Below are 71,057 nucleotides of genomic sequence, written 5' to 3' on the forward strand. Positions count from 1 at the left end.
TGAGCTCTGAAGAAGCTGCTGCATCAACTAAAGAGTCTATCCTTGGCAATGGGAATTCGTCCTTCGGACAAGCCTTGTTGAGATCTGTAAAATCGATACACATTCGCCACTTGCCATTGGCCTTTTTTACCATAACAGTGTTAGCTAGCCATTCTGGGTACTTTACTTCTCTGATAACTCCTGCACTGAGGAGTCTTTTGACTTCATTACGAGCACCTTCGGCCTTATCATCAGACATTTTCCGAAGCCTCTGCTTTCTGGGTCTGAAGGATGGGTCAACATTGAGCGAGTGTTCAATAACATCCCTATTAACTCCGCAGAGATCATTGGCTGACCATGCAAAAACATCTTTGTTGTTGAACAAAAACCTTATCAAGGTTTTCTCCTGTTCTTCGGATAATTGGGAGCCCAACAGCACCTTCTGCTCTGCTATGTCCTCACATAAGAGCATGGGCTTTGGCTGATCTGCTGAAGCTGCTTTCTCCCTTCTGAATTTGTACTGTTCACAAGCTTCAGCTCCATCTATGTTATGGATTGCTTTTGAGTCAGTCCAGTTTCCTTCGGCCCTTCTGGCAGCTTCCTGACTTCCATGAATAGCGATGGGTCCTTGATCCGAAGGTATCTTCATGCAAAGATAAGCAGGATGAAGAATTGCTTCGAAAGCATTGAGGGTGCCACGACCAATAATTGCATTGTAAGGGTATTCCATGTCAACAATGTCAAACACAACTTGCTCAGTTCTAGTGTTGTTGATGAACCCGAAGGTCACTGACATGGTGATCTTGCCCAGTGCTACAATCTGTCTTCCTCCGAAGCCACAGAGAGGGTGTGTAGCATCATGAATCTTATCTTCTAGCTCTTGCATTTGCCTGAAGGCCTTAGCAAATATGATATCAGCTCAACTGCCTGTATCAACCAAGACATTGTGGACCAGAAATCCTTTGATAACACAAGAGATAACCATGGCATCGTTGTGTGGGTAATCCTTGAGTTGAAGGTCCTCTTGGGAGAAGGTGATTGGGATGTGGGACCACCTTGACTTGATAAAGGGTCCTTGCACTCCAACATGTTGTACCCTTCTCTGCGCCTCTTTCTTCTGCTTTTTATTAGCTGGTTCTGAGCACGAACCACCTGTAATCGGGAGCACCAGCTTCGGGTCCGAAGCAGCTCCAGCTTGATTGTTGAACGAAGCCATCAGCTCAAAAAAAGTGGAAGTGAGTTCACCGGAGGTGGGCGCCAATGTTGGGGACTTGTTCTCAAATGCTATGAATTAAGAACAAGGCAACATAAAATGTTAAATGTTAACGTCCTTCGTCCGTGAAACATTATTCCCTTGAGAATAATGAACCTTGGACGAAGGTTGATGAGAATATAATTACGAAGGTTAAGTCTTCGTAATTAAATTCTAATAGATTGTATAAGATAACATAAAATAAAGGATATAAAAAGGTAGATGAATCGTAAACGAATTATATCATATTTACTTAATATATCGAATCATGGAATACAGTTATACCTCTGCCTTGGCAAAGATTGGTTCCCGAAAGATGCGATTGCAATTACCAGAATGCGTGAACAGTAAAGGAATATTGTTCACTATTTATAGACACAGGACACAGCCTGTGAAGAATTACAATTATGCCCCTCATAAAAGTTTACAACATTGACTCAGACCTTTATGGACTAAAAAGTCATTCTATCTTTAAGTCGGTTTGTAATACCGAAGCTTCATGAAGAGGAACCTTCGACCAACTCATACGAACAGCTTCAGCTGAAAACTGCTTCTTCCTTCAAGACCTTCGGCGACGAAGCATAGTCCCAACAGCGGTGAACCAAAGCAAAAAGTAAGAACACAAGGACATAGAGATTTATACTGGTTCGGGCTCTCGTCGGAGATAACACCTTACATCCAGTTGTTGATGGCTATTATTCTGTTGATCACCCCCCTCCGATTACCTGATACCTCCTTTATAACTTAAGGAATGAATCAGTTACATGAAAATCGGATCAAGATCTTTATCCCCTATCTACTACCCCTTATATGTCGGTGCATATGTTACAAAAGAGACATGAGGATAAGACGATCTTCTTATTCGCCGGACCCTATTTTGACACGAGGTCCTAAGAGCTCTGCCTGAATCCGAGTTGATGACTATGATTGTAGAAGTACATGCTCCATTGCATAGATGTCAAAAATGTACCGGTGGTGCTCAAATCTCTCTCGTTAACATCTGGACTTTAAAGAAACGGCTTTCTTCTGGCAACGTTTTCTCATTAAGTACGTGTGTGTACAACAAACTTGGATTAAAAAAAACTTCCTCCATTAAGGTTCGCAAGTTACAAAGACAAAAAAAAAATCCTGTGAGGGCTTTCCTACAAGTACCCTCTTGATCCTCCGAAGCAAATTAGAAAAGATTTCCGTGACAACACCATGCATGCCTCACGTACGCAGATTATGCTTCCCGTCCTCTCATTGTGCGCCGCCGTGGCTCTCCTGCTCTCGCCGGCGTCAGCCGATCCGGGATCGCTCGGCGCAGCCGTCGGCGGCGGCGACAGTTGGCCTGTGGAATCACCGGTGGAGGCGCCGACGGGCGTGGCGGCCACACTGAAATGGACAGAAGACATCGCTGACAACAGCATGGGGGCGCCACTGCCACTGCCACCGCCACCGGGGACGCGGTCGTGGAGGCCTCGCCCCCACGCTTCCGCGCTCAGCCCTGACGCGAGGCGCGGCCTCGACCACGAGGCTCGCTGCGGCCCGCGCGTGTCAGTGCGCCGGGGCGCCTTCCCGTGGCCCGGGGGCTGCCGTGGCGGTGACGCCGTCGTCGCGCCGGCCGTGCACCGGCTGCAGCCGCTGTTCGACGAGCCGTAGCAGATAGCAGACATGCACGCTTCAGATACCGGCATGCTACATACGCCCTCACACGTTTGAAATCAAGAAGACAAGAAGGAAGGTGTGATGAACGTTGAACGGTTTAAATTTTTCGCGAATTAGCGACGGTGGTGTTTGTGTACGTGCTAAAATGTCTGTCCGGCAAGAATATATATATACGTCCTGGCACTAGTACCCACGCGTCTTTGGGTTTAGTGGCGTAATCTAGAACAGCAACACGGTTTAAATTGAGTTTCTCGTCGATATCTCAACGTGTCTTATTCCATTTGGTGATCACTTGACTGATGTGATGACTAAGCCTCTGCTATTGGCGTCACTCAGTAGGATTCGGAACAATCTGAACTTAGTATGTCTTAGTGAATGGGATTCAACGTGTCTTATTGGCAGCCAGCTCGTCTACGCCACGTTTCGTGGGAAGCAGCATGGAGGATTGGGGGGGGTGAAACACATGCAGACCCAGAATATTTGTCTCCTGCTCAAACTGGTTCACAAGATGATGCGTCCTGCTCGATCTTCATGGGTCACATGGGGTCCAATCAGATGGTGGTGTCAAACCGACCGGAGATCACTGGAATCAACTCCAAAAGCTACTTCCTCTGTACTCTGCCATAACCACTGTGAAGCTAGGGAATAATGGGAAGACTACCAGGTTCTGGTCCGATGTCTGGCTTGATTTTGGACCTATCACAGATCACCTATAGCTACCTGCCCTCACAAGCCATGCAAAACACCGGGCCGTCTCTATCCATCAGGTTCTCTCCGAGGGGATTACTAGGCACCTTGCCCCGCGCCTGAGCTCGGCTGCAAGGCAGGATCTGGAGCTCCTTCAAGCTGCTCTCCGTAATAGCAATCCCACATTCCCACGGACCTTCCGGACCAACGCCTGAGCCCTCTCATTGATGAAATTGCCTCTTGGTGTGATTCCTTTTCTATTTTCATGTAGCCATCTGTGCGATGTGTCTCTGGCAGCTAAGCTTATGTCCCTCCCCCTTGTAAAACTGGAACATGTGCCCTTATAATAATCAAGTTCTAATCAGGCCGGGGGACCTTTCGTCCCCCGTTGGCTTTGTCAAAAAAAAAAGGTGTAGGTCCATGGAGTTCACCACATGCATAAATACGTGTGTATCACACCGTGCATGAATACTAGTGAAAGGAAATATCTTCTAGCTTCTCCCGTCTCCATGTCCACTAGGTGGAAATATCTTCTAGCTTCTCCCGTCTCCATGTCCACTAAGTTGCCTTTAGTGAATAGTATAAAATAGAGGACGCTACATTGTAAATGACATTGTTTATCAAGTGAAGTTTAAAATTAAGAGATAAGATAGAAGAACCGCCGGAGACTAGATACCGATTTCGCCCGTCAAACAATTAGGGATGGTAATAGATTACAATCTAAATGTTTCTTCATAATTTATTAGGGTCTTTAATTAATTTTAGCTAAAAATTAATATAAATAGAGTCGAATCCTAATATGATTCAATCATTAAATTTTATAGCGTATAATTTAGAGTTTACGCTACCCTACAGACGATACAGCCCAATCAAGATTCGCGCTGCAGAGAGAGAAGAGGGAAACCAGTGGCTGAGAAAGCCCGCGCAGCACTGCGGCCACATGGGCTTGCGGGCCAGCCTTTCCCGGACCGATGGCGATCTGAAACAGAAACGCCCAGCGCTATTGATTCGGTCCCCCGTGCCCTGAGGCTGAAGCTGAAAGCAACGTCACGTCATCGCACCTGACGATGTCCCCACCAACCTTGGCACGTCCCAGTGCGGCACCGTCAATGTATTCTCGTAGCGGACTAGCTAGCCGCCCCAGCCGTGTTCCCGGGCCGGGATGGGCAGCAGAACCCCGCACGTCGCCGTCGCCGTCGCCGTCGCCGTACGTCTCGCGATCGCTTGAAGACGGCTAGCTAGACGCCACGCAAGATCTCCGCCAAACTCACGTTGCATTGGCTCGACCTGTTCGTACGTATGCGCATGCAGCGGCGTCGATCGGCAAATCAAAGGCAAGCAGCCGAGCACCCTCGATCTCTTATGGTCCTCCTGGGCACGCTCTCCTGGCCAGACAGACACGACGTGCCGGTTAGGCCAGTCATACGCGTACAGGCCGCGCGCGCCCTTATCCTCCATTAATTCGTCCTGCCCCCTATATAACTCGATGCTAGACAGAAGATCGAGGCAGCACTAGCAGTAATAAGAAACACGTCGAAGTCGTCGTAGTTTTACGTGCTCCCGTCCGTCCCGTGCGCCATGTCACGCAGCAACGCCTTGATGTGGTTGTTGCTTCTCGCGCTCTCGTGCTGGTCGTGGTGCGGCGCCGTCACGGCGCGGCCGACCCCGAGCGCCAGCACCAGCACCAGCACAGCCGGCGGCGGCTTCATCAGGTCGTGGTGCGCGGGGACGGACTACCCGGCCCTGTGCAACGCGACGCTGGCCCCGTACGCGGCGGAGGTCGGGGCCAGCCCGGCGCGCCTGTCGCTGGCGGCGCTGACGGTCACGCTGGACGGCGCGCGGAGGGCGACGGCCGCGATGAAGGCAATGGCGGCGGGCGGCGCGAGCAGCCACCACCTCGTGCCCGTGGCGGCCGAGGCGGCGGCAGACTGCGTGGGCATGCTCGAGGACGCCGTGGACCTGCTGCGGCAGTCGGTGGAGGCAATGGAGCGCCTCGGCAAGGAGCCGGCCAGCGCCAGTGCCAGCGCCAGCGGGCAGGCCGGGCGGAGCGTCAGGTTCCAGGTGAACAGCGTGCAGACGTGGGCGAGCGCCGCGCTGACGAACGACGGCATGTGCATGGAGGGGTTCAAGGGCCAGCCCGCCGTCGTGAGGGAGGCCGTGCGGAGGAACGTCGCCGGCGCCATGCACCTCACGGCCATCGCGCTCGCCATCATCAACGCCATGGCCAAGCAAATGTAGTAGGGTTTACGGCATGGTGTTACGCACGTACGTGTATAGCAGTGTGTGTTGTGGATGCCTTGTGCTTGTGCATATATGTTACGTCTCTCTGTGTGCTGTTCTTGTGTGATGAAATGATCACATCTGATCCTGATTTGTTTAGAGCTGTAACGGAATAATCATGGATGTCTGCTCACCAGTGTCAGGATACTGCAATGGAAGAATCATGATTCGTTGTCATGAATGCGCTGGACTAATTGGCAACTAGTGGTACTCGATCAGATCCGTTTCTACCACCAGTCAGTCAGATCAACAGGAATACATTCTGCTCTGCTGTCAGTAAATTGGTGATGAAAGATGTCCATTTTACTGGCTCGAGACCTACAACTACTACACAATGACATCGAGTAGACTTCACACACACCGATGATTATCCAACGGCAAAGCGCTCGTCAGTACCAGCAGTGTCCGGAGATCCAGATTTTAGAAATAGGATCCAAAAGGCATGAACACAGGAAACGCTGAGTAGCTACAGATCATATTCAGAGTCTTATTTCCAAAACAGACATGGCAATCAAAGATACCGACAGAATTATTGGCATTCTTTTGTGGTTATCTTGGGCTTTCAGCAAGATGCAATCGCGCCGAAGAGGTCCCCCGAGTTGAATTCAGGACATGAAAGAAATAGCCTGAGTAGCAACTTCCAGCGCAGCAGAAACATGGACACAAACATGAAGACGGAATTAAAAACACATATGCTCCGTTAGCCTTTAGCTTGCAAAGCTCGCCAACGACTACGAATTTTCCAGATCCAGAAAAGGGAAGAAGTAAAACAAAAACAAAAGAGGAAACAAGTAAACCACGATTTCCTGACAGTTGTACACCAGTAGCATCTTCGGTACAAGACTATCGCACTTGGCCAATATTTTTAACTCGAAGTTTGTATCCCTTACTACTTGAAACAAAGCTAAAATGTCATAGCATTCATGAAGCTCTCTTGGGAGGAGACATATTCTGCAGGAGTCTGGTAGTTGTAGCTATAACCACCATTTGCAGCAGGATACCTAACATGGTGAAGGAAGGCAGACCACAAAAGTTAGCAGCAAATACTTAGACTGTAACTTCAAATAGATATATAGCTAGGGGTAGCAATGGATCACGATCCAAATATTTCTTCACAATTTGTTTGAGCCCTTATATAATCTTAGTTAAAAAAATAAATAGAAATAAAGCCCAATCTTAATCAGATCTGATCCTTAGGTTTTATAGTATAAAATTTAGAGCTCATTATCTCCCATAGATATAGATATAACTTACCAAGAGCAACACGAACCGCATCAAGCATTTCGTAGCTTGTGATGGCCTCTGTGTTTTGCTTCATAACCTAGGCAACAACCAAATGCAAATAGCTGATGATATTCATACTCCAAAAAAGCTTGCTGTGATTATTACTTCATAGAGCAAAAAACCAATTCATAGAGGAAAGGAAGCAAAAGAAAACGAAATTGTAGCCTCAAATTGACCAAGACCTAAGATTAATTCAAGTTTATCTAACACTAGATACTGTCACAAACATGTTGGGTTCTTCCAGGATGAAATCTGCCTGAGTTATTGCTGGTGGAATTATCTGTACTAACTATTAAGGGGGCAGTGTAGACTGCCCCCGCTCCCTATCCGCACGCGCCAAATCCCGCCCCGCAACGGCCTCCCGCACTGCACGCCCCGCCGTCCGCCGCACGCCCGCGCGCCGCAGCCGCCGTGAAACCCCCGCTCCCGCACGCCCGCGCCGCGAAACCCCCGCTCCCGCAACGCCCGCGCCAGCGAAACCCCCGCTCGCGCAACGGCCTCACGCACCGCACGCCCCGCCGTTCTTAGATCGATTGCTCGCCAGGCTGTTGGCGAGGAGTCGTCAACCCTCACGGCAGCCATGTCTGTGGAGCTCATCCTGTGGCTTTTCTCCTTCGTCTCGATCATGGTCCTCATCGGCCTCACCGCATACCAGGCAAGCCTAACAACCCTGTTGCATCTATTAATTGTTCACCCTGTGACGGCGAGTGTGGTCCAAATCTTTTTTTTAATTAGAGTGTGGTCCAAATCTTGCGCGCAATCGGCGAAGCTCTGCCCGCTTTCGGCCTAAGACTGCCGTGATTTTGTGGGGATTTGATGCGGAGTTTAGTCAATGGTTTTCTTCTCGTCATTCATTCGGCGGAGGATGGTGACGAGACAAAAGACTGAAGATTTAAATCTGGTGTACAACCAACAGGATTAATTTCACCTAATCTGCTGAATATATGTATTAATTTCATCTGTAGTAAATCTGAGGCTAGAACGGTTATCACTATCAGGAACACCTTCATTTCTGTTTCCCTCAGGGGTAACTTGTTGCACCACCTTGACTGATGCATGTTTCTTTGTCTTTGAACTGGGAGGTACTGGGTCATTCTTGGAACCTAAGTCCAACAAGTGTTCACTACCATCTTCAATTGCGACAATTATAGATCCTATTAGCACACGAGAGTTTTTGCTAGGACCCATGCCACGTTCATCTACATCTAACTCATGTTTTTGGCACTGTTCTTCAATCCAAGACCGTAGTTTCAATTCACAAGTTTTGTTTCTACTTGGTGCAGAACAGACATTTGGATCCTTGTAATTTGAAGGCCTTGCTGAAGCTGCATGCTTTGAAGTAACTACGGAACCAGATAAAATGCTACTTTCAGCAAGCTTCTCCGTTCTGCCTAAATGATGCCTTGAAACAACTTGTTGCCTTAATACAACACATTTATCCATTTCAGGCCCCAAATCACAACTGATATCTTCTACTGGTAGGTCCACATTAAAATCATTGTTAGTTTCCAAAGTAATTAGTGCTGGAAATTGAAGATACTGCGATTCTTCTTGCTCAAAACAGTCAGGATCATAAATGAAATTCACACTTTGAATGGCTGTATCTCATCCTTGAGGTTTTTTAACCTCTGTTCTTTCTGCCTAAGTTTCTTCATCCGCTTCCTTTCCATCAGTTCAGCTTGCCTTTTCTGAGCAGCTTCCTCTTCATCCTCCAGCAACTTCTGGCATCTTAATGCTTCAGCAGTCTTATCAGCACACCATGCTTCAAGCAGCTTTTGTTCAAGCATGTAACTAGCGCACGAAACAACATTTTTCAACTCAGTTGCATTTTTTTATACCTCTCCATCAAATAAAAACTTCTGTATACAAGCAGCTGTATTTGTGCAAAGAAATGTTTTTTCACTTGCTTCATCGAGCAAACTAAATAGTTCATCCGATGACACATGCAGATGCATTGAAGGCTTTGCTTGAATTAGATCCAGAAGCTCACTGCCAGCTCTGGCATATGCAACTGGCAACGAAGCATACCCTGGTTTACACATCCATGATGACAGTGCTGTCAAAATTGATGAACCAGTTACACCCTCAATAACAACACCTGTCAAGGACAAAATTTTGCTGGCATCATCCATAGTGAGTTTATTCCAGAATGCAGCGAGAAGGTCTCTATTCTTTGGAAAATCCCTATCTATCTTGAGGGATCTACGATGAACACGTGTATGCCTCCGGAAGTTGATTGCAGAACAGAATTCTCTGGAGCACTTGGTACACTTGTCCAGCTGCACCTTAGGAGGCGAGAACAACGGCCACCCTGGAAGATATTTCTCGGTCTCACCATTTGCCTTTGCAGCAGCCTGTGCGAGCGCAGCAACAACGTCCGGGATTTTGAAGGGTTGGAATTGGCCGGACGTGGTGATGATATCCCTCGCAGTCTCTGCACTGTCCTTGCTGGAGAGATGGCTGGATTTCCTGGACGCGTTCATCTCCGACGGCACACAGGGGTGCAGTAATTTTTTTTCAATTTGGTGGCGGGGTGCTCGCCTGCAGAAGCGCGGGGGCGCTCGTCCCAGTCGTCGTCGCAAGGAAAGGAAGGCCAAAGAGGAGAGAGATGAACGGGAGAGGGAAAACAAAAGGAGATAGACAGTTGATGTTGAAAGGCACGCGAGGGATTTCATGGAGGCTGCGAAGAAGCTCCAGTCTTATTTCACCAGCCTGCAGCGTGAGGATCAACCAACTGCAGAAGAGATGCTTCGGAAGGTATGTTTCGCTTCATCTTCCTATGTTTAGGAGTGCAGTAGGGAGGGTTGGTTAAACTAAAGTGGGGATAGCATGGAGGATTGACTCATCTTCTCATTTGTAGTAGGAAAACAAATGAGAAGATGAGTCAATCCTCCATGCTATATCGAATGCTGCTGCTATACTCCCAAGTTCTGTTAGCCTCAGTCACCTCTGGGAGACTGGGACTATGTTGATGTTTCTGCATTGCTGTGGTGCTTCACAGATCCTTATTATAATGTAAGCATTCGACTTTTCCTTTCGAATGGAGCACCATATTCTGCATTCATACCCAGCTATCCATATTCTCTATTCCAGACATGGATAACTGTTAGATGGACCTATATATGGGGAATATGCATTACGGTCTCATTGCTGGTCTATTGCTGTTTCATTCCCTTCATGTTCATTTCTGAATGTGTAAGATATGTGTTCATTTGGATATAACAATACAACTATCATAGTCAATCTTCCGGGTTTGGAGGATGGCGGTCATTTCGGCGGCCCTTTCGGCTCCCCGCCCTCCCGCCTCCCCCGCATGCCCTTCCGCCTCCCCCACCCATCGCCCCGTTAACGGCGCTCGCCCCACCGTCCCCGCACCACCTAGCCCCTCGCCGGCGCTCACCCCGACTCCGGCGACCACTGCCTCCTCCCCCTCCCGTGTGGCGACATTGTCTCCCGCGGCTCGTCCGTTCTCCCCTGTTGGACGTTCCAAGGCGCAGCGGTGGGCATCTTCCTGCCTTGACAGCCCGTCATCATCGGCCCTGAGTGTTGGTGTCGTTGGATGTGGTGCCTCGCAGAGGACTTTCAAGGACGTGTTGCTGCTCCCTCCGCCCCAGCCGGTTGCGCGGCTGTCCCTCCCTAGACCTCCGCACAGGCCGAAGTTTGCGGTGGTGCAACGTCCTGGAACTGTGCGTAGGCCTGTTCCTGACCGGGAGGGCTGGGTTAGGGTCGAACCTCGTCGACGTCAACTTCCTCCTTCACCACCTCCCCGTCGATCGATCCCTGAGGATCTCCGGGGTAGGTGTTTTAACTGTCTGACCTCCTCTCATCGGGCGGCGGATTGCCGACGTTCGGTGCGCTGCTTCAAGTGTTGGGGGCTCGGACATCGTGTAGTTAAGTGCAAGGTTCGTGCTGCGCCGGTGATCAAAGCTTCAGTATCGGTGTGGGATCGTCTTGGCCCTCAGCTGGTTCACAAGCCTTTGGACATTCCTAGACGCGCCATGGAGTGGCGCAGGGTCTCTTCGCCGATCCCGGCCATCCAGAGGTCTGGTGTGGCTGATCCTACCTTGGGTGGCACGAAGAAACGCCGCCATCGTACGCGGGGTCGAAGGCCTAAGACCGCCCCCGTTGCACCTTCGGAGGATTCCAGTGTAGTTGTACCTCCACCCGGTTCCTCTTCCCCAGAGCCGGTCAGGGTGCATGCCCCTCGACAACCTGTTGTTCCTGATATGGTGGAAGCCACACATCTCTGCATTTTGAACCGTGCGGATGCGCTTGCACGGGAAGAACTGCGGTTGCAACGGTGTGCTCTGTTCGTCGTTGTCACTGGTTCAAGACCGAGGGTGGCTGCTGAAACTCTTGCTGATGAGGTGGCTGCTGGTTTCGGGCTGGATGTGTCGTCCTTCTCCGTTCATCGTTCGTGCCCAGAAGATTTTGTCTTGATCCTGAATTCGGAAGCGTTGGCTAATCAGGTGTACAACAATGGTGTTGTTTTCAATTCTCTTTCTGGGTCTTTCAAGTTCCTGAGATAGTCTAGACTTGCCCATGTCGAGGTGGTGGCCTTTCCATCCCCTGTTCTTGTGGAGTTCAAAGGGGTTCCAATTCATGCTTGGGATTTGGCTACTGCTCAGAATTTGTTGAGGGATCACTGCACTGACGTGGAGCTCCATCCTGATACGGTGAATCGACATGACTTCTCTTCCTTCAAGGTTTTTGGGTGGTGCCGACGTCCACACCTCATTCCAAATTTGTTGGAGCTCCTTGTTTTGGAACCTTTGATGATGACGCCTGGCTCTACCTCACTTGAGAGAAGATTGCTTGCTTACCAAGTGACTGCCCATGTGTCTCTGATCTCTCCGCCGGTGCATAGCGCTGCTGCACCTCCGCCGCCGGCGTTTGATGATGATCAGGACACCGGGCCTCGTCGGCGCAGGCTGAACAGTTCAGTTCAGATGGGGCATGCTGAGTCCGGGGAAGCACTTGCAGCATGAAGGCCCGTCCGTGAAAGACTGGGTGTTGCCCCGGTCTCTGTTCAACATGTGGAGGTTGGGTTGTCCGTGAAAGACTCGGCGCCTTCCGTTGCCTTGGTTACTGGGGACACGCATGCAGACGCTGTGGAGCCGGTGATTGGCTACATTGATGCTGGGTTGAGTCTGCCCCTGGAGAATGTTCATGGGCCTGACACTGTGACTTTGGGTGTGGCGGTTTCTAGCCTGTCTCCTAGTTCTGCGAGCCCAGTGGGTCTTATGCCATCATCAGAGATTCCAGGTGCTCACGATGGCCCGAATGGCGAGGTCTTCTTGTCCATAGCCGATGTTGACGTTGACTCTTCTGTTCCGGCGGTGGAGACTTTGAGTGCATCTTCATCCCTCCCAGGTGGTCCTGCCATCGCTACCCGAGTGGGGACTGGGTTGAAGCCGTCTATGAAGGCTGTTGGGGCAGGGCTCAGGATGTGGCCTTGTTCCCCCATCAAATATTTCAGAAGGAAGCGCAGAGGGGCTGCTGCTCAACAATCCCCTCTCTCGGCTGCTCAGTCAGCGACCACCGCTGATTTCATCGCCAAAATGTCCAGGCCGGTCGCTCGGGTCCTGTGTGTGCCGCAGAAGCAGAAGCGGCAGCGTCGCCCCAGGGCACCTCGTGAGGGGGCTCTTCCTCGGCGGAGCAGGCGCTTGGCTGGAGCAGATGTTGAAAAGGTAATGGCCCCAGCACAAGTTTCGAAAGGAAAATGGAGGATTGCTAATGAGCTCGGCCTTCTTGGTGGGGATCCATCTGAATCGTGTCCCTGGAGGTTCTCGATAATTATGCCAAGGTTTTCGGTGAGCGGTTGACTGATTTGCAAGTTAAAGCTCTTGCGGCTCTCTTCAACTGGACTGTCCCAGAAGACTTGCAGGGTGCGGTGGTGCAGGTCTGATCGCCTCTGTGTGTATTGATGGTCGTTTTTTCAATGGTTTTCCAAATGGATCCGTCAAAAATTGTGTGCTGGAACGTGCGGGGTCTTAATGGCTCAGCCCGTCAGGATGTTGTACGTTGTTTGGTGGACTCAGTCAAAGCTGATGTTGTTTGCCTCCAGGAAACAAAAATGTCAGTTTTTTCTCGCTTGTTTGTGTTCCGTTTGCTTGGGTCTGAGTTTCAAAATTTTGTTTTCACACCTTCAGTTGGGGCTAGTGGAGGGATTCTAGTGGCTTGGAAGAATAATATCAGCTCATGTGGCTCTAGGATTGATGACCATTGTGTCTCGGTGAATTTTAGCCTTGAGACTGGGTCATCTTGGTGGTTGTCATGTGTCTATGCCCCTCAAGGGAATCATGAGAAAATTCAGTTCTTGCAAGACCTCAGATTGATTAGGACCCACTGTTCTGGGCCATGGCTGGTTGTTGGCGATTTTAACATGATTCTGAGTGATGAAGACAAGAGTAATTCCAATGTTGATCGTGCTATGATGGGCAGATTTCGAAGGTGGAAGGACGATCTTGCCCTACTGGAGCTTCCTCTGATTGGGCGCAGGTTTACTTGGTCGAATGGGCAAGCCTATCCTACCTTAGTCAGATTGGACAGGATGTTTTGTACTGCTGATTGGGAAGATTTATTTCCAGATTGCCTTCTTCAGAGTGCTGCAACTCAAGATTCGGATCACTGCCCTCTCTTGTTGGGCCTGTGTGATATTAATAAAAGGAAAGGGCGCTTCCATTTTCAGACCTTCTGGGTGAAATTGGATGATTTCCAGGATGTTGTGGCTAACGCTTGGAGTTCGATTCCCGCAGGCCAGTGCCCTCTTGTTAGTCTTTCCAAGAAATTACAAGCTACGGCAAAGGCTTTGCAGCGTTGGAGTGATAATAAAGTGGGGGATTTAAAACTACAGCTTGAAATGGCTCGGGAGCTCCTTCATAGGCTGGAGATGGCTCATGACAGCAGGACTCTATCTCCAAGTGAGGATTGGTTAAGGCGTACCCTTAAGAAGCACATCTTGGTGCTCTCCTCCTTGTCGAGATCTATAGCCCGTCTTCGGTCCAGAATTAATTGGTTGAAAGAAGGGGACGCTCATACTTCCTTGTTCCATGCTCAGGCTAGATTAAGAAAGAAGAATTTTATTGGTTCATTATCTACAAGTGAAGGGCTTATTTTGACATCACATGAGGATAAGGCTGATGATTTGTTCCATTTCTATGATGGCTTGCTCGGGACTGCTTTGGGGAGAGAAAATTCTCTTAATCTTGATGCCCTTGGGATGCCTTCTTTCAATCTCAATGAGTTAGATGTGCCTTTCTCAGAGGAAGAAGTTTGGGGTACTGTAAAATCTATGCCGTCGGATAAAGCTCCGGGCCCGGATGGTTTCACCGGTCGTTTCTACAAGGTTTGTTGGGTAACAATCAAAGCTGATGTTATGGCAGCGATCTCTTGTGTTTGGGCTCAAAAATTTAGAAATATGGGCTCAATTCAGCGTTTATCACTCTTTTGCCTAAGGTTGAGGGTGCAGCCCAAGTGAAAGATTTTCGTCCAATCAGCCTTGTCCATAGTTTCGCAAAGTTAGTAACAAAGATGATGGCCAACAGATTGGCTCGGCATTTGAATGATATGGTTTCTCCTAATCAAACAGCGTTCATTAAGAAAAGATTTATCTTAGACAATTTCATGCTTGTGCAGCACACTGCAAGGTTTCTTCATCGTCAAAGGCAAGCCCGCATTCTTTTCAAGCTCGACATTTCTAAGGCTTTTGATTCGGTTTCTTGGGCTTTCTTGCTGGAAGTCTTGCAGAAGTTGGGTTTTGGGCAGATATGGCGTGACATCATTTGTGGGTTGTTAGCCTCTTCTTCGACGATCATTTTATTAAATGGTGTTCCCGGGGACTACATTGCTCACCAGCGGGGTCTTCGGCAGGGGGACCCTTTATCTCCAATGTTGTTCATCTTAGTCATGGACACTCTCAACTTGCTAATCCAGAGGGCCTCTGATGAAGGGCTGCTTCACTCTCTTTCCACGAACAGTTTGCAGCACCGATTCTCTTTGTACGCGGATGATGCGGTGGTTTTCCTCAAGCCGGTGCCTTCAGACATAACTCTGATTCTGGAAATCCTTAGGATTTTTGGGGATGCGTCCGGTCTAAAGACCAATGTTCAGAAGAGTAATGTTTTTCCTATTCGATGTTCTGAGGCGGATCTTGCTTGTGTTCAGGAGCTCCTTCCATGTTCCATTTCGGAGTTTCCCTGTCAGTACCTTGGCCTCCCGCTTTCTCTTGGAAAGTTTAGGAGAAGTCAAATTCAAGCAATTGTTGATAAAACTGCAGCCCAGTTACCTGGGTGGAAAGCTGATCTGATGACAAAAGCTAGTAGAGCCATTTATGTTCAATTTGTGATGACATCAAGAATGATTTATGCTGCTCTGGCGTTGGACATCCCTTCTTGGGCTGTTAAAGCAATCAATAAGCTTAGACGAGGCTTTCTGTGGAGAGGGAGGAAGGAGGTGAATGGTGGCCATTGTCTGCTGACTTGGCCCAAAGTCACTAGACCCAAGGACTTGGGGGTCTGGGAATAAGTGACCTTCGGATCATGAGCTGGGCGCTGCGGGCTAGGTGGCCTTGGCTGCAAAAATCCGATAGGACTAAGCCATGGTCGGACTTTCAGATTCAAACTTGCGACATTGTGCAAAGCTTGGTGGCTGCGGCTGTTATCACTCATTTGGGAGATGGGTCTGATACTCTGTTTTGGAAGGATCGTTGGTTGAATGGCAAATGTATTAAGGAGGTGGCACCTGCTGTCTTGGGTATGGTGCCCAAGCGCATTGCTTCTAGGCGCCTGGTCAAAGACGCCTTGCCTGATCTCAAGTGGTTGGCTGATCTGAGGGTGGCTATTTCTGTTACAGCCCTTGCTAATCTCATGGACCTTTGTGACTTGCTCGAGGGGATGGTTCTTCAGCCGGATGTTCCTGATGTGCATGCCTGAGAAGTTTTGGTTAAAGCTCAATTGAATCGTGGAGTCTGAGAAGTTTTGGTGCATTGGCTAGGTAGGTCATCTATAGATTCCTTATAGAAACAATTAGAATAATTTAAGCGAAGATCTCCAGATGTACAACTCACGGACAAGTTGTTTGTTGGGGTGGAGAGAAATGTTATAGACTCTTTCTATGGCCGTCAATAACAGAAAAGGCACAACCAGGCAGCACAACCAAACCAAGAAGGAACTAGTATTAGAAGCAGCTAAGATTTGGCAATCATATAAGTTTAGAAACAGAGATATCCTCAAATAGTTTGTTTAGGAGTCAGTTTGTTGTTTTCTAGTTTGTTTAGATTGGTTAGTTGCCTTTCTAATTGAGTCAAGGGCGCATACATCTATATAAGTGTTATAGGATGTAATAGAGAGAACACCGAAGAAATAAGAATTCTAGAGGGACAATTCCTTCAGCGCCCTGGCGAAGTCTCACGCCAGAGCAACCGACAAAGGAATACGACCCTTTGTTCGTCCACCATAATCTCTGTGTTCTCTCCCACAATCCTCTCTGTTGCTCTATTCTCCCCTATGCACAGCTCCCAGATGGACCAAAACACATCAACTTGTCAAATCTAATGTGATGTTGATGCTCTATCCATACTCAATGTGGAGAATCCAGCTTCCTCAGCTTGATTATCCCAAAGATGAAGTTGGCCCTTAATTTGTCAGCCTTATATCTGGTGACATAGTTTTGGTAACATGGACTCACTAACAACACATTCAAGCCTTCTCTTTTGTGCTGATTTGATACCCGAACCAATTTTTTTTGTTGGTGAGTGTTATGCCAACAAAATGAAGCCGCCAATTAATGCTCAATTAGTTTATTCAGCAGAGCCAGGTCCAAAATTCAATGAAGTCATGGACAACTCTTACATTTACATCTAACTTAGGCCCGTTTGGTTCCTAGGGGATCTTTAGAATCTGGATTAAAAAAATCTCAAAATCCTAGAGTCTCATCGAAACAGACAGATTCTAGTGGATTTTAACATGCAGATAAAGAATACAATGAAAAACACTAGTTTTTTTATCCAGATTCTAAAAACCTATAGGAACCAAACAGGATCTTAAAAACAAACATGCTAAATAGCCCTGGGCACCCCTAGTTTAAGAAGATTCACATCAAGCCAAACCCATGTTGCATTGAACTTAGTATCTATCATACACTAGTACACTAGTACACTACCCACTACCCATGCAGGCTGAAGGTTATTACTTTTGTGCCTCATTCTTGCAAATGTATTCCAAGTTGGGACTTCAACTTGGGGTTATCTACCTCTAAAGGTTCTACAAAAGGGTACTATCTGCAAAATTTCTACTGCATGTTTGGTTAGTTCACAAATCACAATTGCACTACCCAATGACCATCTTGACTCTTGAGAATGATCACAATTCTGGTAAGTCATTAACTAACTCCATTGGAAGGACCACGAACAATAACATTATATAATTGTTGCTTAAGCTGCAATCTAAATGAAGTAACGATCTTAATGAGACAGGTTGTTTCATTTAAAAACAAATAAGGTTTTAATTGAATAGCATCAAGAGGCAGAAAATTAATAAACTTGCAAGATATATATTTCCACGTTCATCACTTGCAAAACAGCGACATTCTGAATTTCATAATCCAAACCTTCAAGAACAACTCTGACCGGATAATGCACGTCACAGAGAATGCAACCGCAATTGATGACAAGCTTGTGTAAAGCCGAAGCAGCACTGCCATGGTCCGCAATCGCCCTGTGAATAACCAAATAACAACTTCAGCTATAATTTAATCAATAATCCGACAAAGGATGATTGATATGGCATTGAAAAAAGGATATCCTTTGGGTAAAACATGAATGGGGGTGTTTTTTCTTTAAAAGCCCATATGCTAAAGGCATCTGGAGAAAATTTGAAGCTTATATGTGGAGATTGATAGAATTTAATGGTTGGTTTGGAAAGCCCATAATTCAAGCTTTAAAGACTACCAGCTTATCCTAATAGAATGGTATCCACTTCTACAGCAAAAACAAATGATGTCGACAAAAAGAGCAAGATGATAGTATAACTAGCTTGCTTGTTCTGGCAAACTACAGCAGAATGCTTAATCCATGGCAAGAGTATTGAAAACCTCCCTCTCCAATCTTACTAATCAGCAACCAAGAAGCCCGTCAATGAAATATTGCCAACTGATGTAGAATTTCATATTTCACTTCCCAAGACATTCTAGTTGACAGATTGACACCTCTTCTTATCAGTGCCAAGGATCCTTTTATTGAATTTATAGGACATGAAAAGTTGTAAGCTCCTATTGTGGTTTTCTTCACTCGAGGCTCAAGATCTAGGTCGACCTAGTTCTTTTTTGGTGGAAAAAATAAGGGAGTACGGAACTAGCAGAGCTGAGGTTAACACAGCAATACCTAATTCCCCCACCACTATAGCCAGGAATCCCGCGGCCATGGACAGCACGGCGAACTTGTTCACCGCCGCCCCCTTGGACAACGACAGCAATAGAAGCAAGCCTCCGGCCACTAGGTGCAGCGCCTGGAGGAGCAAACCACCACGAACACTCATCAGATCAATAACCGCCAATGACGGCAAGAGATGGAGGAGCGAATCCAGGAGGCAAGCTTGCCGTCACCTGCACGAGGATGAGGCGCGCGAGGCGGGATCTGCCCTCGGCGACCCTCTGGTACCCTGCAAAATTGCGAGGTTATGAAAGAGGCGTTGGAAGCGTGGCTTTGGCGGTGTGGGCGGTGGATGGTTACGGGATTCGACGACCATGCGGTAAGAAAAGTCGGAGCCGTCCGTGCCCGACGGCCGGCCGGAGGCGACGTGCCGCTGCATCGCCGGGTCCGACGGTGAGAAGGCTGCCTTTTCCTTCGTCAAGGGTAGAGACAGTTCGCAGAAGGCTGGCGCCCTGAAGTCTGCGTGTCAAAGCGAATACCAAAAGACGCCTTCTGACTGCAAACACGGAAAGTGATAACACGAGCAAAGTAGCGCAGCCGCGCACACCACCAGTCCCTCGAGAGATGGTCGAGGACAACCCCTGAATTCCGGCTATGCAGGAAACCGGAGCCACCGCCGCTGCTCCCGCTGCTTGGGTATCTAACGCCGCCACGACGGCCCCATCTGAGCCCACAGGATCCCCTGCTGATGTCGAAGCCTTCGCTGATCCTACTGCCGTCGGTGACGATGAGCACGACTCCAAGGAGGTCTTCCTGCGCAGGTACTTCCTCCATGAGTGGGAGCTGGTCTCCGCGATCCTCCGCCGTATCGTCGCCGGCGGCGGCGTTGTCCAATCCGTCGATGTCCACAGTGTCCGCTTTCTCGTAAGCACTCTTCTCTCCCCATTTCCAAATGCTCCCTGCCGTTGAGAGGAGCGTGTAGCTCTGAGAACAACATTGACTTCTGTTTGGTTATTTTAAAGGATATTATCTGCTTTAGCGTCTTATTCTAAATGCACAACAACCGAATTTGAAGACATCATGTCCAATTTCTTGCAACCTTTTAGTTGTCTAGGTGGCAGTTTAAACTGTTTGGTTGATGTTAATCTGTGAATGCACAATTTATTTGCTAATATAGGATAACAAAGGCTGAGCTGAGATACATATGACTTACATGAATCAATCCTAGGCCCTAGAATGATATGTTATTTAGGAATCACATTCTGCTTTCCCTGGTACAAAAATGGTTCTGAGTAAGAGTTATGACTAATGATCTATTACCACCTATGTTTTCTGGTCGAGCGACCAGCTGGTCGAACCGGGGGAACGACCAGGCGACTAATCTCGATTAGTCGACGACTAGGTCGACTAATCGACCTCTGGTCGACCTAGTCGTATATTAGTCGTCATGTTGATCCAGGACATATGTATATACTATATAGTATATAATTATATAACTATATATAAAGGATAGGGTAAACATGGCATGAATTCTGCAATACTGATTTAAGAAATTGAGAGAAGATATTTGTTCATCCAAATATCCAACTGAAAACATCAAAGAAACACTTACTAGTTACTACCAGATACCACATAGCACACATTATCATGACGGCGACAACCAAACTCTATATGTATCAAAGGAATAAGGATTCAGAGGATGGCAACATGAACAAGGATGGCAACATGAACAGAATCTCTATTGTCTACATGAACTGAGTCAGAAACATAGAAGGACATAACACAATACATAAGACAGAAGTGAATACGACCTCCAGATCATGAACTCATGTTGTGCACCGGTGATCTGGGGCCGCTGACGCCAAGGAAGACCAACTGGGCTGAGGTTTTTTAATACGTCGACTGTCACTAAAGCCGCGCCGCCGGTGATCAACTTACCAGGAGGCAGGAACCTTGCGCAGTGCACCGACACCGGTGATAAAAAACCAGGAGCTAGGAGGATAGAGAACGACGACAGGAGAAGAGATTAGAGATAGAGAAGCAAAACTGCAGAAGCAAGGAGATGAAGACGCCAACAATCAAGGAGATTGGAAACAAACCGTCGTGTGCAAGGGTATTTCACGACGGCGCCTCCTGTAGACGGGCCGCCCGCCAAAAAAAACCAACGATTCTTTTACAGGATATAAACCCTAGTCGCTAAGCACTACCTGATCGAGGATTTATCGGACCTAATCGTCGACTAGTCGGATGACTAGGTCGACCAGATCACCTGATCGGGTCGGATCCCTAATCGCCTACCCCTAAACCGACCAGCCCGACTAATCGCGACTAATCGCGATTAGTCGGACGACTTGAAATCAGAGGCACCTCTATAGATAAAAGACAACAAGAGGCAAAGGTCCACATGATGTAGAAACATTAGGAAAACAACTGATATATTTGGATAACACCCAGACATCGTATTTCTGACTTGAAGTGTAAAGAGTTATACTCCCTCTGTTCCAAATGTAAGATGTTTAAAGTTTTTCTAAGTCAAACATCTTCAAATTTGATCAGATTTATAGAAAAACATAGCAAATGTCAAACACCAAGAAAATATACTATAAAACAATCAATGCTGGATTTAATTAAACTAATTTGGCTTTGTAGATGTTGCTACATTTTTTTCTATAAACTTTGTCAAACTGTAATATGTTTGACTTAGGACAAAACCAAAACACCTTATACTTTAGAATTGAGTGATTATTTTTTCCTTCTTTGGTTCACAGATGAATGACATATTGAAAATCAACATGGTCCCTGATGCAACTTTGGCCACTACTTTCAATAATAGTATGTTTGTAAAACACAGTAAGATTGTGCTATTATGAAAGCACTTTTAAGAAAAATATGTGTGTTACATTTTCATATATCCAGCGTTAATATTTGTAGAGCGTCAACCTTTGAACTGATATTCACGACACTCTTACAGAGATGGCCTATTGCCGCTAGCGTGTAGGATTTGTTAATTCCACTCACCCTACTATGGTCTACAAACTCAATAAGTCTATGTATGGACTGAAGCAGGCACCTAGGACTTGGTACAGTAGATTTGCTTCTTACTTGCTCTCCTTAGGGTTTACTACGACCAAGTCAGACACTTCCTTGTTCATCTACCAGCGTGGTAATGACACTGTGTACCTCCTCATGTATGTTGATGACATTGTGCTCACTACCTCTACTTTGGCTCTCTTGCACCGTGTTATGCCCGTGGTCGCCAGCGATGATCGCCGAGGACATGAGCGCCAATAAATCTGTCGCCGTCAGAGAGACAAAATCGAGGTATGTGTGTGATGTTGTATTTCAGATATTCAGTGTCCAACACAGAGTTCGATTACAGCTTTTATCCCTCACACACGCCACGGCCCACACGACCCAACACCATTACAAGATACGGCCCACACTTATTTATTGTGCCCCATCCGGCACGCCAGCCTTGTCACCATCTTTAGGCATCACCTCCCGCACTACCGGCTCTCGCTTCTTCCTCCCTCGCCTTGCTCTCCCTGGTTGTCAGGCGTGACATCTGCTCCCTCCTGAGTGCTTGCTTGTCCCCAAGCAACAACATATGGAAAGCACTGACGCACCACGTAAAAGTCTTCCCAAGTTGCTGAATCGCTGGGAATATGGCTCCAGCGGATGAGTACCTTTGGAACAGCGCGACCACCTTTCTTTACCAGGCGCCTGTCCAGAATCTCTTCAGGAACGACATCCTGTTGAGCCAAGTCATTGTATCAAGGCAAAATAGAGAAAACTGGGGAGTAATTGGCAGTGAACAGCTTCAATTGCGACATGTGAAAGACAGGATGGATCTGGGCAGACGAAGGTAACTCCAGGCGATAGGCAACTTTACCAATTAATATTACCAATATTCCTCTCACTCCACTTATGGAGCCCCTTAGTAAGCTGCTGAAGCTTTACCTTAGCCATGGCAACCTGCACCTTAATATTACTCTTATAGGTATGACCGTTAGCCCACCACTCCAAGGCTTTAACCATCTTGTCACTCTTCATCATCTCACCATTGGCCACCTTGACTGCTGCCAGCCCACATTTGATCAGTGGTAACCCCAATCTGTCAACCATATGCCTGCTGATGAAGCTGGCTGACCTTCCGGAATCCACCAACACAAGCATCACTTGGTTCTTAATGAGGGCCCTCACTCCCATGCACTCCTCTAAAGTGGTACCAGTGATAGCATGCAACGACAACAGATACTCCTCACTTTTCTCCTTTTGCTCAATCTTACCCAACATTTCCTCGGTCAGAGTCATTCCCAAACCTTCAGCAGACAATGCGCATTCAGCTGCATCTGCAGTTTCTTTGGACACTTGGCTTGGTGGCCTGGTTCAAAAAAATTTCCCACACGTAAAATAAAGTACATTTTGTCTACAATACTCCTTAACTAGTCGTTCCTTTGACAACTCCATTGGTGTGTTCTGAACTCGGGTTTCAGGTTGAGGAAGAACCACTGAACCGGTGTTGTACAACTAACTTCAATTTTTTGCCTCTGCTTCTCCAACACCAGTTTCTGCATCTGAGCGAGTAAAGCTGCTCGGTCCACAGTAGACAGCAAATGAGACTGCACTGGACCCTGCAACTCCGGTTTCACTCCTTTCATAAACTGGGAAACATAAAGTGTCTCATGCAACTTGGGGTTATGCGCTGCTGTCGAATACCGAATTTCCTCAAACTCCTTCAGGTAATCTTCTACATACCCCTTTTGATACGAGTTCAGCAGATTGTGCATCGCCTTGGGATATTCCTCTGCCCCAAATTTTGCTTTCACCGCCTCACCAAATTCCTCCCAATTTCCCAGCCCGTGCTCTGGTTTGTAAATCTGAAACCAACGGGATGCATTTCCCTCCATATGCAAAGAAGTAGACGTGACCCTCACTGTTTCAAGAACACGGTACATAACGAAAAAATCCACACACTTCGCTAACCAGATCTTCGGCTCAACCCCTTCAAACTTTGGAAAAGTTGGCCTAGGTAGTGGAACATGCTGATAATCCTGATCCTCCTCCCGACGAGAATTTCCCTCGCGTTGCTGGACTGGAGAAATTCCACGATGCCTTTGGGGTTGTGGAGGAGTGTTGAGTCGTGCGTTCAGACGTGGTTCCCCGTTCGGGCGCTCCCCGATCGGCGTCTCCGAGAACTCCAGATCCGGAGCCATCATCTCCAGCCTCATCTCCGCCACCACCTTCCTCGTCTATTCCAGCTGTTGCGCCAACCGCACCCGTTCCTCCGCCGCCTTCTGGGCCACGGTCGCCGTGAGCTCCGCTTGGACCATCAGTTGTTGTTGCACCGCATCCACTCCTTCAACCTTCTCCGACAGCCGATCCAGCTTGTCCATCATCCGATCCCCTTGCTCCTTCTCCTAGTTGTCCATGGTGTCCAGGATAAACTGGGTCTACATAGATGGCTTAGGCACCGGCGCCGTGGCGACTACCCACGCCGAGGACAAAGGGCTTTGATACCAGATGTTATGCCCGTGGCCGCCAGCGACGATCGCCGAGGATGTGAGCGCCAAGAAATCTACCGCCGTCAGAGAGACAACGTCGAGGTATGTGTGTGATGTTGTATTTCAGATGTTCAGTGTCTAGAACAAAGTTCGATTACAGCTTTTATCCCTCACACACGTCACGTCCCACACGACCAACGCCATTACAAGATGTGGCCCACACTTATTTAATGTGCCCCATCCGGCATGCCAGCCTTGCCGCCATCTTCAGGCATCACCTCTCGCACCACCGCCATCAACATTGTCTACCTCTTTGTCAACTCGATCCAGCAATGCATGAAGCATGTTGAGATTGATATTCACTTTGTCCATGAGCACGTCGTCGTCGGGGACGTTCGTATCCTCCACATCCCAACAAGCTCGCATTTTCCAGTCATCTTCACCAAGGGTCTTCCATCCTCGGTGTTCTTGGAGTTATGGTCCAGTCTCAACATCTACCGTGGCTAGAGTTTCGACTGTGGAAAGTGTTAGACAGTAATTATATTATGCCCGCTTTTATGGTTATGTAGGTGTGTGTTGGCTATGTGTTATGGGCCTAGCTGAGCCGAGCCCATGTATAGCCTATTAGGCCTAATAGGGTTAGGGAAACCCTAGACCTATATATTATAATCCCTACACCAATCAATACATCTTCGAATCATTCTCCTAAATCCTCTGATAATGTTCAAAATGAAGTGCCAAGGGGTTTGAATCTAAAGTAATGGGATTTTACCTATAAGTACATCTAGTTTCTTGAATGATGTTGTTTTCTATGAACCTATAGTTGCCTTTTGAAAATATTGCCTTAATAATTATTTACAACACTGATTATTCTATAAACTTATTTGAGCGACCCGAGCCTCTACCTCAACCTCGTAGGAAGACCGAACCGAGCCGCACCGAGCGGAGACTGGCTCGACTCAGCTCGTTTCTAGCCCTAGAAATTTGGTCACCAATTTGTGGATATTATTTGTCTTGGTGGTGGTATTGTTGTTTCACATTTAACTGATTCACATTTTACCAATAAGTTCCTACTGTAGCATATCCACCATTGGTGAAACTTCTTCAGGTTAGCTATTATAGCAAGCATGTGCTCTCAGGGCTCGTGATCTCTACAGGTGGATTGCAAGTGTCTTTGAAGAAAACTTCAACGTCAGCTTTGGTAGGGTATCTCCAGGATTCAGACATCAATACTAATTGTGAAGGGAAAAGTAGAGAGTATATATTGAGTTGTGATCTCCTATCGGTCCTTCAGCACTACCAGAAATGTGATCGCGTAATTACTCCCACATTGAAGGTAATAAAGGTTTATCTACACTGTAATCGTGAATGGTAGTGGCATATCTCCAAAGCATTGTAATGGCACATTTATATATAAAAAAAATAGATCTAACAAGAGCCTTGTGTTTGCAGACTATTGAGGCTCTCGAGTAAAAAGGTTTTCTTGAACAAGGAGGTGAGTTTACTTCAGCAATGAGCATCTAGGTGCAGATAAACAAAGATGGTTTTCATTAGGCTACAAAGACAAGAAGTGGAACCTTACAAAAGTTGGGCATCATCATCTGATAACATCAAACAATAATGCACCATTCGTTGTTAGTACAATCTGTAATAACTCAAATTCACCCTTAACTGCATCTAGAAACTTAGTTGTCTCATGTTGATCAAATATTTTTACTGCCAAAACAACGCTTTGCTTGCTTCCATAGTTAAAATGTTTTGTTATTGTTAGTGTATATGGATTAGGCCCATGAGGCCCATGTATGAATATTGTATAGCCACCCTCTAGGGTTGGCCCAGTAAGTGATTCTCTCTCCAACATGGTATCCAGCTAGGTTTCTCCCTCCCCTCCAGCCGCAGCCGCCGCCGCCGCCGTCCCCTGCCGCGCGCGCCAGGACTGCGCTCGCGCGCGCTCGCGCCTCCCTCTCCCGGTCGCGCGTGCCCGCGCCTCCCCCGGCGGCGGCGCCGCCTCTCCTCCCCGGTCGCGCGCGCTCCGACGCCCGCGCAAGGCCCAGGCGCGCGGCCCCGAGCACCGCGCAGCCGCCGCGACCCTCGCCGCCGCACGCGTGCCGCGCCGTCGTGCCCTCCATGGCCGGCGAGCACGACCCTCCTCCTCCCCCCTCCTATTCCCAGGTTTTTCCTCCCCTCACCTCTTCCTCCTGGGCTCGCGCCGCCGCTCCTGGTGCTCGCGCAGCCGCTGCTCCGCTCCGCGCCGGCGTCGCGCGCACTCCCCCGGCCGCACCATTCCCTCCCCACCCCCTCCCTGCTGCCGCCGCCGCATACCCTGCTGGCGCGCCGGGGCCGGTGGCAGGGGCGTGGGGGACTGGTGTCGCCGCCACCTCCCCTGCGCTCGCCGGTGTGCTGGGTGCGTGGGGGGCAGGGACTCACGTCGCCGGTGGGGGTGGTACCCTCCCTGCCGCGAGCGCCGTCGCTGCCCTTGCTGCTGTGGCGGATGACGTTCCCGCGGGGGTTGAGGGTCAGGGGGACCTTCCCCCTCCGCTCCCCCCTCCGCCGGTCGTCGATCCGCCTCCTGTCATCGACCTGTCACCTCCTCCACCTCCTACACCGGTCTCCCAGCAGGGGTACTCCGTCGCTGCCCTCGCCGCTGCCCGCGCGGAGCATGCGGCGCGACAGGCCCGCCTGCGGGAGGCGGCCCTCATGTGGGAGCGCGAGCGCGAGGCCACCGATGCTATCGCTGCTCAGATTGCCGCGGCGGAGCAGCTCCTCGCTTCACCTACGGCCCACGACGGCGGGGCCACCTCCACTGATACCGCGGGCATCGTGTACGGCGTCCCGGCCGCACCGGTCGTCGGAACCGGGCACCGCACCACCTCCACCACCACGGTGCCCTGGCACGACCCGACCGACCCACTCGTGGCTCAGCTCCACCTTCAGGCTGGGAGTGTCCAGAACATTCGCCCGATGGTCCCTGTCGTCCTGGAGCCGGAGTCGCCGTCCTACGCTCGCTGGCGGGACCTGCACCTTCTCACCCTTCGTCGCTACGCCCTGGACGACCACGTCCTATGCGACCCCAACGGCGTGGCGCCGACCGCCGCGTGGGTACGCCTCGACAGCATCGTGCTCGCCTGGATCGTGGGGACGATCTCCGTCGACCTCCACAGCCTCCTCCGGAACCTTCCTCACGCTCGCGCTGCCTGGCTGGCCATCGAGGGCCAGTTCCTCGGCAACGCCGAGGCCCGGGCTCTCCGCCTCGACGCGACCTTCCGCACCTTTGTCCAGGGGGACCTCAGCGTCAGTGAGTACTGCCGCAAGATGAAGACCATAGCGGACTCACTTGGCGATCTGGGTTGCCCCGTGGAGGACCGCATCCTCGTCCTCAACGTCCTCCGCGGCCTCAGCGATCGCTATGCCCACCTCCGGTCGTTGATCATGCGCCAGCGCCCCTTCCCCACCTTCCTCCGGTCCGGGGTCCTCGTCTTCCTCTACTGCGCTGGCGGCTACCACCCCGACCCGTCCACCCGGGCCGGGCGGGGGACGCGGTGGTAGAGGCTGGGGCGGTGGGGGCCGTCGCCGCCGTGGTGGCCGCGGTGGTGGTGGAGGTGGCGGTCCCGGCGGGGGCAGTGCTGGCGGTGGTGCCCGTGGCAACGCACCGACGTCGGGACCCCACCAGGGTGCGCCTTGGCCCACTTTCCACCACCCGTGGTCCGGGCGCATCTCCATGTGGCCGTTCCAGGGGCCAGGTTCTGAGGCTCGTCCTCCGGCGGCCATGTTCGCCGGTGCGCAGCCGGGGTTCGCCTTCGCCTCTCCGTCGCCCTGGACCTCGACACCTGCCGCTTCGTCGTGGCCCACGCCGCCGGCTGCTCCACCGTCCGGGCTGGTTGGTTGGGACGCGGCCGCCCTGGCTGCCTTCCAAACTCCCACTCTGACTCCGCCAATGGGTCCCGAGTGGATCGCGGACACCGGTGCTACCTACCACATCACTCCTGACCCTGGTATACTCACCTCTATTCGCCCTCCTTCTTCCTCTCTTCCTTCGTCCATCATGGTGGCGAATGGCTCGTGTCTTCCGGTCACATCTGTGGGTGCCGCCAGCACTACCGGCTCTTTTCGCATTCCTGATGTTCTTGTCGCTCCTTCTTTGGTCCACAATCTTCTTTCTATTCGTCGTTTTACTGCTGATAATTCTTGCTCTATCGAGTTTGACTCTTCTGGTCTTACTGTGAAGGACTCGGCAACTCGGCGCCCCCTCCTCAGATGTGACAGCACCGGCCCCCTCTACACCCTTCGACTTCCGCACGCCACCTCTTCTTCGTCTTCATCGCCTGACAACGCTACTGTTTTTGCTGCCACTACACCTACTACCTGGCATCGTCGCCTTGGTCACCCCGGACGCGATGCCTTGATGAAGCTTACTCGTAGTGCCACTATCCCATGTACTAGATCCCATGATGAGCAACTTTGTCATGCGTGCCAATTAGGCCGTCATGTTCGTCTTCCTTTTTCTTCTTCTTCCTCCCTTGCTACTCATGCATTTGATCTTGTACACTGCGATTTGTGGACTTCACCTATTACCAGTATGTCAGGCTACAAATACTATCTTGTGGTGCTTGATGATTTTTCTCATTATGTGTGGACTTTTCCTTTGCGTGCCAAGTCTGAGACCTTCTCCGCCCTCCGCCACTTCTTCGCCTGGGTGACCACTCAGTTCGGCCTCACCATTAAGGCCGTTCAGTGTGACAATGGTCGGGAGTTCGATAACTCCACCTCCCGTGACTTCTTTCTCTCCCACGGGATGCAGTTGCGGATGTCTTGCCCGTATACCTCCTCCCAGAACGGCAAGGCTGAGCGCATGATCCGCACGACCAACGACACCATCCGCACTCTTCTTCTCCAGGCGCACCTACCGGCACGCTTCTGGACCGAGGGCCTCCACACCTCTACCTACCTCCTCAACCGTCTCCCTTCCACTGCGTGCCCGGCTCCCACTCCTCACCAGGCACTCTTCGGTACCCCTCCGCGCTATGACCACCTCCGTGTCTTCGGGTGTGCTTGCTACCCGAACACCGCTGCCACTGCTCCTCACAAGCTAGCACCCCGTTCCACACTCTGTGTGTTTCTCGGGTACTCCCCAGACCACAAGGGTTACCGCTGCTTTGACCTCTCCTCTCGCCGGGTCCTCATCTCTCGCCATGTGGTGTTTGATGAGTCCATGTTTCCCTACCCCACCACCACCACACCACCCTCCTCCGACCCTGACCTTGACCTCTTCACTCTCTTTCCGACTGATGCGATGGTCGAGCCACCTATACTTCCTCTTTCTGCAGGTACTAGCTCGCCGCCTGTCGGTACTACTCCCGGTCCGTTGGCGTCGCCTCTCCGCGGGGCCCCGTCTCCGACCGCCCCCGGGCCGAGCGGGCCTACACCGCCTGCGGAGCCGTCGTTACCGACCCCTCCGACCCGCTTCGCACAGCCGGTGCGGGTCTCCCAGCGCCAGCCCCCGGTGCCCACGTCGCCGGCCGCGGGACCGCCGTCGTCGGCCCCTCCGGCACGCTTCGCCCAGCCGGTGCGCGTCTACCAGCGCCGGCTACCGCCGCCGGGGTTCGCACCACCACCGTCGTCCCCACCGGTGACCTCTCCTCCGACGGCGCCGTCGGTGGCCCAGTCCCCGCCAGGGACACCTACACCTCCGCCGCAGCCACCCGTGGCACGTGTCGAGACGCCGGTGTACCACCCGCCGCTCCTTCACCGCGACCCGCGACACGTCCACCCGATGGTGACGCGGCATGCGGCTGGTACCCTGCCGCCCCGGGTCCTGGCGGCCACGCCCGGAGACTCGCCGGTTTCTCCGGTACCCTCCTCCGTCCGCACCGCCCTGCTGGACCCCCACTGGCGTCGGGCGATGGAGGAGGAGTACACGGCACTCATCGCCAACCAGACGTGGGATCTGGTGCCCCGTCCGCCCGGCGCCAACGTCGTCACCGGCAAGTGGATTTGGACGCACAAGCGGCGGGCTGATGGTACCCTGGAGCGGTACAAGGCTCGCTGGGTTCTTCGGGGCTTCACTCAGCGCCCCGGAGTCGACTACGATGAGACCTTCAGCCCGGTTGTGAAGCCGGCCACCGTCCGCACGGTGCTCTCACTGGCCCTTGCTCGCTCCTGGCCAGTCCACCAGCTCGACGTCAAGAACGCCTTCCTGCACGGCGCCCTCACCGAGACTGTCTACTGCTGTCAGACGGCGGGGTTCGTGGACTCCTCTCGCCCTAACATGGTCTGCCGGCTCAACAGGTCCCTCTACGGCCTCAAGCAGGCCCCCCGGGCGTGGCACTCTAGACTGGCTACGTTCCTGGTGACACTGGGCTTCGTGGAGGCCAAGTCAGACACGTCTCTGTTCGTCCACCATCATGGAGCAGAGACTGCCTACTTGCTTCTCTACGTGGATGACATCGTCCTCACCGCCTCCAGTCAGTCACTTCTTCGCCGCCTCATCGACGCGCTTCAGCGGGAGTTTCCGGTCAAGGATCTGGGCGTGGTTCACCATTTCCTGGGGGTCACTGCTGAGCCTCGCCCCTCGGGACTCCTTCTTCACCAGCGACAGTACACTCTTGACATTCTGGAGCGAGCCAAGATGATTGACTGCAAGCCCTGCTCCACCCCAGTCGACACGCAGGCGAAGCTCTCTGAGGCCGAGGGTGACCCAGTCGAGGACCCCACCGGGTACAGGAGTCTTGCCGGTGCCCTTCAGTACCTCACCTTCACCAGGCCGGACATCTCCTACGCCGTGCAGCAGGTCTGTCTCCATATGCACGACCCCCGGGAGCCCCACCTCGCGGCTCTTAAGCGCCTCCTCCGCTACCTCCGGGGCACCGTCGACTACGGGCTGCTTCTTCACCGGTCCACCGCCTCCGAGCTGGTCGTCTACACCGACGCTGACTGGGCCGGGTGCCCGGACACTCGGCGCTCCACCTCCGGCTACGCCGTCTTCTTAGGCGGCAACCTGGTGTCCTGGTCGTCGAAGCGCCAGCCGGTCGTCTCCCGCTCGAGCGCCGAGGCGGAGTACCGTGCCGTGGCCAACGGCGTGGCGGAGGCTGCATGGCTCCGCCAGCTCCTCGCCGAGCTCCACAGTCCCCTCTCCAGGAGCACGTTGGTCTACTGCGACAACGTCAGCGCCGTCTACCTCTCCACCAACCCGGTGCAGCACCAGCGAACCAAGCATGTGGAGATCGATCTTCACTTCGTCCGAGATTGCGTCGCCGTCGGCGATGTTCGGGTACTCCACGTGCCGACCACCTCCCAGTTTGCCGACATCTTCACCAAGGGTCTTCCGTCCTCGACCTTCGCCGAGTTTCGCTCCAGCCTCAACATCAGTAGTGGCTAGTTGAGTCTGTGGGGGGATTCTATGGTGTGATGTACTTCTTCTCTTCGAGTCCAGTCTGTGAACTCCGCTGCGACGGAAGTTCAGACTGCGGGGGGGTGTTAGTGTATATGGATTAGGCCCATGAGGCCCATGTATGAATATTGTATAGCCACCCTCTAGGGTTGGCCCAGTAAGTGATTCTCTCTCCAACAGTTATACCTTTTTTTTTGCACATTTAACAGGGGTACAGTGAGTTCTACGGTGGACTGGTAGATTCGGCGGGTTTTGAGATGAAGGGATCCAAGGATTTCACAAAGTTATGTGCAGGTCCCTCAATCCTTGGATACATTTCTTCACAGTCAGATGGAATTTGCACTACGGCATTTTCTCAACTCCTCACATTCCTAGGCCACAGATACCCCAAGATAGCATTTATCATTTCTTGCCTGAGAACGCAGAACTCCGTGCAAGGATCAGCTCAGCTGAGCTCAAATACTCTGCATTCTGCAATCTTACAGATCCGAAAAGCTGCAGCCGACCAGGTGTACGTGTACCTTGTGCTGCTGCAAAATGATGGTCTTATTACGTCGGAGAATATGGATAAAGCCCGGGAATTACTTGTGGAGACATGCTGGGAAGGAGATGTGAAGGAAGCAGCGCAGGAGGTCAGAAATCAACGAGATGGCTGGTCACCACTACACAGGAGTCTGGAAACCAAGAAACAAAAAAGAACGCTTGCCACTTCGACTGATGAGAACAAATCTTATTCGTCGTTGGTCGATTTCAGTGGATACTAAGGATGATTGGGGTTTTCGTTGGCCTTCCATCTTATTTTCGACCAAAAGTTTGTATGAGTGTTGCTCTCCGCATTTAACTGTACTAGCGCAGTAGCGCTCACTGTCGAATGTCGCTATCTGTTTGGATGAGTGTGGTTGTTTTGAGATTTTCGTTATTTTGTCTGGTGGTGGACTGGTGGTTGGGGTGGGGAGGAGAGAGTTGTACTGCTGGACGATGTAATTTTTGGAACGTCTGATCAAAGTAGTAAGTTACTCTTACATGTCATGTGCGATGCTTTTTATCTAGCTCGAACATATGTACTGTTTGACGAGATCTGTCGGGAGTGTATGACCTGGGTTCTAAAATGAAAATTGAGAAGGTATTAAGTTCTGAAATTTAAAAATCATAAAAAAAAAGTTCAGAGAATAGTTGCGGATAGCAGGGACGGAGAAGACAAGGGGGAGCGATAATACAGCAGTGGACTCTAGCGATAATACACGTGCTAGTGCTACTGGCGCATTCTAGACAGCCAGCTGGCGCATTCTAGACAGCCAGCTTTCAGAAAGCCTTCTCTTGATCCTGCGGTTCAAGAAAAAATTCCAGAAAATGCCTACCTTGGTTGTAATGCTACATTGCTACACAAGTCCTTGCCCAGTTTTTTAGAGGACGCGGATGGCAACATTTCTCATGAACCATCGGGTGCTGCGGCGGTTGTGGGTTTTGAATCCAATAAAAAATAACCTACTCGAAATGATGGAAATTGTGTTCTGTGAAATCAAAAGTAAACTGATGGCATAATCATATTGGTGACACATCTCAAGAAGCCATACGTCTCGTATAACTCGAAGAAAACCGACTTAACAATACACACTCCCAGAAATAGTTCCGCACGATAGACAATTGCTGCGACTGTTCAGCAGTAGCATGCTAATCACTCTGATCTAGAATATTTGAAAATTTCAGCTTTGGCCGACTGATAGAGCAGAACAAAACTTTTTGCTGACCCAGTGTAACAGTATCACTTGCTGTTGGTGGCGTTCCCCATCACGGCTTCTTCAACCATGGAAAAACGTCCGGTGATGAGGGTAACCGTGCCGTCAAAACTTCACATCCTGTTTCTGTCACCTGGAGCATAGAACAGCATATATAACAAGTTGAAGGGGGTAAAAGCTCCCTTTAAATTTTCCCACGCCCACAGAATTAATAGCATTGCACGTGACACATTTGTTCTTTCTTGCACAACGTAAACATCTGCATGACAAACAGCTTCCAGAATTGATCCTCGAAGACAAACTAGAAACTCATAGTACTCACCAAAAGTGTATGTTCAAATTGAGCACTCCGTTTACCATCTGCAGTCACTGCAGTCCAATCGTCAGGCCACAGACGATCATTCCAAACCCCTACAGAATATGAACACTTTTACAGTAATGCTCAATGCTCAGGTGTTGGAGAAAAATTTTGAACTGTAAATCATAAGATATGGGATTTGATGGGGCTATATAGTACATAAACTTGCCTGCATTGACCATTGGTTCAATTGTAAATGTCTGCCCAGCTTTCATGATACCAACGGCCTTGTTTCCTGCATTAAAAAACACCAGCATATCTCCCCAGCTGTGAAGCCTTTATGACATAGCTTGCACAGCAGCGTCATATTTACTGCACTAATACAAGAAATATAAATAAGAAATAGTTGCAAGAAACGTACTTGAATAATGAGGAATGTTTGGGGCGCAGTGAAACAGTTCCCCTATGCCATGGCCACAATAAGATTTCACCTGAAGGAAAGATAATCACAAGGGCATGGATACAAATATATAATCGAGGTAGTGACTAAAATTATTAATTCTATACCGAGCCAATACTAACCACAGATAAACCTGACATTGAAACATGTCTGTTTATGACTTCTCCGACCTCTCGGAACCGAACTCCAGGTTTAACTGCACATGAATATGTTTATGTTCAAATGTCATAAGTATATCCTTTCTAAGTATGATCTGATGGTCTTAGAAAAATGTAATAAGGATCAAAAAAAGGGAAATCCTTTTTATTTCTGCTTAGAAGTTTAGGCATAATACAGCAATGTCAAATTACAAAGAATGTCACCTATCGCAATAGCTTTCTCCAAGCACTCATAGGTACAACGTACAAGGTGTTTGGAAGCTTCATCAACATTTCCAACAAAATATGTCTCATTCAAATCACCTGATGTTGAGACATATGCTAATTAAAAATACACCATAGTACATTTCAGCAGTTAAATATCATATCAGGCAGAGGAGGCTTTACCATGAACACCTTTATAGTATACAGTTACATCAACATTTACAATGTCACCATCCTCAAGTTTCCTGTTAAAAGAAAAGAGATAATTATCAAAACTAATTGGAATCAAATATACCAACTTGGACAAAACTTAATGATAGTGAAATTATTATTGACGTGCAACTAATAAACAAACAAAAGCTTTACTTGTGTCTAACATGAAACTAGAAAGTCAGAATCTGGTATTCGCAAATCTAAAATCTACTACCAACCTACTTATCACCACCAGTTCAAAAAACTTGTTATAACTTCTTTTATTGTCTTCGACGGTGTACTACTTGGTTCGGGACAAGTAGGGAGACCAAAAAAATGCGGAGGAAAAAAAGAAAGGGTGAAGCCCTGCTCCCACCGCGTCTTCTTCCTGTTCATCGTCGGCCCGTGTCATCGCGCCCGTGGTACATGGGCCGCCTCTCGCGCATTCCCCCGGCATTGGTCGGTCTTCTGTGAAGTCGGCTTCGCTCGGCCTAGGGCGACGTGCAGTCGCGTCGGAGCGCGGTGGAGGATTGTCTTCAGGTAAGCGGCTAGGGTTTCCACCCGACTTCGTTGGATCACATTCTTTCCCCCATTTCGCGTCGCGTCTCTCTCGGCTCTGGTCTCTCCCGTGCTCGTCGCGTTCTAGTTTCTGCGGTGGTTGGTTTTCTTCCCCGTTTCGTCCGCCCGCGATCGCCGAGGAGTGGCCCCTCCCGGGTCTCTCGGCTGCTCCGCTCCGGATGGATCCGAAGAACCGTAACCCTAACTGGGACCGTTGGGGCCGAAAGATGCGCCTCAGGGATCCCAATCCTGGGGAAAATACCGGAGCCTTAGCTGGCGCTTGAAGCCGGGGACTGGAAAGCCCGAGAACAAAGATGATATCCCTATCTCGTCTTCCAGCGATGGCGGTCAGACAGGTATTCTTAAAACCCCTCCTCCCATTCTAAAGTTAATGAAATGGTGCGTAGGGTTTTCTGTCAAAAATGTGGTATGGATGGCCATCATGCTAGGGAGTGCTTCAAATCTTTGTGGTGTGAGATCTATCGCAAAGAAACACATAATACCGCTCGGTGCGTTCTCCCCAAACAAAACAAGCCTTGCATGCCTATTGTTGGGATGGCGGCGGATGGATTAGGGTTTTACTCTTCTCATTTCTCCAAACCGCTGTCGAATAAACCGAAGCGCAGTTTAATAGGTTTGGTTAAAATTGTTGAGGGTTTGATCTCGGGTGAGGATCTTGAGAAGGATTTCGGTTTTCATTTCCCCTGGGGCCGTACTTGGAAAGCCACCAAGTGTCACTCTGGTTTCCTGATGCAATTTCCTTCTCAAGAGAGGCTTGATGAGATGATTAATTTCCCTGAACTGAAGATGAAATTGTCTGGTGCAAAAATCTCTGTATCTTCGTGGAGCTCTCAGGCTAAGCCAAAATCCAAACTCCATTCTGTTTGGATTGTGGCTGAAAATGTGCCTGAAGAACTTCAGAATTACCAGGCTATCTGTGAATTGGGCTCTACAATTGGGGTTGTGGAGGAAGTAGACATTTTATCTTTAAACTCTAAAGAAATTGTAAGATTCAAAGTTCATGTTAAGAGTGTGGCCATGATTCCCCCTATCATTGAAGTTGGTGTCAAACCTTTTCTGTATGACATCTTCTTTAAAATTGATAATATTACTGATGAAGGGTGGAATGATGAATCTATAAATCTGGGCAAGAGGGCTTCTGTTGATAGACAAGGCTTTGGTGACCTCTCTTTTGAGAAATCTATTAAAAAAGCCAAAAGTGGTGATAAAGAATCTGGCAGGGATGTTAAGGGAAAATCTCCCTTAAAAGTTTCTTCGGTTCATGTTAATGTAGCTGGGTCTCAGTCTGAACATTCTGATAGTATGAAGATTGGGAAAAGCTCTGAAGGAGCCAAAGGATACCTTGACAATCAGGGTAATGAAGATGATGATTTCAATGATAGTGAGGATGATTTGCTGGATTCCCAGGATCTGGAGGAATTCATCAAGGATGATGAACTTATTCCTTCTCCTCCTCAAGAGAAAAGAAAAACGAATACAAATGTTTCTGGTTCTGAAGATGTTGGTAAGAATGTTGGAGTTAAGAAAGGAGGATCCATGGAAGGAGAGCTGGCAGAAGGAGTTAGGAGGAGCAGCAGGTTGGAGTCTACTGAAGATATGAAGATTGCAGATAAGGCAGCAGCAAGAGCAATGGCTAAAGATGCATTCATTAACAAAGGTACGTCATACAATCCATTTTCTGTTCTTAATACTGATAATGTTGTTCTTATGGATGTTGCTCATAAAATATGGGTGGAATTAGGTTCTTCTTTTAATGATGCTGTGGAAAATTTAAATCTGATTAAATCCTTAGAGCTCTCTAGAAAAAATTTGGTTGTTCAATCTGTTAAGTTTAATGTTGATAATTCCAAGGTAGACATTCTTGATTCTGAGGTGGAAAATAATAGTCATAATGAAAGTGTGGATAATGCTTTGACTGATCTTGATGATGTTATGGTTCTCAGAAAAGGACGTAAAATTCGTCACAGGAAAAAAACTGAGGAAGAAAAAAAAGGATAGTAAATCTCCTAAAAATAGGAACATCCCTATTAAGTGGAGAGGTCAGAATGAGGGGCAGACCCAAAATTGTTTAGAATGATAGGTTTAATTTGGAACTGTCAGGGTCTGGGTAAAGAAGTGAAAAGTGAGTTCCTTCGAGATACTATTAGGAGAGAGAATTTATTTTATTGGTTTGCAAGAAACCAACAAGAAAAACTTTGAAGACTCTTGGTTGAACTTCATTGGTGGTAATAGAAATTTTGCTTGGGTCTGGTCTCCCCCTAATGGTAGGTCTGGAGGCTTGCTGGTAGGGTTTGATGCTGACATTTTTGATGTCAGAGAGAAAGAAGTGGGAGAATTTATGATTCGTATTCTGGTGATTCAAAAAGAATCAGGATTTATTTGGAATTTTATTAATGTTTATGGGGCTGCTCAAAATGATCAAAAATAGAAATTCCAGAGTGAGTTATCCTCTATGTGCTCCAAATGCTCTCATCCAATGTTGATTGGTGGCGACTTTAACATTCTTAGAAAAGAATCAGATTAAAACAAACCTGGTGGCACCAATAAGTGGAGTTCCTTATTTAACTCTATTATTGATGTACATGATCTGATTGAATTGGAGCTTAGTGGTAGGCTTTTTACCTGGTCTAATAATAGAAATCCCCCCACTTATGAAAAGTTGGACAGATTTCTTGTTAGCCCGGAGTGGGATCTGCATTTTAATAATGTGAATGTTTCTGGTCTTAGTAGATATTTTTCTGATCATGTGCCTTTATGTCTCAAAACTGATTTTACTCCCCCTACTGTGAGAGATTTTAGATAAGAATTATGTTGGAGACTTAGACCTGATTTTAGGAGTTTGGTTGAAAATAATTGGGCTCTGCCTGTTAGAGGTAAAAAGAGTATTGAGATTTGGAAAGAAAAAACAAAGCGTCTCAAGAAAATGTTGAAAGGTTGGAATATTAACGTTGAAGGTAGATATTTGAAATTAAAAAAGAGCTGATGAAGAATATTGACATTTTAGATAAAAAATGCGAAGTTATGGGTATTTCGGATGCTGAAAGAATCGAAAAGCTCGATTTGGAGTGGAATTTGAAAAAAAAATCATGGAAGAAGAAAGTTGCAAAAAAAAACAAACTGCAAGAGAGAAATTCATCATTGAGGGTGATGAAAATACTAAATTCTTTCACCTTTTAGCGAAAGGTCGGAAGCGACGGGTTAAAATCCCCTTTTTGTGTCATGATGGTATTTCTGTGAATGATTCTAAAGGTATCAATAAAATTGCTTCTTCTTATTATAAAGATCTTTTTGGTCCTTCTGTTCTATCTAGTATTAATATTTCTAATCTCAATATGAAGCAGTTGTCGGACACTGACAGATCATTTCTAACGGCTCCTTTTTCCATTAATGAGATTTAAAAAGTGATTTTCGAGTTGAAGCATAATAGTGCTCCTGGTCCGGATGGTTTTCCTGCGGAATTCTTTCAAAACTTTTGGGATTTGATTCAAATGTATTTTGAACTTATTCAAGGATTTTTATGTTGGAAATCTTAATATTGAAAGACTGAATTATGGGATGGTTACTTTGTTACCAAAGGTTGATAATGCGGTTGACATGAAGAATTTCAGACCTATCTGTCTTTTGAATGTGTGTTATAAAATTATTTCCAAAGTTTTGAATAACAGGCTGGCGAGTTGTATTACAAAGGTAATAAGTGACTCTCAGTACGGCTTCATTAAAAACAGATACATTATGGATGGGGTCATCTCCCTTAATGAAATTCTTCATGAGGTAGAGGAAAGATCAAAGCGGTGTGGTCCTTAAAATTGATTTTGAAAAAGCCTATGACAAGGTAAATTGGCATTTCCTCTATACCATGATGGGGAAAAAGGTTTTGGGAGTACTTGGTGTGATTGGGTAATGAAAATTATGCGAGGTGGCAAAGTAGCCATTAAAACTAATGATACATTAGGGCCTTACTTCACCACTCATAAAGGGGTTAGACAAGGGGATCCTTTTTCTCCTCTCTTGTTCAATTTGGTTGCTGATGGCTTGGCGTGCATGATCCATAAAGCTCAAGTTGAGGGTCTGATTGAGGGTTTGATTCCTCATATCATCCAAAATGGATGTTGCTGCCTACAATATGCTGATGATACCATTTTTCTTATTCAAGATTGTTTAGAAGGTGCCCGAAATCTTAAATTCATTTTGTGTTTGTTTGAAAGCATGTCGGGGTTGAAAATAAACTTTCACAAAAGTGAAATTTTGTGTTTTGGAAAAGCTAAGGAAATTGACTATTTGTATGCTGATATCTTCACTTGTCCTATTGGTTGTCTCCCTATGAAATATCTTGGGGTGCCAATTGATAATAAGAAGATAAATAAAAGTCTCTGGGTGCCCATGATTGCAAAATTGGAAAAAAGGCTCGTTGGGTGGCAGGGTAGGTTTTTGAGTCTAGGTGGTAGACTAACTCTTTTAAACAGCTGCTTATCCAATGTCCCGTTATATATGCTTTCGATTTATCCTACCCCTAAGTCGATTATCTGAAAGATTGATATTCTTAGGAGGCGTCTTCTTTGGCAAGGGGGTCGTCAGTCCAAAAAAATGTCATTTAGTTGACTGGTTGTCGGTGTGCTCTCCCAAAAAGTCAGGGAGGTCTGGGTGTTCTGAATCTCGATTTTATGAATGATTCCTTAATGACTAAATGGCTTTGGAATATTGAAACTTCGAATGGCTTATGGCAAAAAATTATTACCAGTAAATATATTAAGGGAAAACCCCTTATTTTGATCCGGCAAAAACAAGGTGATTCACACTTCTGGAAAAAAATTCTAAGGTTGCGTGATAATTTTTACAAATTTTGCAAATCTGGGGTGGGAAACGGTTTGAAGACTAGCTTTTGGAAGAGTAACTGGATTGGTAATCTGCCCTTGTCTGTTCAGTTTCCTGTTCTATTTGAATTGGCTTATGATAAAGATATTACGGTTAATGTTGTCTTGGCTTCTAATTTTGAGGTACTTACATTTAGAAGAAGGATTGTTGGTAATCTGAGGGTTCTAATGGATGAGATGGTGAGATGTTGCAATCATGTGTTCTTGTCTGATCAGGAGGACAGACTTATATGGAGTCTGGGGAGAAAAGGCTTTTCTGTTAATTCTATTTACAAAAAGAAAATGGCAGATCAAATTTTGATTCCATATAAGTTCTTGTGGAAATCCAAGTTGCCACAGAAAATCAAGATTTTCATGTGGTTGGTTGTGAGAAATAAAATTCTTACTAAAGACAATCTGAAGAAAAGGAACTGGAATGGTTCTTTGGAATGTTGTTTCTGTGGCGTGGATGAATCCATTGATCATTTATTCTTTCATTGTCCCATTGCGAGATATATGTGGAGAGTGATTCAAGTGGCCTTGAATCTGAGGATGATTCCGAGTAGTATTAGCAACCTTTATGACAACTGGTTTTGTAGACCAAAAGATATGATTGCTAATCTGGTTTTGTTTGGCTGTGGAGCTATGTTTTGGGCTATTTGGCGCACTAGAAATGATTGGTGCTTTGGGAATAAAACTATGCTTGATCCCTCTAACATCATTTTTCTTTGCTGCTTCTGGCTGGATTCCTGGGCTATTCGACAGAAAAAGAAGGAGCAAAAAATGGTGGTCCAAGGAAGCAAGCTAATCTGAAAGACAGCAAGTGAAGCGTTCGGCCGGGCGTTTGGGTGGTGCCCGATCGACAGGCGTATTTCTGGTTGATCTTAAGCTGGAACTTGAATGGTGGTGCTGGCGCTATCCTTTCTTTTGGTGGTTGCCTTAGTTCAGTATACTTTGTTGCACCAGTCTGCCATGTTATGGTTGTAAATAAGAAAGGCTTATGTTGCTAATCGTAGGTCAAACTTTATCTGCTATTCTAGGCCCTCCACTGATCTAGTTTGATAGTGTTAGGAGTCTAGATAGAGATCTGACCTTGGTCGTTCCTTTTGGATTGTTGGTCGCGTGGGTGCAGTTGTTTCAAACTTTCCTATTTCTTAATGAAATAGGGGGCTTCGCCCCTTCGTAAAAAAAACTTATTTTATTCGATGACAACAACAGGGGTTTTGTACGAAGGATACAAGAATATAAAGTTAAGGAGGCGTTAAAAAGGATGAAGGTAGGAAAGGCGATGGACCCTGATGGTATCCCTATCGAGGTATGGAGATGCTTTGGAGACATAGCGATAGTATGGCTGACTAAGCTTTTCAACACCATCTTTCGGACAAACAGAATGCCCGACGAGTGGCGGCGGAGTACATTAGTACCAATCTTCAAGAACAAAGGAGATGTTCAAAGTTGTACTAATTACCGTGGAATTAAGCTCATGAGCCATACAATGAAGCTATGGGAGAGAGTCATTGAACACCGCCTGCGAAAGATGACGAGCGTAACCCAAAATCAGTTTGGTTTCATGCCCGGGAGATCAACTATGGAGGCCATTTTCTTACTAAGACAACTTATGGAGAGATAAAGGGAACAAAAGAAAGACCTGCATATGGTCTTCATAGACTTGGAGAAGGCTTATGACAAAGTACCTAGGAGTGTAATGTGGTGGGCCTTGGAAAAACACAAAGTAGCAACAAAGTACATTAATCTTATTAAAGATATGTACACTAATGTTGTGACAAGTGTCCGAACAAGTGATGGGGACACCGATGACTTTCCAATTAACATAGGACTACATCAAGGGTCGGCTTTGAGCCCTTATCTTTTCGCTTTGGTGATAGATGAGGTCACAAGGGATATACAAGGAGATATACCGTGGTGTATGCTTTTTGCCGATGATGTGGTACTTATTGAGGAGAGTAGGAGTGGTGTTTCGCAAAAGTTGGAATTGTGGAGGCAGACGCTGGAAGCAAAAGGTTTTAGGCTTAGTAGGTCTAAAACGGAGTATATGAAGTGTGATTTCAGTGCCATGGGGTATGAAGATGGCGATGTTAGTCTTGATGGGCAAGTGGTACCCAAGAAAGACACTTTTCGTTACTTAGGATCAATGCTTCAGAAGGATGGAGACATCGATGAGGATGTCAGTCATAGAATTAAAGCTGGATGGTTGAAGTGGCGGCAAGCGGCGGGTGTCTTATGCGACCCCCGGGTGCCACACAAACTAAAAGGCAAATTCTACAGGACAACAATCCGGCCGGCTATGTTGTATGGAGCAGAATGTTGGCCCACTAAAAGACGACATGTCCAACAACTATGTGTGGCAGAGATGCGTATGTTGCGCTGGATATGTGGCCACACAAGGAGAGACCGAGTCCGGAATGATGATATACGAGAGAGAGTAGGAGTGGCGCCAATTGAGGAGAAGCTTATGCAACATCGTTTGAGATGGTTTGGACATATCCAACGAAGACCTGAAGAGGCACCAGTGCATATCGGAATAATTAGGCGTCCCGAGAATGTGAAGAGAGGTAGAGGTCGACCAACCTTGACGTGGACAGAGGCTGTGAAGAGGGACCTGAAGGAGTGGAATATTGATAAAGAGCTCGTCGTGGATAGGAAGGGGTGGAAGTGTGCAATTCACGTGCCAGAACCTTGATTTATAGTTTCGCTTTTCCTCCTTAATCGTTTGACCTTTTCTTGTGCCCATTTAGATCTTGCTGGTTCTTGTGGGTTTTATCTCTTTTATGTGTTTCCCCGTTTTGTCGTTTTTCGGTTCTCCTTTGCCTTTGTTTCCCCTTTTTTTCTTTGGGGGTTGAGCTCTGAGGTTTTCATACGGGGTTTCATCTCTAGCCTACCCCAACGTGCTTGGGACAAAAAGGCTTTGTTGTTGTTGTTGTATTGTCTTCATTCAAAATACTTGTTGATCTACAACGTCAAGGCAACTTCAGCCTATTTTCCAGTTTCTACAATTCCCTAATTGCATCATTAACTAACTTTTTATCAGTCCATGCACACTTTAGAGAACATTATTTGTCGGTAAGATGGTCATTTTACCTCCTCCCTAATTCTCGTGCCCAACTCTAAACCAAGTATTGTGAATTAGATGAAATCAAGCCAAAAACCTACTTGTAGGACAAACTAAATGTGTGCTGTTATCAGACTTATCAGCTCCTGACTTGTTTCGCTGGTAATTACTTTCAAAATTGAATGGGTCTATGCAAATTATTGTAGGACAAACTAAATGTGTGCTGTTATCAGACTTATCAGCTCCTGACTTGCTTCCCTGGTAATTACTTTCAAAATTGAATGGGTCTATGCAATGTATTTGAACATATTATTTACAGATTCTATCAGGTGCTACCATACAAATAGAACTCAAGAAAGATAAATAGTTGCAACTTGTAATACATGTGAGTACATATAAAAATAAATCTTCATGCATGGAAGTAAATATAGAAAGACAATATTTATACATGTAAGTCAACAATGGCTAAAGCAACACTCAAGAAAGGCGCTGAAGAGGTCATTATCACTAGACAAATGAAAGATCAATTTAGTGTGCAAATTCAAGTAGGACCTGGCATCTGGAATTCCATGGCAAATGACTTCGTTGACAGACCTGAGTACAAGTGACAACAATGTGAGTAATACCTTTAGTCTCCTAAAACTGAAAACTGATACCAATAACTATTAAAACAAAGACAACATACGTGCAACATGACTTGGGGAAGAAATAGTAATTCAATGGAGATGGGTATCCACCTGAGGATCAAGAATGGAAGTTCTGATCAATAAGAGAATCGAATAGGCATGATTAAGACACAATAGTATTTTTCTTATAAAAAGTTGTAGTGATCAGAAATTCATCATTCAATTAACTAGAGTTCAATTTGTTGCATTTGAATTATAAAGGAGGTCGATCTCACCTCTAGCAATTGTCTCTTCATGGACGACTCTATCAATTTCATCTGTTGTAATTCCTGGTTTAATTACACGAGCAGCTGCATCTAAAACCTCTCTTGCAATCTATAAATGATAGTATGAGATAAAGCTAGAAAAGTGAAATTTAATGTCAGAACTAAGCACTCAATTACACATGCTGGGAACTTACTCGACATGTTACTCTCATCCTTTCTATGAGATCAGGGGTCTTAATCTACAGAGGCACAAAGAAAGCAGTAATCATCAGATATTTGTTCATGGAACATATGTGATACTCAAAAACTTATGAAGGATTTTACCTCTACTCTTTTCTGCAAATCACTATCTGGTTCTATCTTGGGAATTCCCTAAAAAGTACTACAATGTCAGGGAGATTTCAAAGAACATATTGCAAGAGATATCACTTCAAGTGGAATGATGAGATGCCACTGCATGCATACTGTGAAGGAAGAAAAACTTAAAACAACAGGAACTTACATCAAGCGCCCAATCAGGCTTCTCAATTTCATCTGGCACCACACGCATCTTTGATATTGGATGTGGTCTCAATGGACTGAAAGACATAATCATTCAATAAATGTGAGAAAGGTACTACCCAAATAGCTCATTCCTCCCATCCTAGATTATTAGCAAAGAATAAAGGTGCATTACTGCATTTATGTTCAAAATTTTCAATTTGTTAATACTCTCTTTTGGTGTGAAACTGTGAATGGGAGGAAATGTTAAACGCCATGTTTACAGCATGCATGAAGCCACTTTGTTGCTCAAATATACTAGAACTCTCAAATGTGCAGTTAATGGTAAAAGAAATGCTTCATGTATGCACGGTGCATAACCAAGTCAAAAAAAACTATTGTAACTATCCAAAAGACATTGGTTCACTGTGCATAAATGTTAGATTCACTACAATAGTTAACTTTTCCATAGCTCATTTGCTGCTCTAAACCTTTTGCATGGCTGTGGCAGGGTTATTCTTAGTGTTCCACATAGGTTGTGTCAGAATATACCAGCATTTATTTAAGAAGATAAGAAATCAACCAGCTGAAAATTAATATAAATTTGGAATGTTCGAATTTGAGTTGTCACTACCAATTTTTTTGGTGGCTCCTGTTGGATTTCAGGCCTAGCTTACCCAAACTTGGTTGGGACAAGAAACTAGAAAATTTTGTTGTTGTTCTTGTTCTTTTGTATTTGATTGAATTTGAGTAATGTTCAATATTTAATAGCTTCCCCAGTAATTCCAGAGGCAAAAGTAATGCTACACGTATTAACAACAGATCCTACAAAGGAATTACAGATGTAATAATAGTATTTTACCCTGTCCAATCAAAACGAGGAAGTTGCAATGCACGTTCCCGCCCTTTTCTCAGACAATATTTCCAACCTTCTGGAGACTGCTGGGATGCCGGTGCACCAGGCTTTGGGTGAACAGATTTGTGAGAGCTCCATGCTGCCCTAAAACAATCCTGTGTGCTGCAAATGGTTTGTGGACACAAAAGAATTTTATGCTTTTACTAGTTAAAAAATGGTGAAGGAGCAACACATGAAGCATAATTGTACCCTGCACTGTATACCAGCACTTCCAATGGATGCTTTGATATTAAAAGATGTGTTTAACTACCATACCCACTAATAAAGGTATCTAAAGCTATTTACTAACTTCATACTCATTGATGATGAAGTTTCCACATAAGGCCATATCAAAATGATACATGAACCTTTAAATTATGTAGAAAGGTTTATGCTCTGTGATGTTAACTTGTTAAGACAATAAGACTAGCTGATACCCATTGTTTTCAGATCGTCCGACTAATCGCGATTAGTCGTGATTAGTCGAGCTGATCGGTACTCTGTGCTCGATAAGGGTGTTCGATTCGATTAGGGTGGCTGATCGTCCATATCGTCTGATTAGGCGACAATATGGAATGGCTAATCGACTAGCAACCGATCAGTCGCGGTTAATAAGGCCCGGGTAGTCCAACAGTCTGTTTGACTGGACTGGCCCATTATTAGTAGAGGTAGCCGCCCCCAGATCTTCTTGTCTCTTCATCTTCCCTGCCGGCTGGGTGAAAACACCCTTCTCAGTTCTCTCTTCCCAGCTCCCTTCCCTCTCCCTTCAAGGTTCCAACACCCTTCTCTCTACACCAGCTGGGAGAAAACACAGGGACTGGAGATGAGCTCCTCATCTGAAAAGGTATATGTCTGAACTCTGAAGTCTCCAGTTAAGACTGAACTTTTATCATTTGAGACTGAACTCTGAAATCTCCAGTTAAGACTGGACTTTTCTCATTTTAGATTGAACTCTGAAGTCTCCAGTTAAGACCGAACTCTGATGTCTGAACTTTTCTCATTTCTTTGTTCGCTTCAGACTTCAGTTTAGTTAAGACTTCTGAAGCTCTGAAGCTCCTGTCTTGAGTTCAGTTTAGTTTAGTTCAGACTTCAGTTCAGACTATATATCTATATAATATATATATATATATAGTGTTATATATGACTACATGTCTATATATACATATATATGTCCTGCAAATATACAGGACGACCAGGGGGACGATTAGGTTCGATCAGGGGCGACTAATCGCCCTGATCGTCGCCTAATCGTCCAGTGGGGTCGATCAGGCAATCTGAAAACAATGCTGATACGCATCCATCCTGACTCCTGAGAACTTCCTACTATCATGATGTTCCAATGCAGTAAAACAGAAACGAGAGAAGCTTGTCACTGACCAGAAAGCTGCATTCTCACGCGGTAACTTAAGTTCGACACACTTGGGGCATCTGAAAATCAAAACAACAGAGCATAAGCAATTACTTAAAGAAATCAACATGTCTACTACGTGCTACTTTCCAAACTATAACTCTGTTTTTGCAGCCGAATATCACAGCAATCAGAGCCACCCTGGTTCTGCTTTGATGTTCTAACTAAAAGCAGATGAGAGCTAAGATAACCAATTTTTCTACAATTTATACTAAATGGCGTCACAACAAAGCTGCGTCAAGCATCAGATCCTATTACTAGCTGGACCGGTGTAGAGCTTCGAAGCAAGACGCAGCGGGAAAACTCGGCAGCAGGTGCCAAGCAAAACGCGGCGGGAAGAAGTCGACAGCAGATCGCTGCGGAGAGAGGAAGCGGTATGTTCCAGAGGAGGAGAGAAAAACGCACTGAAGCTGAGCGGGCTTGCCGCAGCGAGCGCAAGGGGGCGACGCCTCCGAGGCTCCTTTCTCCATCCCTGCTGCCTGCACCACGCCAGTTGGATCAGGTGGATCAGTAGACTGCTCACTGCTGGACCGGGCGGGAAGTACGCGGAGAACAGCAGAGAAGGGTCCCGTCCAACTCACCTGTGGCGGTGGAGGCTAGGGTTCCGGCGGCGCGTGTAGCGGCGGACACGAGGGGAAAAGAAGGAGGTGGACGGGTCAGCCGAGGAGACGGGCAGTTCCCCTCCAGGTTTGTACGCTTCCTCTGGGAGGAAGGAGCAGCCCGGGATCTTTGTGGACACTGCACAGTCAGGGGCTCAGGCTGGTGACCAAATCAGTTCCCCTCCAGACCACCACCCCATGGGACCCTGTTCCCTGGTGCTGTTTGGACTTTGGAGGCAGGGGAGGGGAAACCATTCCACACTGCTGTTTTTTAATGTAATGACATGAATTTTGTCTCTCAATTAAAAAAATAATTGACCTGTAACTCAAAACCTATACGGAACGCACAAACAACTTTGACAATAACAACCCTATACACAATGTCCATCTTTAGTCTTCGTTGCCGAGCTGAACACAGGTGATGAGCAGCTCCGACTCCCTAAGACAGGCACAACAAGGCCAAAGGAAACACGACGACGAGAAGTAAGACTGGGCGCGTCATCGTTGCTAAGCCACGAGACACCTCACTCAGGACATCTTTGATTCTTCACCAGTGAGACTTCCAAAAAATTGATCCTCTGCCCTGCCCAGCCAAAAGCCTCACCTTTGAAGCTATTGGGCACCAAATTGAGTGTGGCGGATGGTCCGGCCCTGAGGCCTGACAGTCCGCGATCCGAATGATCCGCGCCTGTGGGCCGGACGATCCTCGCGTGCGCAGAACAGATTGGGGTTCCGAGTTTTGTGCTACGGTTGTTAGCTAGATTCGCGGAATTAGCTCGGAAATTAGTTTGTAAAGGGTACAGCCCCCCTCCTCTATAAATAGAGAGGTATACGGCCGATTTATAATTATCAATCGAATCAATAACACTTCTATTTCGCATTTATTTCCTAAGAGTAGTTCTAGTCTAGTTCTAGTTTAGCCTCTCTTCCCCAAAATCTCCGCTTATCTTCGACTTTACGTCGATTAGAGGAATCTAGGTCGGCCTGCCGAGCCTAGACAACTCCTAGGATCTCTCCTCCCCGACGGGGTCCCTCCCGAGAGCGAGATTCAGGCGCCGCCGGTGATCTTCCGCCGCCCCTGCGCACGCACGGACCGTCCGGTCGTCAAGCAGGAAACCCTAGCATCGCACCAGGTCGCGGACCGTCCGGCCCCTGGCCGCGGACCGTCCGCCCCTGTGCAGAGAGTACTGACGCTGGTTCGTGTTGAGTAATTGGCGCCCCAAAAAGGTGTCAACATACTTTTTGGCGACTCCGCTGGGGACGATACATCTAGACCCATCAAATCGGTCCTCAATGGCCGGTTCAATGGATAGTTCTGAAGTCTCCCCCAGCAACATTATAGAGCCGACTTGGGAAACCTTGACGGCTGACGAACAGCTACAGTTTGAAGAGCATAAGGAGCAGCTGATTCAAGAGGCGAGGGCGAAGTTCCTGGCCAACTTCAAGGTGGACAGAAACAATAAAGTCGTTCGACAACGGGCGACGGATCCGGCTTCGCTCCGACCCACACCAGATATCCCCAATGTAAGTAACACAAACGAGCTACAATCTCTTAAGAATTATGTAGATGAATAGCGAGAACAAATGCAAAATATCATAGGGGGTATGCAAAACGATTATAGGAGACTAGTACGTGCATTTGATAAATCTAGTATAGAAAATTTTCCTTCGCACGAGGTTGAATTAGGGGGTAATGTTGGGGCGAAGGCATAGCCGCCACCCTCCGCTCGAAGTCCTCGCCGGTGCCGCTGGTCCGACGAAGACAAAACGGGCAGGGACACCCTTCGCCCGGTACGACGCCAGACAAAGGCCTGCGACGAGGTCCTCCCACCGTGCGGCCTCGTCCAGTTCGGAGGCCCACGTACGATCCGGCCCATTGTAACGGGCCCTGCGCGGTCGCTGTGTGCTACGGGCCTCATTTGTAAAGGCATTCCTGTAATTACGGTCTGTAACCCTGCTTTATGGGAATATTCTGGGGATAACCTGGGTAGCTGAGGGCACATGCGTCCTCAACACAAGGCGCTGGGCGCTCAGGTACCTATAAATACCCCCGCACAGTGCCCGTGTGAGGCGAGATGAACAGAGCTATTGCCTCCTAGCATGTAACCCTGTTGTCACCACTGTTCACCCTTGTTGGCCTCCTTGCGTTTGAGAGCAAGTTCCAACATTTGGCGCCCACCGTGGGGCACGAACCCACGACCACAAGGTTAAGAGTCAGGCGGACATTTGGCGCCCACCATGGGGCACGAACCCATGACCACAAGGTTAAGAGTCAGGCGGACATTTGGCGCCCACCGTTCGTGCTACGACAACACCACCCGCGATGGCACCCAAGAGAGCTAACCCGAAGGCTGACGAGGCTGCGAAGGCAGCACTGCTTGCCGCAAGAAAGGGCAAGGCCCTCGCCCTCACCCAATCCACCCACCAAGAGCCCACTGAAGACAATGTTCCCCGCACCTGCGAAGACGACACCTTCCGCACCTGCGGGCCCGAAGGACAATCGCAGCCGCCCCCAGGCTTCGCCCCACTGGAAGGCGCAGACCTCACCGAGGACGGCGAGGTCCTCGGCGTCTCAACAGAAGAACAGCTACAGCTGCGCGCCCTACGCCTCAAGAACCGCAATCTCCAGAGGCAGAAAGAGATACTGGAGGCCAAGCGCCAGCGTGTGTCCGCACTAGCCAAGGTGCGGCAAATGATACGCGACGAGGAGCAGAAGGCCCAAGACCTCGAACGCGAGATCGCGCTAATGCAGCGCGAAGGCCACCTTGGCCTGCACCAAGAGCCACCCCTCCAGCAACGCGCACAACCGGAAGACACGCGCGAAGGCCACCTCGGCCTGCAGCATGGGCCACCCCTGCAACACCGAGCACAGCCGGAGAACCCGCGTTTCCCCCAGCGTGACTACACCTTCCAGCACGCCGCGCCATTCCAAGGGGTCAACTACCTCGACGAGCGAAGTCCCCTGGCGCCTCACCTGCAAGTGATGCCTTGGCCAGCTAACTTCCGAGCAGGGACCTATCCCAAGTACAACGACAGCACCGACCCGGCGCAATACATAATGAGTTATCAGGTCGCCGTTGCATCCGCCGGAGGGGACGACGCCACAATGGCAAAGTCTTTCATCATCGCCCTAGAGGGCCCAGCACTCACCTGGTTCACCAGGTTGCCTCCGCTGTCCATTGATTCATGGAGAAGTCTCAGGGACAAGTTCCTGCTCAACTTCCAAGGGTACCGCCCAGACACTGACGCCTTGGCCGAGCTCTCGCTTTGCAAGCAGCTGGAAAAGGAGACCTTGCGGGAGTATTACCGCAAATTCTTAACACTCAAGTCACAGCTGCCCTCCGTCGATGATCAGATCGCTATCCACTACGCCATCAGTGGACTTCGTGTCGGCGTCCTCTACAGTCATTGTATCAGAGATCCACCCAAGAACCTCCAGGAGCTATATCAGCTCTTTGAAAAATATGCCAAATCCGAAGAGCTCCACCAGCGCAAGGTTGAGTCACAGCGGAAACCCAAAGACGCCCCGCAGTCCAGCCGCACATGGACAAGGACTCCGCAGCCAGACTCCGGTCGAGACGGCCGCAGTCAGCAGCAAGTGCACAACATCGCCAACCAGCATCCCGCTGCTGACCCCCCTCGCCGCCAGGAATATCCCCCCCAGGGCCGCGGAAATGGAACTCGCGGCAGGGGCCGAGGGCGCGCACAGCCGCCGCGCCGATTCTACTGCCTTTTTCATGGCGAAGACTGCGCCCACCAAACCAAAGACTGCCCCGAAACGAAGGCCACCAGAGACAGAATGGCACGGGCGCAGCCAGCCGACAACCCCAGAATTGTCGCGCACAACTACCAGCAACCCCCCCCCCACCATATATCCACGCCCCCGCTCCGCATCCACCGCACCACGCTTACCAACACCGTCAGGAAGTACAAATCGTACCTCCTCCACCCCCACCACTAGGGCTGGAAAAAAAGCTCGAGGCTCGCGAGCCGGCTCGGGCTCGATCAGGCTCGGCTCGGTGAGGCTCGCGAGCCTAAACGAGCCCGAGCCGAGCCTAATTCCGTGGCTCGCTACACTAACGAGCCGAGCTGAGCCGGCTCGGTGAGGCTCGCGAGCCGGCTCGAGGCTCGGTCCAAACTACTTCTTACTCGTATCTCCGTTGACCAATGTGTAAGTGTGCTGTTTTGGTCACAACTCACAAGGAACTAGAGTGTCGGGATATATTTTTTTATTATATGGAACATATTATGCTTCAAATTTGAGTTAATGACTATATTTTCTGTTGTTGAGTACTTGAGTGTACAGGCTCGCGAGCCGAGCCGAGCCGACTCGCGAGCCTATATCGAGTCGAGCCGAGCCTCGTTACCGAGCTCGCTAAGTGACCGAGCCGAGCCTGGCTCGGCTCGCTATTCCACCGAGCCTCACCGAGCCGAGCCAAGCCAGGCTCGGCTCGGCTCGTTTCCAGCCCTACCCACCACCGCACCAGCAACACCAAAACATCCCCCATGCCCCAAAGCAGGAAGACTTCGCCGATCAACCATATTGCGGAGTCATTCACATGATAACAGGGGGGTCCAGCACTGACTTCGACACCAAGCGGCAGAAGCGGGACCACTACCGCAGCATCAACCATGTCGCCGTCACTGGCCCAGTCGTGCAGACAAAGTGGTCCCACATACCGCTAACCTTCGACGCACGAGATGTCGACCTGCGCAGCGCCCCCCACATCGACGCTATGGTCATCAATTGCAGCGTGGCAGGCTGGGACTTACACAAAGTCCTAGTCGACAACGGCAGTCAGGCGGACATCATCTTCCTCCACGCCTTCGACCGCATGGGTATAAGCCACAGCCTGCTAAAGCCTTCGGACAACCCGTTGTATGGCTTCGGCGGCAAGGGCACCTTTCCCGTCGGCAAAATAGAGTTGCCCCTCTCCTTCGGTGTAGCACCCAATGCCCGAAGTGAGCAAGTAACCTTCGATATTGTCGACATGGTATATCCATACAACGCCATCATGGGCCGGGGCTCCATCAATAAGTTCGAAGCTGCCATCCACGGACTGTACCTATGCATGAAGATATCAGGTCCGTTAGGCGTCATCACAGTCTTCGGCAATCAACAGACTGCGCGCAACATAGAGCGGGACTTCGTGCCCGGTCAAAGAAACGTGCATTGTCTCACGACCCAGCGCGAGGTCCCTGCGCCCGCCAGCCCAACCGATAAGCAGCACGACAAGGCACAGTTGCAGAGCCAAGACGGGACAAAGACTGTCCCCCTCGATCAGGCCACGCCCAAGCAGACAGTCACTATCAGCGAAGACCTTACCTCACAGGAAGAAGAGAAGCTTCTCTGCTGCCTCGCCAAGAATAAAGATGTCTTCGCCTGGTCCGCCCTCGACCTGGTCGGAGTTAGCCGATCCATAATTGAGCACGGCTTGGGAATTGACCCTTCGGTGCGACCAAAAAAGCAACGGCTTCGCAAAATGTCCGACGAAAAGACAGAGGCCGCCAAGGCGGAGGTGCACCGCCTCCTAGAGGCCAAATTCATCGAGCCAGTGGCTTACCCCACGTGGCTCTCCAATGTTGTAATGGTGCAGAAAAAAAGTGGGAAATGGCGAATGTGCATAGACTTCACCAGTCTCAATAAGGCCTGCCCAAAGGACAATTTCCCGCTGCCACGGATCGACAAAATAGTCGATAGCGCGGCCGGATGCGAGGTCATGTCACTCCTCGACTGCTTCTCCGGCTATCACCAGATATACATGAAGGAGGAAGACAAGGCCAGCACCAGCTTCATAACACCCTTCGGCACTTATTGCTTCATCAGAATGCCGGAGGGACTCAAGAATGCCGGGTCCACCTTCTCCAGACTCACCAAAACAGTACTCGAAGGGCAGGTTGGCAGAAATATATTTACATATGTGGACGACATCGTCGTCGCCAGCAAGAATAAGGAGGACCATCTCGCCGACCTCGCCGAGACATTCGCGAGCATGCGAGACGCACGACTCCGCCTAAATCCGGAAAAGTGCGTCTTCGGTGTTCACCAGGGCAAGATATTGGGCTACCTGGTATCACATCGCGGCATTGAGGCCAACCCAACCAAGATCCAGGCCATCATAAACATGACGCCTCCGCAGTCCGCCAGAGACGTCCAGCGTCTGACAGGCAGATTGGCCGCTCTCAACAGGTTCATCTCTAGGTCCGCCGAGCGAAGTCTCTCCTTTCTCAAAACACTCCGCGGTGCAAAAGACTTCGCCTGGGGACCGGAGCAGGCAGCGGCCTTCGCCTCGCTGAAACAGTACCTGTCGGAGCTGGCAATCCTCACGAGCCCCGACTCCTCGCTCCCCCTATTGCTCTATGTCGCGGCTTCGCCGCACGCGGTCAGTGCGGCACTAGTGCAAGAGCAGACGGTTGAGGGTGCGGTCAGACAGTGCCCTGTTTACTATGTCTCCGAAGTACTGACACCGTCCAAGTGCAACATGACAGAGCTGGAGAAGATCGCCTACGTAGTCGTTATGTCTTCGCGCAAGCTGCGCCATTACTTTGAAGCATTCAAGGTCTGAGTCACCTCAGCCAGGGGACTCGGCGAACTATTCAGAAACCCGGAGGCATCGGTGAGGATTGCCAAGTGGGCAGCCGAATTATCCGGCTACCACATCAGCTTCGAGCCCAGGACAGCCATCAAGTCACAGGTCCTGGCAGACTTCGTTGTCGACTGGACTGGGCCAATAAGCAGCCAGACCCGTCCACAGAGAAGGTTTGGACTATCTACTGCGACGGCGCATGGTGCCATGCGGGGGCAGGCGTCGCTGCAGTCGTCACCTCACCAGCCGGAGTCAAACACAGATATGCAGCACGCCTCAGCTTCGCTCTGGAATCCGACAGATGCACAAACAATATAGCAGAGTATGAAGCGGTTATCCTCGGCCTCCGCAAGCTAAGGGCCCTCGGAGTCACCACATGTATCATCAAAACAGACTCCAGGATAGTTGCCGGCCTGGTCGAGAAAGACTATGCAGCAAAAGACCCCGCGCTCATGCAATACCTCGCAGCCATCCGAAGTCTCGAGAGACAGTTCAAGGGATTCACCTTGCAGCATGTGGATAGGGCCAAGAACGAGGAGGCCGATGCATTGGCCAAGGCTGCCGCCAGGGGCGAGCCCTTGCCCTCCGACGTGTTCTTTCACACCATCGGCACGCCAGCCGTCCGAAGCCCCGAAGGGCTCCAAATAACTAATGATAGCGAGGGCCACCGCATAGTCAACCTAATCATGACCGAAGATTGGCGGGCACCAATAACCCTGTTCCTACAGGGGTACTATCATCCAGCCGACGTCAGTGAGGCCAAGCGCCTCAGACATCGAAGCCGGGACTTCGCACTGATTGAGGGCCAACTCTACAAGAAAGGGGTTAGTCAGCCAATGCTTAAGTGCGTCACCGAAGCCAAAGGCATGCAGATCCTACGTGAATTCCACAGTGGCACGTGCGGCTCGCACGCAGGGCCAAGGGCCCTGGCTGCCAAGGTGATCCGCCAAGGGTTTTACTGGCCCGCAATGATCTGCGCCGCAAACCGGGTCACAAGGTCCTGCGAAGCCTGCCAGAAGTTTTCTCCTCGGTCAGGCAGCCCCTCGCAGTATACAAAGCTGATTGCCCATACATGGCCTCTCCAGCGCTGGGACCTGGACATTGTCGGGCCCCTGCCCACCGCTCAGGGGAACCTCAAGTTCGCCTTCGTAGCCGTCGAATACTTCACCAAATGGATTGAAGCGAGGGCTGTTTCTACAATAACATCAAAGACTGCCCAAAAATTCTTCTGGCAAAACATTGTTTGCCGCTTCGGAGTACCGTCCGAGCTAACAGTTGACAACGGTAAGCAGTTTGACAGCCAAGATTTCAAGGATTTTTGTTTCTCCATCGGCACCAAGCTTGCCTTCGCTTCAGTCTATCACCCGCAGTCCAATGGGGTCGTGGAGCGCGCCAATGGAAAAATCTTCACAGCTGTCAAGAAGATGCTCCTCGATGAAAAAAAGGCAGATGGACCGATTTGTTACCGGAGACAGTCTGGGCACTAAACACAACTGAGTGCAGGGCGACTGGGTTCACCCCTTTCCGCCTTCTATACGGGTCGGAGGCCATGACCCCGCAAGAAATAAAGCATGGGTCCCCGCGTACAGTTCCGTCAGCCGTCCCCGACGTGGACGAGCCAACTTCAAAAGATCTCATTGACGGAGAGCGGGTCTTCGCCCTACAGGCCCTAAACAAATACCAAGCCCAGACCAAAGCATGGCGCGACCACGCAGTCATCCCGAGGGAGTTCAGCGAAGGGGACCTCGTACTCGTCCGAACAGCTCGGACGGAGTCCAGGGGCAAGCTGGAGCCCAAGTGGGAGGGCCCCTTTATAGTCAAGACAAAAGCTTCCCCCAGCGCCTACAGGCTCACAACGCCAAACGGCGAGGACCTGCAGCACTCATGGAACATCGACAACCTTCGCAAATTTTTTGTTTGACTCATCAGGGCTGATTCTGCCCTTGTAATTCGCCAAAAACAATCTTGTACCGGCCCGCACTCTTTTCCTCCCGGGGGGGTGAGGTTTTTAACGAGGCGGAGCCATGTAATATATGTGTGAAAAATCCCCCGCAAAAACATGCGTCGAAAAAAGACCGTGACGACGGTCTTCGACATTCGACCAATTCGAGGTCACCGCGAGGCTAAGCGCTAGCCACCCTCGCGTGCGACAAATCCGCGCAGAAGTCGCCCAAGGGTGCAGCCGGACTAGCACAACAAGTGCGAAAAAACCGAAGTCTACCGCGAAGACTATCCGCGCAGAAGTCGCCCAAGGGTGCAGCCGGACTAGCACAACAAGTGCGAAAAAACAGAAGTCTACCGCGAAGACTATCCGCGCAGAAGTCGCCCAAGGGTGCAGCCGGACTAGCACAACAAGTGCGAAAAAACCGAAGTATACCGCGAAGACTATCCGCGCAGAAGTCGCCCAAGGGTGCAGCCGGACTAGCACAACAAGTGCGAAAAAACCGAAGTCTACCGCGAAGACTATCCGCGCAGAAGTCGCCCAAGGGTGCAGCCGGACTAGCACAACAAGTGCGAAAAAACCGAAGTCTATCGCGAAGACTATCCGCGCAGAAGTCGCCTAAGGGTGCAGTCGGACTAGCACAACAAGTGCGCAAAAGACCGAAGCCTACCGCGAAGGCTATCCCCGCAGAAGCCGCCTAAGGGCGCAGCCGAACTATAATCACACCAGCACAGCATAACAAAACATACTAGACAAAGTATACAACGCCTTCGCACACGTATACAAGCGAGGGCACACAACTTCATCATACAGGCCTCTACATATACAAGCGAGGGCACCACACTCTACATCGGCTCAACCTTGGGAATAATTCTCATCTCCCTATAATTAAATAACATTATCCTAAGCTCCTCACCCGCAAAAAGACTTCGCAGTTCCCCTTCACCCGTATTCACGGCGGCCGGCAAAGACAACAGTTCCTGCCGGCCAGTCCCACTCACACGAAGCCGAGCCCCCTTCGTCCCACTAACTCTACGCTTCGCAACCGCCCTTCGTCGTCGTCGCCCGGTGCTAGGACCTGGCACATCTCCTGCGCCCGCGACGTGCGGCGAAGCCTCCGCCGCAGCCACATCCAAGGCCGCAAAGTAGTCCAAGTCCTCCTCCGACGACTCCTCAGTCCACTCAACCGAGCTCCCAGAGTCAGCACAATCCAAAAACTCAGATGCAGACCCACCACATTCATTACCATCTTTCGCGGTCGAAGCCGCCAAAATTTTAGTAGTAGCGGTTGTGTGCGCAGGCCCAAAATCTTGAACCTGCGCAGCAACCAAAATTCAGTAACATGTACAAATTTCCACAACCCCCTACACCTACTACGCCACCTGCGACGGCCCTGACGCTGCGGGAGCCTCCGCCGTTGGCTCCGCCGTTGCTTCCGCTGTTATCTCCGCTGCCACCGCTGCGGGATCTACGGCGCTCGGCGCAGCCGCCGCGGAGGCATCAGGTGCGACTTCGGCGACCTCTGGGGGCAGGCCTTCGCCGGCCGCAGCGGCTACGGAGGCACCCGACGCGTCTCCCACAGTCTCCGGGGTCGGCCCCAGGACGGGCCCAGGCACGGCCTCCGCCGGGGCTGGCTCCGGGTCAGATAGCACGTCGTTCAACGCCCCGAAGTCGTCCACCCTCTCGCCACGCGCCGCCTAAGACAAAGCACACAAAAAATTCACCACACACACACAGTCCACAACCAACAAACGCCAAACAAACGAGCACATTACCTGAGCCCTCGCCGTCTCGGCCCGCTCCCTGACCACCTCGCGACCGTACGCACCCCACAGCCGGTCGTAGATGGCTCCAGCGGATTCCTTCACTACGGGGTCCTCAACCTTAAAGATATCTCGCTCGAAATCTTCATCGGCTTGGTCGAAGACCTCGAAGTGCCGACACCCTTCGCGGGAGAGTGCGTTCATCGCCCCCTCGCAGGTGACAAGGGAGGCATACGACATAAACCCCTCCACAACAGTGGGGAGCGCTTGCAATTCCTCCTGCACCCACTCTAGGCAGCGAAGTCCGGCCTCTCGGTCCGGCACTTCGAATTCACCGGTCCCCGCGCCCAGCTCACGGTATGTATCCATGAGCTGTTTGCGCGTCCGCTCTGCCTCCGCACGTGCCACGGCCTCGGCCCTCTCCATGCGGCTCTCCAGGGCAGTGAGCCGCTCCTGCAGCTGCTCGGCGCGCTCCCTGGCAATATTGCCCTCCGCCCGGGCCATTTTGGCCTCCGCCTGCGCAGTCTTCTCCTTGGCGAGGGCATCGTTGGTCTCCCTCCTCTCCCCCGCCAGTTGGCGCCGGAGGTCAGCCTTCTCCTTCTCCAATACGGCCACCTTGTCCGTCAGCTTACGGCACTTGCTGTCGGCGGCCGATTTTTCGCGGACGGCGTCGGCGTGTTGTGTCCGAAGTCTCTCGACTTCGGCAGACACAGCCGCCGTGAGGGCCCCCGACGCTGTACGGTCGGCGAAGTTAGCCACCTGCAGAGCACAAGTAAGGCCGCGACCTAAGATTCAAAAAAAACACACCTCTTTCAGCCGGCGGGACGCCTGGCTCAGCGCCTCCGTCACCTCCGCCAACCGGCGGGACGCAGCGCCCGCCTCGTCCCTGACAGCCGCGAAGGCCGACGCCTCGCCCCCGGCGCTAACAGCCCCGCCCTTCGCCTTCGGCACCACGGCGGCCGCCGTGGTCGCCGCGACAAGCGCAACTATAGCAAGTTGGCCTTCGTCCGACCCTGCGACATACCGACGAATAAATTATATCTACATATTAATAAAAAAACAAAGCGAAGCCAACGACTTACCAACAAGATAGTTGTCCACGCTAATGTTGGTGGCGAAGTCGGCGACGCGTTTGCCTGACAACGGCAACGCTTGGGCCGCCTTCGTGACCTCCGCCACTCCGCCGGAAGGCGGCACCACCTTTGCCGATTTGGAGCCCCCGGCGCCTGCCGTTGCCTCCGGCACCTTGCTAGATGCAGGGGCGCCCGACTTCGCCGGCAGTGGCGGCTTGCCTCCGCCGGGGGCCGCAGCCTTCGCACCCAACCGCTGCCTCTTCGGCCTGGCTTCAACAAGCCGGATGGCCGCCTGCCGCTTTTGTGCAGCTCCCTGGCGATCCTTGTCCATCACTGCCGACACAACAGCAGCAATATTCCGCCCGTAAGGAAAAACTCTCCATTTACGAACCATGCGAGATGTAAAAGAGTCTTCGTTGGCCGCGGGGGGGATAGGAACATTCCTAGGCCAGCAGCCCCCGGTAACCTTCAGCATCCGAGCCGAAGACTCCCGGAGCTCGGGCGAAGACATCCTTTCCCCCGGGGCCGCGCATGTCCTCATCAACTCTCTAGCAAACCCATCGGAAACCCCAAGTCCTCCCATGGCAGTACCTAGTTTTCTCTTCTTAGAGGATGGGGCGGCCGCCGACGCAAGGTCGTCTTTAGTCTCCACCACCGGTTTCTTCCCCCGGCGGTCCGCGTCGTCTTGACCAGGATAGCCGTCATATGGCAGTTGGTTCAACTCGAAGACCCTATTCAGACGGTCATTCGACCCGCAGATCTCCCAGCTGCGCTGGCCCTCGGTCCTCGGTACATAACGCCCAACAATCCGCGCCGCCTCATCCTCAGCTTCACGCACGAAGGCGGCCGGATCACGGTTTCGCAGATTTAGCGCGAAGGCGGGACTCCGCACCATCTCTCCACCGTGGAAAGGCATCTGGCGAGGGCATACTTCGCCCAGCGCCCAACCACGCGCCAAGGGCCATACCCCGTAAGCCACAAACTCTTCAACCAAGTCGCACCCACTGCTCTGGCCGGCGGCACACCGAAGGGCCCCTTCGTCCACATCATCCTCTGCCACTTCAAAGGGCGGGTACGCCGAGTAAAAATAAGAGCACATCTCGGACACGGGAAGTCCCTCGTGGCCTTCGACGGTACCCTCAGCAATGTAAAACCAAAATTCATTCCAGTTGCCCCACTTGTTGCGGGCGCAAGGGACCAACTCGACTACTGGCATCGTGGTCTTGCCGGTCTTCGGCGTGAATGTGCAGGACCCAAACTGAGCAACTTCGTCCCCGATCATCCTCTTCTGCCAGTGTAAACAATAATGCTTCGCAAAAACTTCGACCGATGGCTGTCCGCCGTACGAAGTCGTCGCCCAGACATACTTCGACAGGGCCACCACGACATTCGGCGTCAGCTGATGTATTTGCACGTTGAACCTGCGCAGGACTTCGCCAACAAACCGATGTGCAGGCAAGCGGAGACCGGCGGCGAAAAACGCCTCGAAAACAACCAACTCGCCCTCCGGTTCGGGGACTTTCTCCGTCCCCGGGGCACGAGCAACTCCGCCACCGAAGTAGCCCAACCGCTGCATATCCTCCACGCGGGCCGATGACATTCGCGACACGCCGAAATCAACAGAATCGCCGGCGCGCAACTCCTCCGGCGTCAAACTGCTCAACGTCTCCTCCGACGAGGCGGCGGCCGGCGGCGAGGAACCGGCCGGCGGCGTAGCGGCAGCGGAAGAAGAGGAAGACGACATCGCTACGTACCGTCGGCGGCGGTGGGCAGTCTGCTTCACTCGTGCCAGATCTCCGGTGAACAAGAGCACGGCGGGCAGACGAGCAGCAAGACGGCGGGCGGCTAGGGTTTTCGCGGAGCGCGGAAAGTAAAGTTCAAAAAGCGCCGGCCCCCGCCCCCTTTTATAGGCAGAGCGCGGCGCTTCGGGAAACCCGCAATCCAACAGTACCCGGTCAATCAACGGTCACATCAAAAACCCCCGCGGAACCACTTCGAGCGAGGGCAGCGGCTCCGCCATCTAGCGACGTCTTCGGCACCAGGTGACTTTGTCGAACTGGTCCCTCGGAGGGCAAATGTTGGGGCGAAGGCATAGCCGCCACCCTCCGCTCGAAGTCCTCGCCGGTGTCGCTGGTCCGACGAAGACAAAACGGGCAGGGACACCCTTCGCCCGGTACGACGCCAGACGAAGGCCTGCGACGAGGTCCTCCCACCGTGCGGCCTCGTCCAGTTCGGAGGCCCACGTACGATCCGGCCCATTGTAACGGGCCCTGCGCGGTCGCTGTGTGCTACGGGCCTCATTTGTAAAGGCATTCCTGTAATTACGGTCTGTAACCCTGCTTTATGGGAATATTCTGGGGATAACCTGGGTAGCTGAGGGCACATGCGTCCTCAACACAAGGCGCTGGGCGCTCAGGTACCTATAAATACCCCCGCACAGTGCCCGTGTGAGGCGAGATGAACAGAGCTATTGCCTCCTAGCACGTAACCCTGTTGTCACCACTGTTCACCCTTGTTGGCCTCCTTGCGTTTGAGAGCAAGTTCCAACAGGTAACACGCGTAATACATCGGCTATAGGTTGTCACGACCAGTCACAACCCCTTTATGGGATGCCGATGGACACATACCCTGAGCAACCGCAAATCGGCAGTAAATCAGCCGATTTGCACATGTCCGGACCGTCCACCCGTGAGCGCGGACCGTCCGGGCCAGCCACAGCCGGGCCCATTTTTAATGAGTTACCCAGACATGCACCCGAGCCACCACATATGGCACAAAATCTAAACTACCCAATCGGACTGTCCGCATACAACAACGGATGGTCCGCATATAATCACGGACGGTCCGCATACAACGACGGACGGTCCGCATATAATCACGGACGGTCCGGGTACATGTCCAGACAGTCCGCACATGAGTCTTTTGATGAGGATTATTACCTGAATCCTCACCCGTCCCAGCAACACTTCCCATCACACTATGCAATGCATCAGCCCATTAATACAAAATCCAGAGCCCATGAAAGCTTTCTGGCCCCACCTAGAAGGCCAGAAAGGAACGATCAATCCTATGAGCCATATAGGGCAAATGGCAATACACCACATAGCTCAAACCAGTGGGGGGAAGACAACACGCTAATATCCAGCCAACCCCACCTATGTTTAACCAGAGAGCTGGTGGTCTCGCACCGGCTGGGGCATTCCGAGATAAGCTTGGAGTAAGCATGGTGCCTGAGGGGCAATCATATCAGAAACCTTATGACAGTCGATTTGATCACCACCCATACCCCCAGGGAACCAGGATACTCGAATTCGCAAAATTTTCGGGTGACCAAGGAAAAAACACGCGCGAACACATAGGCCAGTTCTTAGCACAATTAGGAGAATTGGCCGACATAGAAGCATTTCGCGTATGTTTATTTTCATTGTCTTTAACAGGAACCGCGTTCGCATGGTACGCCACTTTACCTCCTAATTCTATTTCGTCATGGTGGGGTTAGAACAAAAATTCCATGACCATTTTTTCTCTGGTGACTATGAGTTAGATTTGGTAGACCTAGTGGCCCTGCGACAGGAGAAGGATGAATCGATTAATGAATACATCCGGAGGTTCCGGGATACAAGAAACTGATGCTTCCAAATACACTTAGCAGAAAAAACAGCTAGCGGGATTAGCCTTTAATGGGCTGTGATATTATTTAGAAGAGAGATTAGAAGGCATCCAATTTTTCACGCTAGCACAATTACACCAGAGAGCTTTGGCCTGTGAAAGCCGAAGCAAAGAGACCGCCAAAACCATTTGTCACAATGTCCATATAGTAGAATGCGATCAAAGTAGCTCGGATGACAAATCAACAGAGGTATATGCGGCTGAAATGGTTTGGCCAAAACAGGCCAAATCTTCGGCTTGTTCCTCCTTGCAGTTGGTTCAAAAGAAAGGCAAGAGGAGGTTAAGTTTACATTTAATGTTGGCAAATATGATAAAATATTTGATGAATTACTTTAAAATGGCAACATTAAAATAAATCACACTGTTCCATCCGCCGACGAGCTAAAACGTCGTGCATACTGCAAGTGGCATAACTCATTTTCTCATGCCACTAATGATTGTAACGTGTTTCGACGACAGATTCAATCGGCCATTAACGAAGAACGATTGAAATTTCAGGAAATGCAGGTGGATACAGAGCCCTTTCTGATGAACATGATCGACTTCGAGGGTAAAAGGGTCCTAGTTCGGCCCAGCACAGCCGATATAGGAAAAGGCAAAGAAATCATCATCGGCAACGCACGGGAGGCCGATAAAAATAATAAAATTTCTTGCAGGAAAGTAGTGGCAGAAAAGACTCCTGATGGAGGGGAGACCCTAAAGGTGACCATCACAGCCTCTGCCACTGGGGGCAAGCACGGATATGGAGACAGGCGCGGGAACCCGTGCTGCGCATCACGGACGGTCCGCCATCCAGACGCGGACGGTCCGAAGACTCCGGGCGGACAGTTCGGCTACACTCAGGACCCGCAACAACCACGCACGACGACCAGAGATAGGTACGTGGAAAACAAATACATTTAAAGTAGCTGGTCGGCTGGTCAAATCTGACCCGACTTTCGATCAATTGTTGTCCAAATATATGAAAAAGAAGGTCGGCCCCAGTGACCGGCCAGCAAAGCGACCCCGCTCACCCATTCATGAGCAACGTCAGGTAAGGCCGATTGGACCACCCCACCAATCAGAAGAAATGAAAGCTCATATTGTACAATTGAGACCTAACATAACTACATGAACACCTCCACCCTCATATCCACCTATGCCATATCCATACACATACATACCTCCACCATATGTTCCAAATCAAATGTGGGGCATGCCACCATATTCATTTGGGATGCCACAGTACCCCGCTTGGGGGCACCCCAAACGTCTGTATTCAATAGGTTGGCATCATCAGTACAAGACCGATTGAGCGTCGCTCAATCCGGTCACTAGACACAGGCCCAACAAGATTGTAGGACTACTCGGCCTCCAAGGCCGACCAATCCGACAGGGGGCATATGCCTGCAGCAATTGAAAGAATGACAAAAAAGGACATCATCAAAATAGGTACAGCTGATGTCATCATACAAAAAGAAAGTGAAGGGCTGATGGTTTTTGGTGAATCGGCCAACACAAACAAAACAAAAGATACAGCTGCCATCAAAATAGCCGATCCAAAATACTCCATGCCTCGATGGTGACGAGTGGGATTGACACGGTCGCAAAAGCGAAAATTACAGCGCCTAAGAGCAAAAGAGCATCAGGAAAAGATATTCAATGACACACATCCATAGTACCCACCACCGCAAAAGAAATGGAGACCAAAGGCCGTTGAGGAAAAGCAAACGGCCACAAAAATAGAAATAAAAATAGCACTTGTGCAGCACCCTACAGGTATGGCAGATAGCCCAACTAAAAAGGCTGGACCAGCTACAGAAGGCGCGGACCATCCGAACCCTGAGTCCAGACCGTCAGCACCACACCAGGACGCCTCCGACGATGTGCCAACACCAATGAAGGAGGACGACCTACTGGGAGAAGACCTGGTCGACTACGAAGCTTCTCTAGAGCGCCCAGGTATGGATGTAAATGTTATTACATTTTCCGCCGATTGTACTATTGTCGGCGACGATGAAGCTGTTGTTGCCCAGTTTGATTTTGGTCCTAAATAAGTCGCCTTTACTAAACCAAAGGAATCGATAAATCATTTAAAACCGCTCTTCGTGCGCGGTCACATTGATGGAATATCGATTGCTAAAATGTTGGTAGATGGAGGGGCGGCTGTAAATCTAATGCCTTATTTATTGTACAGAAAATTAGGTAAACGAGATGACGAACTTGTCAAGACCAACATGACCCTCAGCGGTGTTGGAACTGATAGTTCGATCAAAGCCAGGGGAGTCATGTCCGTTGAATTAACCATCAGGACTAAGACCCTTGCTGCTGCATTCTTCGTCGCTGATGTAGAAGGGAATTATAGTCTAATTCTAGGCAGAGATTGGATTCATGCCAACCAATGTATACCTTCTACATTACATCAAATGTTAATACAATGGGTAGGCGATGATATAGAACAAGTACATGCTGATGTATCGGCCTGTATCGTTGTGGCCGATGCCCCTATACTCTGGACTCATGAGACTGTTACATGTCTCACGGGAGTAGATTTTTCTGATTACCAGTTCATAAGTATAAATAAGAAGGGTTTCATTCCTGTAATGCTAGAGCCGATGGAGAATCGGCTAAATCCTAAATAAAGTTTAAATGATGAGTACACACAAAATTCATGAGTCCTTGGTCACGGATAGTTCGGCTTCTAAGGTCGGATGGTCTGGTCTTTCACAAAACAGTCCGGACTTTAAGACTGTCGGGGACCATAATTAGGGGTACCCTCAAGGCTCCTAATTCTCAGCTGGTAACCCCATCAGCATCAAGCTGCAAAGGCCTGATGGGTGCGACTAAGTCAGGGATCAGTCCATTCGAGCGACTCGATCACGCCTCGCCCGAGCCTAGCCTCGGACAAGGGCAGCCGACCCCGGAGGATTTCCGTCTCGCCCGAGGCCCCCCTCCAACGGCGAATATATTTCCGGCTCGCCCGAGGCCCTGCCTTCGCTAAGAAGCAACCCTGACCAAATCGCCGCACCAACCGACCAAATCGCAGGAGCATTTAATGCAAAGGTGGCCTGACACCTTTATCCTGACGCGCGCCCCCCAGCCGGCAGAGCCGAAGTGACCGCCGTCACTTCGCCGCTCCACTGACCGGCCTGACAGAAGGACAGCACCGCCTGCGCCACTCCGACTGCGGTGCCACTTGACAGAGTGAGACTGACAGGCAGTCAGACCCGGCCAAAGGCACCATAGGAAGCTCCGCTTCGCTCGACCCAGGGCTCGGACTCGGGCTAAGTCCCGGAAGACGGTGAACTCCTGAAAGGGAAATGTGCCCTTGGGCCATTTCTAAGTATTTTGGTGATTGAGTGCCAACACAAGTGCTTAAATGTGAATCTATACCCATGGATGGACAAAGTGCAAATCTAGAGTAAAGGTATGTTTCTAAGCCTTAGTACATTGTTTTGAGGACTAATGTATTGTGTCTAAGTGCTTGAAATAGGAGAAATCGAGTCAGAGAAAAGTTGGCTGTGTACAGCCAAAAGGCTGTTCGGTCTGGAGCACCGGACTGTCCGGTGGTGCACCGGACAGTGTCCGGTGCGCCAGGCCGACTTGGCGTGAAGTGGCCGCTCTCGGGAATTCGCCGACAGCGTACGGCTAAAATTCACCGGACTGTTCGGTGTGCACCGGACTGTCCGGTGAGCCAACGGTCGGCCGGGCCAACGGTCGGCCGCGCGATCAGCGCGGGACACGTGGCCAAGCCAACGGCTAGAAGGGGGCACCGGACTGTCCGGTGTGCACCGGACATGTCCGGTGCGCCAACGGCTCCAAGGCCGCCAAACGGTCGGCTTCGCTGTTTAAGGAAGGAAATCGGGCACCGGACACTGTCCGGTGTGCACCGGACTGTCCGGTGCGCCCGACGACAGAAGGCAAGGATGACCTTCCAGATTTGTTCTCAACGGCTCCTAGCTGCCTTGGGGCTATAAAAGGGACCCCTAGGCGCATGGAGGAGTACACCAAGCAACCTTAGAGCATTCTTGATCATCCACACTCAGTCTTTGCGCATTCGTTTGTCATTCTCAGTGATTCGAGCTCCGTTCTAGTGAGAACTTTGAGATAGTCTTTTGAGCTCGATTCTTGGCCGTGTGTGTGCACATTTTGCTGTGGATTTGTGTGTGTTGCTTCTCTCCCTTACTCCGTGCTTCTTTGTGAACTTCAAGTGTAAGGGCGAGAGACTCCAAGTTGTGGAGATTCCTCGCGAACGCGATAAGAAAAGAAAAGAATAACACTGTGGTATTCAAGTTGATCATTGGATCACTTGAGAGGAGTTGAGTGCAACTCTCGTCCGTTGGGACGCCACAACATGGAGTAGGTAAGTGTTGTACTTGGCCGAACCACGGGATAAACCACTGTGTCTTCTCTGTGTTGAACTCTTTGTGGTTATCGTATTGTGCAATATCTTCTCTCTAGCCACTTGGCATTAACTGTGCTAACGCTTAATCAAAGTTTTGTGGCTTAAGTTTTTAAGTTTTATAGGATCACCTATTCACCCCCCCTCTAGGTGCTCTCAATTGGTATCAGAGCCGTTCTCTTCAAGAAAGGGACTAACCGCCCGAAGAGATGGATCCTAAGGGCAAGGGGATGGTGATCAACGACAAGGAGAAGGAGACCTTCGTCAACGAGCCCAATGATGACAAGCCCACCGACTCAGGCTCGGGCCACAAAAGAAAAGACGGGAGGAAGAAGAAGACAAGGCGCATCAAGGAAATTGTCTACTACGACAGCGACGAATCTTCCTCCTCCCAAAAGGACGACGACGACCACGATAGACGAAAGACGGTTAACTCAAACTTTTCTTTCGATTATTCGCGCATCCCGCATAGTTCAAATGCTCAATTGCTCCCCATTCCACTTGGCAAGCCCCCTCACTTTGATGGAGAGGACTACGGATTTTGGAGCCACAAAATGCGTACTCACTTGTTTTCTCTCCATCCAAGCATTTGGGAGATTGTGGAAAGTGGAATGAAATTTGATAGCTCGGATAGCCCTGTGTTTATTAATGAACAGATTCATAAAAATGCACAAGCTACTACTGTGTTGCTAGCCTCTTTGTGCAGGGACGAGTATCACAAGGTGAGCGGCTTGGACAATGCCAAGCAGATCTGGGACACCCTCAAGATCTCTCATGAGGGAAACGACGTCACCTTGCTCACCAAAATGGAGTTGGTGGAAGGCGAGCTTGGACGGTTCGCGATGATAAGGGGCGAGGAGCCGACACAAACATACAATCGGCTCAAGACCCTTATCAACAAAATAAGGAGCTACGGGAGCACGCGATGGACGGACCACGACGTCGTCCGCCTAATGCTAAGGTCATTTACCATTCTTGATCCTCATTTGGTGAACAATATTCGTGAAAATCCCAGGTACACCAAGATGTCGCCCGAAGAAGTTCTTGGGAGATTCGTTAGCGGGCGAATGATGATCAAGGAGGCGAGGTACGTGGACGACGCCTTGAATGGTCCGATCAACGACCCGCAACCCCTTGCTCTCAAGGCAACACGAAGCAAGGAGGCGCTACCTAGCAAGGTGGCACAGGTTGAGGCGGCCGGACTTAATGATGAAGAGATGGCTCTCATCATCAAAAGATTCAAGACGGTGCTTAAAGATCGCAAGGGACAGCCAAGCAAGACCAAAGCCAAGGGGAAGCGCTCATGCTTCAAATGCGGTAAGCTTGGTCATTTTATTGCTAACTGTCCCAACAATGATAGTGATCAGGATCAAGGGAACAAGAGGGAGAAAAAGAAGAACTATAAGAAGGCAAAGGGCGAGGCTCATCTTGGCAAGGAGTGGGATTCGGACTGCTCCTCGTCCGACTCCGACAATGAAGGACTCGCCGCCACTGCCTTCAACAAGTCATCCCTCTTCCCCAACGAGCATCACACTTGCCTCATGGCAAGGGAGAAGAAAGTAAGCACTCCTAATACTAGTACTTATGCTTCTTCAAGTGAGGATGAGTCTAGTGATGATGATGAGATAGATTACTCATGCTTATTCAAGGGATTAGATAGAACTAAGGTAGACAAAACTAATGAATTGATTGATGCCTTGAATGATAGGAATATACTGTTAGAAAAGCAAGAGGATTTGTTGTATGAAGAACATGATAAATTTGTAGAAGCTCAGAAATCTCTTGCTCTAGAAATTAAGAGGAATGAAATGCTCTCTAGTGAATTATCTTCTTGTCATGAAACTATTGCTAAGTTAAAAAGTTTTAATGATGATTTAAATGCTAAACTAGAAGTAGCTAGTAAATCTAATTCTTGTGTAGAAATTTTTGAAACTTGTAATAGGTGTAAAGATTTTGACATTGATGCTTGTAGTGATCATTTAGTTTCAATTTCTAAATTAAATGAGGAATTAGCTAGTCTTAATGCCCAACTTAAGACTAGCAAGAATGAATTTGACAAGCTAAAATTTGCAAGGGATGCCTACACGATTGGTAGACACCCCTCAATTAAGGATGGACTTGGCTACAAGAGGGAAGCCAAGAACTTTACAAGCCATAAGGCCCCCATCTCCGCCAAGGAGAAAGGAAAGGCCCCTATGGCTAGTAGTGTGCAAAAGAACCATGCTTTTATGTACCATGATAGGAGACAATCTAGAAATGCGTATAGGAGTTGTAATGCATATAATGCCTTTGATTCTCATGCCATGTTTGCTTCTAGTTCTTCTTATGTGCATGATAGAAATGTTGGTAGGAGAAATGCTGTTCATAATTTGCCTAGGAGAAATGTTGTTAATGTTCCTAGGAAAGTAAATGAACCTTCTACAATATATCATGCTTTAAATGCTTCTTTTGCTATTTGTAGAAAGGACAGGAAGATAGTCGCTAGAAAATTAGGGGCAAGATGCAAGGGAGACAAAACTTGCATTTGGGTCCCTAAGGATATTTGTGCTAACCTTGCAGGACCCAACATGAGTTGGGTACCTAAGACCCAAGCCTAAATTTGCCTTGCAGGTTTATGCATCCGGGGGTTCAAGCTGGATTATTGACAGCGGATGCACAAACCATATGACGGGGGAGAAGAAGATGTTCACCTCCTACGTCAAAAACAAAGATTCCCAAGATTCAATAATATTTGGTGATGGGAATCAAGGCAAGGTAAAAGGGTTAGGTAAAATTGCAATCTCAAATGAGCACTCTATCTCTAATGTGTTTTTAGTAGAGTCTCTTGGATATAATTTGCTATCTGTTAGTCAATTATGCAATATGGGATATAATTGTCTTTTTACGAATATAGATGTGTCTGTCTTTAGAAGAAGTGATGGTTCACTAGCCTTTAAGGGTGTATTAGACGGCAAACTTTACTTAGTTTATTTTGCAAAAGAAGAGGCCGGTCTAGATGCATGCTTAATTGCTAAGACTAGCATGGGCTGGTTGTGGCATCGCCGCTTAGCACATGTGGGGATGAAGAACCTTCACAAGCTTCTAAAGGGAGAACACGTGATAGGTTTGACTAACGTACAATTCGAAAAAGATAGACCTTGTGCAGCTTGTCAGGCAGGTAAACAGGTGGGAGGAGCGCATCACAGCAAGAATGTGATGACCACATCAAGACCCCTCGAGCTGCTACATATGGACCTCTTCGGACCCGTCGCCTATCTAAGCATAGGAGGAAGTAAGTATGGTTTAGTAATTGTTGATGACTTTTCCCGCTTCACTTGGGTGTTCTTTTTGCAGGATAAGTCTGAAACCCAAGGGATCCTCAAGCGCTTCCTCAGGAGAGCTCAAAATGAGTTTGAGCTCAAGGTGAAGAAGATAAGGAGCGACAACGGGTCCGAGTTCAAGAACTTTCAAGTGGAGGAGTTCCTTGAGGAGGAAGGGATCAAGCACGAGTTCTCCGCTCCCTACACACCACAGCAAAATGGTGTGGTAGAGAGGAAGAACAGGACACTAATCGACATGGCGAGGACGATGCTTGGAGAATTCAAGACCCCCGAGCGTTTTTGGTCGGAAGCCGTGAACACGGCTTGCCACGCCATCAACAGGGTCTACCTTCATCGCCTCCTCAAGAAGACTTCGTATGAGCTACTAACCGGTAACAAACCCAATGTATCTTACTTTCGTGTATTTGGGAGCAGGTGCTACATTCTAGTGAAGAAGGGTAGAAATTCTAAATTTGCTCCCAAAGCTGTAGAAGGGTTTTTGTTAGGTTATGACTCAAATACAAAGGCGTATAGAGTCTTCAACAAATCATCGGGTTTGGTTGAATTCTCTAGCGACGTTGTATTTGATGAGACTAATGGCTCTCCAAGAGAGCAAGTTGTTGATTGTGATGATGTAGATGAAGAAGATGTTCCGACAGCCGCTATACGAACCATGGCGATTGGAGAAGTGCGGCCACAGGAACAAGATGAACGAGATCAACCTTCTTCCTCAACTATGGTGCATCCCCCAACCGAAGATGACGAACAGGTACCTCAAGTGGAGGCGCTTGATCAAGGGGGAGCACAAGATGATCAAGTGATGGAGGAAGAAGCGCGACTGGCACCTCCAACCCAAGTTCGAGCGATGATTCAAAGGGATCATCCCGTCGACCAAATTCTGGGTGATATTAGCAAGGGAGTAACTACTCGATCTCGATTAGTTAATTTTTGTGAGCATTACTCCTTTGTCTCTTCTATTGAGCCTTTCAGGGTAGAAGAGGCCTTGCTAGATCCGGACTGGGTGTTGGCCATGCAGGAGGAACTCAACAACTTCAAGCGCAATGAAGTTTGGACACTGGTGCCTCGTCCTAAGCAAAATGTTGTGGGAACCAAGTGGGTGTTTCGCAACAAACA

At 49.3% G+C, this 71,057-nt stretch overlaps 4 protein-coding genes and 1 pseudogene across 12 annotated transcripts; 2 read left to right on the plus strand and 3 right to left on the minus strand.

The window, feature by feature from the left end:
* Window positions 1-5,073: 5,073 nt before the first annotated feature.
* On the plus strand, window positions 5,074-6,022 carry LOC100286061 (uncharacterized). The gene has a single exon (NM_001368188.1). It carries the CDS (start codon window positions 5,144-5,146, stop codon window positions 5,801-5,803), a length of 660 nt encoding a protein of 219 aa, NP_001355117.1. The 5' UTR covers window positions 5,074-5,143; the 3' UTR covers window positions 5,804-6,022.
* Window positions 6,023-6,630: 608 nt separating this feature from the next.
* On the minus strand, window positions 6,631-19,044 carry LOC100276271 (uncharacterized). The gene is given in 6 exon segments (NM_001150101.1): window positions 6,631-6,846; window positions 7,100-7,166; window positions 17,738-17,844; window positions 18,510-18,633; window positions 18,731-18,786; window positions 18,858-19,044. Coding segments are annotated over 6 exon segments (513 nt in total). The 5' UTR covers window positions 18,937-19,044; the 3' UTR covers window positions 6,631-6,766.
* Window positions 7,583-10,430, minus strand: LOC103643383 (uncharacterized; annotated as a pseudogene).
* On the plus strand, window positions 18,984-32,412 carry LOC103643382 (tubulin-folding cofactor D). Of its 8 annotated transcripts, none has more exons than XR_004855486.1 (5): window positions 18,984-19,421; window positions 21,758-21,818; window positions 25,159-25,337; window positions 25,454-25,496; window positions 31,598-32,410. XR_004855486.1 is itself a non-coding variant. In XM_020546736.3 (4 exons), the coding sequence occupies exons 1-3, from the start codon at window positions 19,152-19,154 to the stop codon at window positions 25,472-25,474; spliced, it is 519 nt and encodes a 172-aa protein (XP_020402325.1). In that variant the 5' UTR covers window positions 19,052-19,151; the 3' UTR covers window positions 25,475-25,496; window positions 31,598-32,412. The 8 variants fall into 8 exon arrangements, 2 of the variants coding, with proteins under 2 accessions (XP_020402325.1, XP_035820148.1); XR_004855485.1 differs by having other exon boundaries at window positions 19,333-19,421; window positions 25,110-25,337; window positions 31,598-32,412; XM_020546736.3 differs by lacking the exon at window positions 21,758-21,818 and having other exon boundaries at window positions 19,052-19,421; window positions 25,110-25,337; window positions 31,598-32,412.
* Window positions 32,413-32,900: 488 nt separating this feature from the next.
* On the minus strand, window positions 32,901-47,438 carry LOC100274208 (uncharacterized). 2 transcript variants are annotated; one of them, XR_561764.3, is made up of 17 exons: window positions 47,192-47,433; window positions 47,016-47,089; window positions 46,580-46,630; window positions 45,170-45,325; window positions 44,330-44,405; window positions 44,152-44,199; window positions 44,022-44,066; window positions 43,837-43,936; window positions 43,621-43,672; window positions 43,488-43,529; window positions 34,428-34,489; window positions 34,245-34,343; window positions 34,005-34,078; window positions 33,844-33,913; window positions 33,652-33,758; window positions 33,447-33,535; window positions 32,901-33,257 (listed from the first exon to the last, which is right to left on the minus strand). XR_561764.3 is itself a non-coding variant. In NM_001148580.1 (17 exon segments), coding segments are annotated over 16 exon segments (1,176 nt in total). In that variant the 5' UTR covers window positions 47,081-47,089; window positions 47,192-47,438; the 3' UTR covers window positions 32,941-33,176.
* Between the last annotated feature and the right edge of the window lie 23,619 nt (window positions 47,439-71,057).

Source organism: Zea mays, chromosome 1, assembly GCF_902167145.1.
Source record: "Zea mays cultivar B73 chromosome 1, Zm-B73-REFERENCE-NAM-5.0, whole genome shotgun sequence".
Taxonomy (NCBI): Eukaryota; Viridiplantae; Streptophyta; class Magnoliopsida; order Poales; family Poaceae; genus Zea; species Zea mays.

Bases quoted from the DNA above. Each gene is read 5' to 3' on its own strand.
- LOC100286061 (NM_001368188.1), top strand. From the start codon at position 5,144: ATGTCACGCAGCAACGCCTTGATGTGGTTGTTGCTTCTCGCGCTCTCG.
- LOC103643382 (XM_035964255.1), top strand. From the start codon at position 19,152: ATGCAGGAAACCGGAGCCACCGCCGCTGCTCCCGCTGCTTGGGTATCT. The intron at 19,422-31,597 runs GTAAGCACTCTT...CACATTTAACAG, and splicing joins TCCACAGTGTCCGCTTTCTC to GGGTACAGTGAGTTCTACGG.